At 34.1% G+C, this 72,089-nt stretch overlaps 4 protein-coding genes and 1 pseudogene across 4 annotated transcripts; 2 read left to right on the plus strand and 3 right to left on the minus strand.

The window, feature by feature from the left end:
- Positions 1-11,666: 11,666 nt before the first annotated feature.
- On the plus strand, positions 11,667-13,075 carry LOC127558224 (olfactory receptor 14C36-like). Its single transcript, XM_051991451.1, has one exon. It carries the CDS (start codon positions 11,667-11,669, stop codon positions 12,600-12,602), a length of 936 nt encoding a protein of 311 aa, XP_051847411.1. The 3' UTR covers positions 12,603-13,075.
- Positions 13,076-29,354: 16,279 nt separating this feature from the next.
- Positions 29,355-30,908, plus strand: LOC127558225 (olfactory receptor 14C36-like). The gene has a single exon (XM_051991453.1). The coding sequence runs from the start codon at positions 29,970-29,972 to the stop codon at positions 30,906-30,908; it is 939 nt and encodes a 312-aa protein (XP_051847413.1). The 5' UTR covers positions 29,355-29,969.
- Positions 30,909-48,347: 17,439 nt separating this feature from the next.
- On the minus strand, positions 48,348-49,292 carry LOC127558226 (olfactory receptor 2AJ1-like). The gene has a single exon (XM_051991454.1). It carries the CDS (start codon positions 49,290-49,292, stop codon positions 48,348-48,350), a length of 945 nt encoding a protein of 314 aa, XP_051847414.1.
- Positions 49,293-61,297: 12,005 nt separating this feature from the next.
- Positions 61,298-62,236, minus strand: LOC127558227 (olfactory receptor 2L2-like). The gene has a single exon (XM_051991455.1). It carries the CDS (start codon positions 62,234-62,236, stop codon positions 61,298-61,300), a length of 939 nt encoding a protein of 312 aa, XP_051847415.1.
- A 5,937-nt stretch (positions 62,237-68,173) lies between these two features.
- On the minus strand, positions 68,174-69,148 carry LOC127557592 (olfactory receptor 2AJ1-like; annotated as a pseudogene).
- Between the last annotated feature and the right edge of the window lie 2,941 nt (positions 69,149-72,089).

Genomic DNA, 72,089 nt, shown 5'->3' on the forward strand with positions numbered 1-72,089 from the left:
TTCAAAAGCTTCAATTCTCTGGCTCTTAACTCTCTCCTTATAATTCAACTCTCATTGTCATGCATTGTTAATGGAAAAACCACAGCTTTGTCATATTTATCCACTGGAGAAGGGAAGAACAAACCACTCCAGTACTTTTGCCAAGAAAATGCCCTGGACAATGTTAAAATGATTTCAATATTATGTATGATTATCTAAGTTTAATTGAAGTCATGAAGAGTTATCTCTTACTATACTATTTCTTCACTGACTAATAAAACACTTGTGGTTAACTTATATTCTTTTTAGCACTAAAGTCATCATCCTTGGCAGAAAAAAAGAAGCCAAATATACATTGAGCAGCTCTCACTTCTCTCCCTTATCAGTGCTTATCATCTCAACCTTATTGAGCAGTTGTCTTTTACTTTCTTTTATATTGCTTCCCATTCAAAATAGTTAAAAGAACTCTCTTAACTGCTTTCCTCTGAAACTGTAGCTTATTTCTTTTCCTTTAAAAACACAGTAAATTCAGTGTCTTACCTTACATACGTCTCAAAAAGTACCTTGGAGAGTGTCTTTCAACAAAAATCACTGGCATAAAAAAAAAAAGGAAACTGATTTTAGATACTTCTTTTTCATTGTCAACTTCTAAAACTAAAAATCAGCCACATTCACATTTGAGGTAAATAGCCTTCTCATAATGCAATGTTTTTCTACACTTGGTGCCCCTCTGCTATCATTGTCTTAGGCAACTGTACTCTTAAAATTTATTATTTTTACCCCTTGTTAAAAATCTGCTTTCAAGGGAGACTCTCTAAGTCATTTGTGAAAAAGCATACATAAGTATTAGTTGAAAAATCACCCTTAGGGTTATTTATACACTCCTTAAAAATTATGTAGGAAGAAGATAGAAATTGTATTCTACTGGAGGATTAATCCCACATTTTGGATCTTCAACAATGTTCCATGAAACATTGAAATGAAAAGTAATTTTTAAATATTCAGTAAGTGTCCTAGGTTCTGGAGACAAGTTTTTTGGGATATTTGAGAGGCCACTGAATTTGTAGTCAGTAAGAGCTGGATTCAAAAACCCTGTCAAAACCATATTAGTTTTGTTATTCTAGAAAAACCATTTCACTTTGCTACATATCAGTTATAAATTTAAATTATAAATCTTAATTGTAAAATTAGCAAAATTAAGTAAAATAAGTAAAATTAAGGCATTAGACTCAGCTTCTTCCAGTTTTAAGTCTCTGATCCTAACTTGACCAAATTAATCAGGGAATCCAACCAAATAAATACCACTAGTATATTTGAACTTGTGGTTGTTTAACCACACTACAATCCACCAAGCCTGATTCCAAGTAGGCCACTCTAGTACTAAGAATTATCCAAAATCATTTCTGGGTTTTAAATATTTCTGTCGAGATCAGCTCTTCTCTCTTAGGTTGAGCCAGGCTACATTTGATTAGAATGTCTACTTGCTCAATCTACTTGGGTGACTAATAAAAGCACTATCTTGTGCTTTTTCAACCTCTCAATTCCTTTTCTGATTGCTATCATAACCTTAGACTTGATCTAGAGAATTTTAAAGAAACAATGGCTTTGATTCGTGAATTGAAATAAACAATATCTTGTTTCTAGAGTTATTAATTCAGCAGACTCAAACCTTGTAATCCCCACTATTGATAAAATATTTAAGGTCCCTAGTAACCTGGTCCTAATCTTTTTATCCAGTCCCACTTCATGGTACTCTCCTTAAAAGTCCTCTACATTGTCAAGCAGTTCAAATCATCAGACAGTTCTTAGGGGGCTGCTCAAAATCATTAGATTGTGGAGTTCCTCAAGGATAGACTATCATTTCCTTTTCTTCAGATATCCAATGCTTACCCCAGTGCCTAACACATAGTAGGCACTTAATAAATGATTATTGATTGACTATTGCATATTATAATAACATTATAAACCACACAAGTGAATAACTACCCACTCCCACAGCACAGTTATTTAATTATATGCTCTTTGTGTTCAGTGAAAAATATGACTTTGAGCACCTAAACTTATCCAGAACATTCACTTAATACAAATATTTTGTAATTTTATCATTCAATAAAAATGCTCTTTGAGTTAGGTTTTTTAGGTAATCATAGCTCAGTCTGGGTTCAGCTGAATAATTCAAAGAATAACCATCCACTTTCCTAAACCACATATTTTACCACCTTCCCTTATCTGGAACATCTCATATTATTAAAATCTTAGTCAACAGACAAACAGAATTCTTTTCTTTATGCCTTCAACAAACATTAGTTAATCAAATGATGGTTTCTAGTCTAATAGGGAAGATATTCATTAGCAATCAGCCTAACATTTATCACTAGACAGAGTTAGATCTATCCTCTTCTATAGAGAAAACAATTCTCCATCCCTTCCACAAATATATTCATTAAAAGGAAATAAAAAACAAAAGAAACAATCAAACTGGTAGAAAGGCTTACTTAATGTCTGATAAAAGAAGCATGTACTTTGCTATCTCCTGATCAAAAAACAATGAGAAGGTAATACCTAAATATTGCTCTATTTTTCTATTCTTATCTCTTCTTCTGATCTATCTGATCTTTTGCACACTCACCTCTGATCATTCCAGAAAACAGAATATAATGAATACAAATATATAATTCATGTAAAAAATGACTTTCAGGGGCTCTGTGTAGCTCCTCACAATACCTGCAGAGCTGGAATTAGAGATACTCTAGGCTAAAACTTGCTAACGTGATGCATAATCATTTTAGGGAAAGTATTTTAGTTTAAAAGAAGGAAGAAATGTCAAATAATGAATACTGTGGAATAATGGCAGGATTTACTTTAATGAGAGCAAGGGCAGAGGAGGACTTCTAAGATGACTCCTAAGATCCACCCCAAATCTAAATCAATGGTTTTAGGATTCTGTGGGAGGTAACATGGTATATTAGCACAAGAATCATGAAGACTGAGGTTCAAGCCAGGCAACAGGCCTGTTGTGTTACCGAAGACTATTCATTTATCCTCTCTGTATTTCAGTGTTTTCATCTACAAAATGGTGATAATTAAAACAACTACCTCACATTCGCTGTTAAGATCAAGTGAGATAAGAATGTGAAGAGTCAGTTAACAATTAATTTTTAAAAACTCATTACAAGGTATCTGGTATTGAAAGCATTATAAATTTTGAAATAATTAAAATAATTTTTGTTGTTTTTGCTATGGTTATTCTTATCCTGTATTCTGATTTTTGTAAAAATTCAAGAATGGAACCCAAAAATCAACATACTCAGTATCCTAGGTCCTGGAATGCCCTCATTCTTACTTGCATCTGTAGACGTTCCAACACTTTTAGGAGATTCTTTGCCATCTACAAAAGACACAATCATTTAACTCTAAAAGCAATAAGAAAATCATGAAACAAATAAAAATTTATATTTCCAACCTACTTTTTACTAACTTGCCTGGTCACTGTACTCAAAATGATCTGGCGGAAAAGCAGCCTGAGAATCGAGAAAGTGAAGAGTGATGCTGTCTCTTTATTACTTTCCAATGTAATGTCCAAGGATGCATAAAATATAAGATGCTATTGCTGAAGCAAATACTTGTAGCCCTTCAGAGAATCCCTTTGCCTGGTTATCTCTCTTAGGTTTTACAGAATAATTAAATATTTTTCTGTAGAATTGTGGGTGATTCACCCAAGAGAATTGTGAGGATTGATTGGAAGAGGTCAAATGGGAAGACCAAAGACCTTCTGTTCATGTTAAGTAAGGACTGGGCTTGCAGGGAGAACCTCAAAGTTCATTCCATTTAACAAGGCTTTAAAATTTACAAATATAATCTGATTCAGTTCTCCCAGTCACTCTGAGTTGTTATTATTGCTCTGTTGTTTCAGTTCAGTTAAGATTTTTTGTGTCCCCATTTAGGATTTTCTTGGCAAAGATACTGGAGTAGTTTGCTATTTCCTTTTCCAGCTCATTTTATACCTGAGGAAGCAGGCAAACAGCATTAAATTACTTGCCCAGGGTCGTGTAGCTAGTAAGTGTCTGGAAAAACTTTGCCAGTTTTTAAGTTGTGCAGATAGCTCTTCTTTAGTTCAAGTCCTGTGCTCTATCCACTGTGCCATGTAAATAACAAATGCTTTCATTGATCACTGGTCTACAAAACCCTTTACCTGCCATATAGATTTTGATTTCCACACCAACCCTGGCAGTAAATATTGCAACAATCAGAGACTTTATGGGATAAGTGATGAATCCAAAGCCCAGTGGCAATTGTGTTATTGGGTGCTGGTGGATTGATTAAATGAATTAACCTTTCTTTTTTCTTTATTAAGCAAATTTATTCACAATAAGATAAAATTTGTAATTAGAAATGAAAGTGAGGGTTGGTGCCAGGGAACAAGCTCTAGTGTTTATTATTCTTGTAATCATCATTGAATATGGGTCTAAAAAATCTTTTACAAACATACATTTACTGAGAAGATATAATAATGATACAAAATACAAATTTTTCCACTCAAAAACTTGGAGACCTCCTTGCCCCAAGACAACCTTGGTCCCTGGAGAGAGTGACTAAAACTTTAGATAGTTACTGCATAGCATTTGGTTAATAACAACCTTCATAAAATAGAATATGTCTCGAGACTTACTGAAATTATAGATTTCAACTTAAGTTGTCATATATTTATTGTTTTCTTTGTGCCAAATATTACGGTAGGCATAGCACAACTAGAACTGCGAAATAGTGCCTTCCTTAAGGAAATTTACAAAGTAGGGAGAGAATATATAGCTGTACCATGTAATAATACACAAATAATATACCAAATGATATATGGGGGTTTCTAGAGGGAGAGAATGTGAACAAATGTGAAACAAATTTGTGAAATAGAACATGTCTCATGTAGGATGGAGCACAGAACCATGGATTTAAGGAAGCAAGGAATCCTATGAGTAAGAATAAGGAGATCATGCATCCAAAGTCAAAATTATTATCTTCATACATCATACCAATATTTTCTTTGGTTTAAACTTGCTGCTCAGTTATTTTTCAATTGTCTGACTTTTTTCATGCCAATAAAAGCTTGGCGAAGATACTGGAATCCTTTCTCATCGTCTTCCCTATCCCATTTTACAGATGAGGAAATTGAGGCAAATAGGATAAAGTGACTTGCTCAGAATCATAGAGCTAGCAAGTGTTGAAGGCCTTTTTAAATGAAGAACTATGAGTCTTTCCAGTTCCAAACCCAGTGCTCTAACCATGTTCCATCAATCTGCCCAGTTTAAGGTTAGGTTCAATATTATGGCTCTTAATGTTTGTGGCAGCCCTCTTTGTAGTGGCCAGAAACTGGAAACTGAGTGGATGTCCATCAGTTGGAGAATGGCTGAATAAATTGTGGTATATAAATATTATGGAATATTATTGTTCAGTAAGAAATGACAGGCAGGATGATTTCAGAAAGGCCTGCAGAGACTTACACGAACTGATGCTGAGTGAAATAAGCAGGAACAGGAGATCATTATATACTTCAACAGCAATACTATATGATGATCAATTCTGATGGACCTGGCCATTTCTTCAGCAATGAGATGAACCAAATCAATTCCAATGGAGCAGTAATGAACCGAACCAGCTACACCCAGCAAAAGAACTCTGGGAGATGACTAAGAACCATTACATTGCATTCCCAATCCCTATATTTTTGCCTGCCTGCACTTTTTATTTCCTTCACAGGCTAATTGTACAATATTTCAGAGTCCGATTCTTTTTGAACAGCAAAATAACAGTTTGGACATGTACACTTATTTTGTATTCAATTTATACTTTAATATATTTAACATGTATTGGTCATCCTGCCATCTAAAAGAGGGAGTGGGGGGAAGGAAGGGAAAAATTAAAACAAAAGGCAATTGTCAATGCTATAAAATTACCCATGCATATAACTTGTAAAGAAAAATCTATTAAAATAAATAAATTTAAAATAAATTTAAAAATATATATTGTGGCTCTTAAACTCCATGTTGTTCACATCTCTTTAGGTATAAGCAGCTTATTTAAAAAGAAAAATGATGTATATTGTATCTAGAATATACTATGGCATATTTAACATGTATTGGACTGCTTGCCATCTGGGAGAGGGGGTAGAGGGAGCGAGGGGAAAAATCGGAACAGAAGTGAGTGCAAGGGATAATGCTGTAAAAAATTACCCTGGCATGGGTTCTGTCAATAAAAAGTTATTAAATTAAAAAAAAAGAAAGAAAGAAAAATGATGAGTAAAATTTAAGTTATTCAAAGCTCCCACTAAGAATATACTTAAGATTTAGGCAAAAAGTTTGAAAAGTGCTTAATAAACATTTGTTGATTGATTTCATCCTGGTTTCCATGGATATACATGAGCTTCCTTTTTTATCATAGCACTTTTCTGCTTTATTTTCTATTCTTCTGATTCTATCTTTCTATTCTGAATTTATTTTCTAATTCTCAGTCCATATTCTCTCTTCTCTCCCAACCTGAATAGCCATGATCTTGATCACCTTTTGGGGGGAAGTTATCTCAGTCTCTAGAATTGTTAGAAGGCCTTCATATAAAGTGGAGTAATATAGAATGAAAAGGGAAAGAGGTTGGAGTCAGTTTATAACATTTTCAAAATGAAATGGAAGAATTCATATCTTATCCAAGAAGTACCAGGGAGCCTTTTCAATTTATCGAATAAGACTACAATAATCTCAATTTTTGTTTAGAGAAAGTCACTTTGGTAACTAAATGGTGGATGGATTGGAGAGAGGATACACTAGCTATTGGGAGACCATTTGTGACATTACTTTTAAAGCATTGACAAGAGTTGATAAGAATATGAATTTGGGCGGTGGTCGTATTAATAAGAAAAAAAAGGACAATGATTTGCAAATGGTGGGCAAGACTTTGCAACTGATTGGATATGGTGGGTGAAAGCAAATGAGGTATCAAAGATGACTCTAAGTGTAATGATAACAATGATGTTATTTTCAACAGGAATATGGAAGTTTAGGGGAAATATGGGTTGGAAGGGAAAAATCACAAGTACCAACACAGACACTGAAATTTAAATACCTTTGAGACATCAATTTAAAATGTCCAAAAAGTAATTGTTTCAGTTAGATTTGGAAATAGAAGCCTATAGATATATGACCATATACATATATCTATCTAAGCTTGCACATATATATGCCTGCATGTAATTATATACATATGCTCCTAAGTACTTTCCATTAAGTTTGCACAAATATTATATTTACTAATTTGTGAGCTTGTTGTAATCTCCAGGAAACTAAATTGATTAAAGTATTTTTTATTTGTATCCCAAGAAACTTACATAATATCAGAAACATAGGAAGCACTTAATAAAATTGGTTGATTGCTCCTAAAACAAAGAATAAACAACTGATAAACACTGATAAAAATAAGAGCCATTCCCTAATAAATAAATGGTAAAAGACATAACTAGGAAGAGAAAAGGGAAAAGGGATTTGTGAAATTGAAAATTGATACCCCACTTTATTCTGAAAATTGATACCCCACTTTATTCTGAATAGTTACCATTAGGGTATATATACATATATATATATATACATATATATATATATATATATATATATATATATAGCTTACTTCTTTATAAGAGGTTAATTTTCCCATTTTTCTTGGGTAAATCCCAGTCTCATTGAATCAATGTGGAGATAAGATGTTCTGCCTGGTCACAGATGTAGAACTAGGCCATTATGATATAGGAGGTTGCCCAAAAAATAATTTTCTAGAGAACATTAACTAACTTCCAATTTTACTCATTGACCTGGACATTGGAAATCTCCTTTCCAAATCAGCATGTTTATTAAAAAATTTAGTCTATGCTATACTTTTACTCCTCCTCTACAAGTGCTCATGGGTAGGCAGTGTGAGTATAATTAAAAAATGATAACTGTTTAAATGTACATACTTATTGAATGCCATATCAATCAAGCTGTCAGCAAATTGTTTAATGGAGCTAGAAAAATAATAACAAAATTTATCTGAAATGACAAAACATGATGAATTTCAATAGAATCCATGGGGAAAATTCAAACAAAGATGGCCTAGCTGTACCAGACCTAAAAGTATACTATAAAGCAGTGGTCATAACTATTTGGTACTGGCTGAGAAATAAAGTGGTGGATCAGTGGAATAGGTGAGGTTTACAAGACACAATTGTCAATGACTGTAGTAACCTAGTGTTTGATAAGCACTATGATTCCAGCTTCTGGGATAAGAACTTACTACTTGACAAAAATTGCTGGGGAAATTGGAAAATAATATTGTAGAAACTAGGAATTGATCAATATCTAACGGTCTTTATCAAGATAAGATATAAATGTGTTCGTGGTTTAGACATAGTCATACTACAAGCAAATTTTGAGAACAAGGAATGCCCTACATCTCAGATCTCTATCACTTATACTCTTAAAGAGCTTCCCAGAGCACTAAGAATTTACAGATTTACCTATGGTAATGCATACCACCTGATGGATTATAGACAGAACATGAAATCAGTCTAGATTGATAGAAGCTGACAAAAGTCAATATAGAAAATGTTAGGGAGTAGATACACACATTGTTCCATGTTTGATGGGGCTACAAATTTAACCAACTCTTTGGAAATCAATTTAGAATTTATAAGAAAGATCACGAGAAAATGTGTAATATATAATACTGAGAGACATTAATGAGTATATCCCAAAGGCATCAATTATAGAAGTAAAAGTGCTCTAGATATGGGTCAACTATTTTATTAGTGTTAAACAACACATTAGACCCTAAGATCAAATGAGAAATATAAAAGAAGATGAGTGGTTAACAGAGTAGAGAACACAAGAAGAACAAGATAGAGCACACCATTTCCCTCTTGGTAGAAGGTTGTTAAATTATGGGTTTCAAATGTTTTCTCATCTGCCAGATGTTATCATTTCCTTAACTAGGTTCTCCCTCTCACACTTTTGTCATTGTAACAAGGAATTATTGGAAGTAAAAAATGATGTGAAAAGAAATATTTTAAAAATATTTTACCCAAAATTTGTGATTTTTTTTGCCTATATGTCAATCAAAGCTACAACCATAGTCACAGTATATCTGTATCAATTGTGCTAACAAGCTAAATAGTCCTCAGGACATTTGATTCTCTGCTATTCTGCCTTTTGAAAAATGTAAGAAGGGGACTTATTCCAATCTCTTGAGGGATGTTGAGAGATAGTGACTCGTACAACTATAATACATATCCACTCCCATGAACATTAATTAACATTTCTTGAACTCCAACCCAGGGCACCTGAGAGGACTTTTTTGGCACCTTCTCTTTTCTACCCAGAGAAAAATTACCTCAGGGCACTGGTCTCTGCCTGTCCGTATTTGGCTGAAGAGCAGAGATACTGTCCCAAGGGAGATATAAGGAATGTCCAACAAAGGTGAAATTGGCCTTATGGGGCCATTTTATCAAAAATTCTGTCTAACTATAACTACAAATACAATGGGGGAAATTGAGGGAAAGCCTGCTTCCCTGACAAGAAAAAGAACAGAAATATTACAACTAGAAAAGAACGGAAACTTTATAATTTTCTGCCAATCCAGCCTGTGCTGAGGGGAATTTTGGAAGTTTTTCTGTGGCAGAGGAATTCAGTAATATCATCTCTGAGCAACTTACATTGCAGAAGCTAACAGCAAGGAAACTTGTTTTTTATTAAGGTTAGTTACAGTGGTTTTGAATATCATGCTTTCCCCCCTTCCATTTTTCTTTTATTTTTTCCTCCCTTTTTCTTTTCCTGCATCCCTCATTCCTTTCTTCATTCTTTCATTCCTGCCTTTGTTCCTTCCTTCCTTCCTTTCTTTCTTCTTCCCTTCCTTCCTTCATCTCTACATTCATCCTTCCCTACCCCTTCTTTTTTTTTTTCTACCACTGTATACATCTCTTCTTTTTAAACATTTCTCTACTTTCAATCCTTTCTGGTAAAGGGATTGAATATACAAATGTATAGTATATTTTGTGCCAGATGGGGAAGGATGAAGAAAGTGGGACAAACTTCAGAACAAAAAGAAAAAAGGCATACATTTGTGATTACAAATGTAAGTATTCAACATAACCCCAAAAATGTAGCTCCCATGTCAGAATCTGATTGATACTCCTCTCAAAGTTATATTTTGAATGATTAAGAGATGCTCTCAGAAAAAGCTGGAAAGACTTCTATGAACTAATACAAGATGGCATGTACTTTGTAAAGTAACAGCAATATTGTAAGATAATTATCTGTAAATGTTATAACTTTTCTCACTATTAGAACAATCCAAAACAACTCTAAAGGACTTATGATGAAAATGCTCTTTTCCCCAGACAATGAACTGATAGTGTCAGAGTGCAGATTGAAGCATATTTTTTTACCTTTCTTTTTTTGGGTTCTGTTTTCTTTCACAACATGATTGCTATAGAAATATTTTGCATGACTATGCATGTGTAATATATTTTTAATTTCTCGCATTATCAATGGAGTAATGGTGGTGGAAAGTGAAGAACAAAGGGAATCTGGAATTATAATTTTGAAAAAGAATGGTAAACATTGTTTTTACATCTCACTTGAGAAAGATAAAATACTAATAAGAAAAAATAAAATAAAATGTTATCATGGTAACTAATGACCAAGAAATATCTGCCTACCAGTTGTTTCAAAAAGCTAGATCTTTGACTTTGAAAGATTTCTTCAGAGAAGTTGTGGACAGAAGTGAAAGAGAGATGGAGTATCAGAACACTACACTCCCTTGGATACTATTCCATGTGAAACAAGGGTAGAGCTGAATAAACCAGTCACTTTTCTTGCCTGATGCATCTGAATGGTAGAAAGTTGAAGTGACTAGCCCATCACCAGCTATGGTGAAAATTAGATAAAATGAGACAATTCATAAGAGCAGAAAGTATGACAGACCAAATCAGCAGATCTGGTTCTTAAACAAAGAAAATATATTGTTGCATATGTTTCTCATTCATTTGCAATTCCTTCTTTCAGTCAGTGGAAGACTCTGTATAGGGCATTGGTAAGATAAAACATTATGGTCCCTTTCTTCACTGCCAGCAAAAGCAACCAGTATTTTTGAAACTGTCTTTTTAAACTTCTAACTTTCTCTTTTAAACTGTTCACAGCTATTAATGAAAGTGAGATGACCGTGGAGGCTAAGACAACATTTCAAAGGACTTAAAAATTAAAGATCACCAATTTCCTTCTTGGCTTCTAACCTAGGTCAGGTACTTGTACTGATGTAGTCACTCACATTAAAGACAATAGGAAGAAAATATAGGGTCTTTGGTAGGATTTTTTCCTTCCCTAAGTATGAAATTTTTTAATAGATGGAATTCCTAGGGGAAGAAATGTCCTTTACTATCAAAGATCTTCATCTCCTACAAAAATCTTAAATTTCTTTCAAAGGGAACCTGTTCAGGGTCACATAATCACTACACACCATGGGTCATGCTGACTGTTTAGGTCTTATGTGGTAAGGATAAAAATGAAATAATTTCTTCTAGCCTTTGCAAATATTTTGTCCTTAATAATTGCTGATTAATGGACTGTTTGGTTTCTTTTTGCCTCTCTAGGTCAATCAGTGGGTCAAAGACTCAGAAAATGTCTAACTTGAACAACTCAATAACTGAATTTCTCCTTATGGAGTTTTCTGATAACAGAGAGCTGCAGATCTTATATTCTTTGCTTTTCTTTCTGATTTACTCAGCAGGCTTGATGGGAAATCTCCTCATTGTCATCATCACCACCATTGACAGGAGACTCCATACCCCTATGTACTTTTTCATTAGGAATCTTTCCATTGTGGATATCTGCTTCATATCAGTAACTGTTCCCCCAGCATCCATTAACTCCCTGGTGAACAACAGGGTTATTTCAGTTACTGGATGTGCAATTCAAATATTTCTGCTAGTCTGGATGGCCTATGTTGAGTACACTTTGCTCACTGTCATGGCCCATGATCGCTATGTTGCCATCTGCCATCCACTTCTTTATCCAGTGATCATGAACTCTCATGCCTGCATGCAGATGACCTTAACCTGCTTGTTCACTGGGATTTTGTATGCAGGTCTCCATACTGGTTTAACATTTCATTTGTCTTTCTGTCAATCCAATGTGATCCACCAGTTCTTCTGTAATATCCCCTCTCTACTCAAGATCTCTTGTTCAGAGATATTCTTCAATTTGATATCTTTATTTGTCTCTGCTCTAGCTCTTGTTGGCTGCTTTGTCTTCATCGTTGTATCATATATTAGAATATTTTCCACTGTGCTTAGATTTCCAGTGAAAGAAGACCAAAGAAAAGCCTTCTCTACTTGCATCCCTCACATCATTGTGGTTTCTTTGTTCCTTATTTCAACCTCTTACATGCACCTACAACCACCTTCAGATTCTGGGTCTATTAAAGATATAATCATTTCAGTATTCTATTCCATAATTCCTCCCTTTTTGAACCCTATTTTATACAGTCTAAGGAATCAGCAGATAAAAGAGGCTATAAGATTAGTAATGAAGAAAAAAAACCTTTTTATTAAATAAAGCATAAATTATATTTCTTTCCTAATGTTATTGATCTTACTTTATTTGTAAATTTAAAATCCCATAAAAGTCTTTTTTTATCTCTCTCTCTGTCTTTCTCTGTCTGTCTTTCTGTGTCTTTTTGTGTATCTCTCTGTCTCTGTCTCTGTTTCTCCTGTGTGTGTCTCTCTCTCTTTCTCTATCTCTTTCTGTCTGTCTCTCTTTCTCCCTCCTTTCTTTTTCCTCCCTGTCTTCCTCCCTCCCTCCTTTCTCTCACTCTGTGTGTGTGTGTGTGTGTGTGTGTGTGTGTGTATAGCATTGTTAGTTTATTAGTTGCTATTTATCTGTAGATGGGTAAAGATGAATCCCTGGTCTATATGAAAAAAAAGTCACTAGAATTGACCTAAATATTATAAATTTCAGTATCATTAATGAGACATATTCACAAATTCCAAATAATATATTTTTTTAGCTCTTCGGTGGCATTTGGCAATTCTGCTTATGATATATAAATGAGGAATGTATAACACATGGTTCAGAGGTTGTTTTTTTCCCCCATGTCAAATTCACATGGATAGTTCTGTTTCCTCAGACCAGGAAGATTTCATCTCAACATAAGGATACTCAACATAAGGATAAGGATTATGCCTGGAGATTAATACTATGTTCTTTTTTTAAGTGACATGAATTTTTGGTATGTGATTGTGATGGAATATAATATACTGTGCTATAAGAAATGATGAGCTGACTAATCTTAGAAAAACATGAAAAAACTTGCATGTATACCTATTTGTGTATAATGGCAATCATCTCAAGGGATAGGAGGAGGGAAGAAAAAAGAAAAATAAGAAAGAGAATTTACTAAATAATTTTAATAAATATTTAAAGGATAACAAGTTATACATAATGGATTTCAGTTTCATGTGTGATCATCTTTTTATTATACTATGCTATGGAAATGCTTGTTTTATTCCAAAAATTAAAATTAGAATTAATTTTTTAAAGTAGTTTCACTTTGAATTTATTATTGTAAATATTTATGGCAAGCTTCATGATATAGAGATTTACAATTAGATAGAACCTTTATATTCTTCTTTGTATATAAAAATATACTTTTTTTCTTTTTAATTGTCTCTCCATTCAATAGCCATACACCTAGTTTACATTCTCTCCAATACTTATGGAATATTTTAATGCTCTCCTAATTGGTTTTTAGGACTCAGAAAAACCATCTTTAAAAATTGACTTCACACAGTTGTTGAATTACTTTATGTAAGGAATTTGTGTAATCATGTCACTCTCCTATTCAAACAGCTTTAATAGCTCCCTGTAGCCTCAGGATCAAATACAAAGTAGAATATGTACACCTTAATGTATCTCACAATCTAATTGTAATCTTCATTGAAGATGGGAAGTAAAATAGCAAGTGGGGGAATCTCAGAATGGTCAGAAAAGCAATTAAATAATTAAAAGTCTAAAAAGAAATAAAGATGGATGTTAGGATAATAAATGGTTGAATTAGAAAACAATAGAATTTGAACAATAGAGTATTTTAAACATCATTAGTAGTTTTTTTTTTTTTTGAAAAGTCAGTAATTGATTTGGAACACAAGAAACAAAATATAGAAAAAATGTTAAAATAAAAAAAAGAAATGTCAGTAGTGATTGAATGAATAACAAAAATTTTCTTTAAAAAATTACTTAAGAAACATTTCTTAAATTTCTTTAATTTTCTCAAATTATTTCTTAGAGTAATACAAATACTGGTCCAAACTCTGAGAAGATAAATATAACAATTTAACCTTTGTTAATTTATGTATTCAATGTCACAAAATTAGATTGTTAAAAATAATTTTGCTGAATTATAGTAGTAATTTGGAAGAACAAAAAATCAAGAATATCAAAGGAAATAATGAAAAAATGTCACACAAAAAGTTTTAGCTGTACTAGATCTTAAAGTGTATCATAAGGCAGCAATTTTTAAAATCATCTGGTATTGGTTAAAAAATAGAAAGGTAAAATAATGGAACAAAGTAAATAGGATTTGAAGTAGCAAAAAATATAGTAACATTGTATTTAGCATGTATAAAAATTTAAGTTTTGGGCATAAGAATTAATTATTTGATAAAAATTGTTAAGAATATGAAAAGCAGTAAGGTAGAAATTGAGCCTTTCACCATTTATTGTTAGGGTTAAAATTGTTTTAAGACTTAGAAATAAAGGGATATAATAAGAAAAAAATCTGAAGAATATGAACTATATTATTTAAGTGACTTCTGGACATGCAAATGATTTGTGAATTCATAAGAGGTAGAGAGCAGAATGAGATGAAATTTTGTACACAAAAATATAGCTGAGATTAGAAGGAAAGCAAAAATTGGAGAAATTTTTATTTTAATTTTTCATTAAAGCTTTTTAATTTTCAAAACATATGCATAGATAATTTTTAATGTTTACTCTGTTGAGGTCTAGATTTGGGGTACCTAAGTGAAATTAGGGTTTAGTTGAGGTCTAGTGACAAATTCAGGGTACAGGGAGTCAAGCAAAGATCTCCTGCAACCCCCTTGGATTCGGCGCAAGGATACGGCGGTAAATGGGGTCTAGTAGTGGCTTGAGTTCCCAATAAAAGCATTTATTGGTCCAGAGAGCTAGATTGATAAAAGAGGTTTATTATTAGGTGAAGATAGAGATAAGGAGAGCTCTGGACAAAGGGTCCAGTGGACAGAGGGTCCTCACATGGATACCATGTTTGGAATCCCTGCACAGAGGAGTTCCCAGCATGGCCTTTTTATAATAGAAGACTTAGCTCGAGGGGCTTTTGGGTGTAGCCCCAAAGTTGGTTCAGATCCAGGTGGGGCTGGGACAAGTCCGGATCTTCTATTGGAATTCAAAGGAACCAGGATTTGTGAGCTAAAGGGAAATTACATTATCAACTAGGAGAGGGTGGGAATCTAGAAAGAAATCTTTCCCTCATCAAGTCTTGCAAAACCTTGTGGTCCAATTTTTTCCTCCCTTTCCCCACTTCTTTTCCTAGACAGTAAGTAATTCAATATGTGTCAAACATTTCCAATTCTTCTGTACATATTTGGAGGAAAACTTTATGTTACCCATATAAAGGTCTTATGTCTTAAATACATACAGATTTTTTTTTCAAATCTATAATTATGCAAGTCTTTCCTCAGTTGATAAATGGTCAAAAGATATAAACAGGAAGTTTTTCAGTGAAGACATCAAGATAATTTATGCTCATATGAACATGCTTCAATTCATTAATGATTAGAGACATGCAAAGTAAATGATTTTGACATGCCATTTTACATCTAATAGATTGTCTAAGATGATAAAAGCAGAAAGTTATAAATGTTGGTGCGGATAAGGAAATTTTTTTCAAATAATAGCTTATTATTTTCATAATGCATGCAAAAATAGCTTTCACTGTTCATCCTTGCAAAAACTTGTATTCCAAATTATTCTGCTTCCCTTTCCCCTGCTCCCTCCCCCAGGCAGCAGGTAATCCAATATACGTAAAACATGATCATGGAATCATGATATGGAAAAAAAAATTGAAAAATGAATTCATTTTTGGAATTATGAACTGATCCAACAATTTTGTAGATCCATCGGGAATTGTGACCAATGAGTTATTATATTATCTACAGCTTTTGTACTATTAATACCACTACCACCTCTATTTCCAAAGATGAGTACTTATAGCATCTCTCTTTGTGTTAGCAAATATTTGGAAAATTTGGGGGAATGGTTGAAAATTGTGATATTTGATTCTCATGAAATGTTTCTGTGCTGTAAGAAATGATGAGTCATTGCTTTTAGAAAAAAAAAAAACAGAAATATTGGAGAGTAAAATGAGCAGAATTGAGAGAATACAATATATAATAATAGCATTTCAGTTTTAAGAACAACTTTAAGTGGCTAAATCATTTTAACAATGACAAATAACCTAAATTAACTACACATGTTATATGAAGGAATGCACACAGAGAAAGATAAAAAAATACAAGTGTATATTGAATAGTTTTACACATATACACATATGTGTCTAATGGTAGCCTTTGCTTGCACAAAAATTACTTTATTATATAATAAAATGGAATAGCAAGTTTAACATAATAAATTTGTAGTTTCATGTCCAATGATTGAAAAATTCTACTCTGTTCATAGAAATTCTTGTTTTATACCATAAATTACAAATAAAGGAGTATTTTCAAAAAGAAAACTATTCGTTCCCTTGAGGCATTTAAACTCTAAGTGAAAGGGAAAAATAAAACAAATTTCAGACACTGGCTAAATGAAAGGCTGAGAAATTCTAAGTTTTCAGGGTATCTGTAGCAAAACCATCCCTAGGTTACATCACTAGTCCAGATAACATGTGAAAGTCTTAGTTTTGTAATTAGTTCAATTGTTTTCTCAGTCTCTATTTTATTTCTTTTGAGTTTCAAAATTTCTAATTTGGTATTTAATTGAAGGTTTTAAATTTGTCATTTTCTAGCTTTTTTAGTTACATGAATAATTCATTGATCTCCTCTTTCTCTTTTTTATTTATGTTGCTATTTAGAGATATAAAATTTTCCCCCAGAATTGTTTCAGCAGCGTCTCACAAGAAGAAATAGACAGACAAAACTATTCTAGTGAGGAACCTCACCCTCCCTCTCTCAGAACTAGATAAATCTAACCACCAAATAAATGAGAAAGAAGTTAAGGATGTAAATAGAATTTTAGGGAAATTATATAGAACAGACTTTGGAGAAAAGTGAATGGGAACAGAAAGAAATCTAATTTTTTTCTCAACAGTACATGTCACATTCAAAAAATTTGAACATATTTTAGGGCATAAAATCTCCCATTAAAGTGCAGAAAGGCAGATATATTAAATATACTCTTTTCAGATCATGATATAATAAATGTATAGGTAATAAAGAGTTACTGAAAGATAGACTAAAAATTAAATGGAAATTAAACAATCTAATCCTGAATGAGTGGATTAAACAATGAATCAGAGAAACAATCAAGGCAGATATATTAAATACACTCTTTTCAGATCATGATACAATAAATGTATATGTAATAAAGAGTTACTGAAATATAGACTAAATTAAATGGAAACTAAATAATCTATTCCTGAATGAGTGGATTAAACAATGAATTAGAGAAACAATCAATGACTTCATCCTAGAGTATGACAATAATAAGACAAAATACCAAAATTTATGAGGTGCAGCCAAACAGTTCTTGGGGAAATTTTTTATATCTCTAGGGACTTACATGAATAAAGTGCATAAATTAATAAATTGGTCATGCATGCAAAGAAAAGAGCTAGAAAAAAGAATAGGTTTAAAATTCCCAATAATGGAAAATTAGAAATTCTGAAAATCAAAAAAGAGCTTAATAAAATTGAAAGTAAGAAAATTATTAAACTAATAAAAAAAACTAAGAATTGATTTTATGAAAAAAACTATTAAATTTTATAAATCTGATTAATTTGATTAAAAAAAACAAAGAAAACCAAATTACCAGTATGAAAAATGAAAAGAATATATTCACCACCACTGGAGAGGAAAATAAATGCATGTGTGCCAATACATAGAAATGTCAATAGATATGACAATATAAGTGAAAGAGACAATATTTACAAAAATATAAATTGTCCAAAGTTTCAGAAAAATAAATGAAACACTAAACCTCACTTTAGAAAATAAAATTGAACAAGACATCAATTAACTTCCTAAAAAAAAAATTTCCAGGGTCAGAGAAGAAAGCTATCTACATCCAGAGAGAGGACTGCATGTAAAACACAATAGAATTTTCACTCTTTTTTTTTATTGTTTGCATTTCTTTCTTTTTGATCTGATTTTTCTTATGCAGGAAGATAATTGTACAAATATGTATACCTATATTGGATTTAACATATATTTCAACATATTTAACATATAATGGATTACTTGCCATCTAGGAAATTTGGAACACAAGATTTTGTAAGGGTCAGTATTGAAAATTTTTCCATGAATATGTTATGAAACTAAAAAGCTTCAATAAAAAAGAATTAAAGAGTAATCTTAGTGCTATACCTAACACAAACAAAACAAAGAAGGAAGATATTCTCTTGTTAAAGAGAGAGAGAGAGAGAGAAAAAGAGAGAGAGAGAGAGAGAGAGAGAGAGAGAGGAGAGAGAGAGAGAGAGAGAGAAATTGCTTTGGAATACTGAACCACTAAGAAGAACCAATCTTTTATAGTTGATCATCACATTCTTGTTGTTTTTGTGTATAATGTATTGGTTATGCTTATTTCTCTTAGCATCAGTTGATATAAATCCAAACCTTTCTAAAATCAGCTTGTTTATCATTTCTTATAGAAATGATACCCTATTGCATTCATGTACTAGACCTACTTCAGCAATTCCATAATTGATGGACATCTACTCATTTTGTAATTCTTTGGTACCACAAAAAGAGCTGCTATAACAGATTTGCATATGTGTGTCCTTTCCCTTCCTTTATAATTTCCTTGGGATACAGACTAAGTAATAGTACTGATGGGTCAAAGGGTATGCATAATTTTATAGCAATTTAAGCATAGTTCCAAATTGCTCTCCAGAATGCTTGGATCATTTCACAACATGAATAATGGATTAATATCCCAGTTGCCTCACATTCCCTCCAAAATTTATCATTATCTTTTGCTGATATCTTAGCCAGTCCAAGAGATTTGCATTTCTCTAATCAATAGTGATTTAGAACATGTTTTATATAATTATAGATATCTCTAATTTCATCATCTGAAAAATGTCTGGCTATATACTTTGACCATTTTTCAATGGGGAATGACTTGTATTCTTATGAATTGGATATAGTTCTTTATATATTTTCAAAATGAAATCTTGGCTGGAAATATTTCCCCCAGCTTTTTATTTCCTTAATCTTGTTTTTGTTAATTTTGTGCAAAAACTGTTTTTTTTGTCAAATAGTGAATTCTTATTCCTGCAGCTGGAGTTTAGAGGTTCACCAAGTACTAGATTGCTATAAGTCTTGATTATTGATCATGTATATTTAATCTGTTCCACTGAGTCACCACTGTATTTAATAGCAAATACCAAATGATTTTGATGGCTGCTGCTTTATAATATTCTTTTAGGTTTTGTACTGCTAAGCTACCATCCTTTGTGTTTTTCCCATTAATTCCTTTGATAATCTTGACCTTTATTCTTCCAGATGAATTTTGTTATTATTTTTTCTTATTCTACAAAATAATTTCTTTGTAGTTTGATTGGTGTGGTACTGAACAAGTAGACCAATTTAGGCAGAATTGCTATTTTTATTATATTAGCTCAGCCTACCCATGAACATTTTATATTTTCCAAATTGTTTAGATCTGACTTTGTGTGAGAAGTTTCTAAGTATATTATCATATTTTCTGCCAAGAGTGATAGTTTCATTTTCTCATTCTCTATTCTAATTCCTGTATTTTTTCTTTTCCTTTTGCTAAATATAATATTTCTAATTTTCTAGATGTCGATCAATGAAGTTGAATAATAATGTTGATAATGGGCATCTTTCTTTCATCCCTGATCTTGTTTGAAATGAGTCTAGCTTCTCTCCATTACAAATAATGATTACTATTGGTTTTAGATACTTATTACTTATTGCTTATTACTTAAAGGAAAGCTTCCTTTATCCCTATGCTCTCTAGTGTTTTCACTAGGAATGCATGCTATTTTGTCAAAACCTTTCTGCATCTATTGAGATTACCATATGATTTCTACTGGTTTTATTATCGATATGATCAATTATGGTAATAGTTTTCCTGATGATGAACCAGCCCTGCATTCCTGGTATAAATCCCACTTGGTCATAGTGTCTTATCCTGCTGATAAATTGCTGTAATGTTTTTTGCTAATATTTGATTTAAAACTTTTGCATCAATATTCATTAAGGAGATTGGTCTGCAATTCCCTTTCTCTGTTTTGGTTCTTCCTAGTTTAGGTATCAGTGACACACTTATGCCATAGAAGGAATTTGGCAGTGCTCCTCTACCTATTTTTTTTTTCAAATAGTTTGCATTGTATTGGAATTGATTGTTCTTTAAATGTTTGGCAGTATTCACTCATGAATCCATTTGGCCCAAGATATTTTTTCTCAGTCTTAGATATTTTTCTTATTCTTTCAAGTCATTAATGACTTGTTCAATTTCTTATTCTAAAATGGTATGTTTAAATAATTTATTTCCTCTTCTTTTAATCTGGGCAATTTATATTTTTGTAAATATCCATCCATTTTGGTTAGATTGTCAGATATGCTGCCATACAATTGGCAAAATAGCTCCTAATTATTACGTTAGTTTCTTTGTCATTGGCAAGTTCACTCTTTTCATTTTTAATGCCGATAATTTGGTTTTTTCTTTCCTTTTTCTAATCAAATTAACCAAAGCTTTTTCAATTTTGTTGTTTTTTTATAAACCCAACTCTTAGTTTTATTTATTAATTCAATAGCTTTTTTAGCTTCAATTTTATTAATCTCTCCTTTGAGTTTTAGAATTTTTAATTTGGTATTTAATTGGAGAGATTTATTTTGTTCTTTTTCTAGTTTTGTTAGTTGCATACCCAATTCATTGATCTCTTTCTCTCTTTTATTCATGTATCAATTTACAGCTTTAAACCTTCTCCTAAGAACTGTTTTGGCTATATTCCATAAGTTTTGCCTTGTTGTCTCATTATTGTTCTTCTCTGGAAGGAAATCATGTATAGTTTCTGTGATTTGTTTTTTTACCTACTCATTTTTTAAAAATTAGATTATTTAATTTTGAATTGGTTCTTAGTTTATTTTTCTCTGCCCCTTTATTAAATATAATTTTATGCATCATGGTCTGAAAAAGAAATATTTGCTGTTTCTGTCTTTCTTTATTTGATTATGAGGTTTTTATGCTGTAATACATGATCATTTTTTGTGTAGGTGCCATATACTAAAGAGAAAAAGTGTATTTCTTTTGGTTCTTATTCAGTTTTATCCAGAGGTCTATTATATTCAGGTTTTCTTTTTTTTTAATAACTTTTTATTGACAGTATATATGCATGGGTAATTTTTTACATTATCCCTTGCACTCACTTCTGTTCCGACTTTTCCCATCCTTCCCTACATTCCCTCCCCTAGATGGCAGGCAGTCTTATACATGTTAAATATGTCACAGTATATCCTAGATACAATATGTGTATGCAAAACCTAACAGTTCTCTTGTTGCACAGGAAGATTTCAATTCAGAAGATAAAAATAAGCTGAGAAGAAAAACATGCAAACAGTTCACACTCATTTCCCAGTGTTCCTTCTCTGGGTGAGGCTGATTCTGTCCATCACTGATCAACTGGAACTGAATTAGATCTTCTCTTTCTTGAAGATATCTACTTCCATCAGAATACATCCTCAGAGAGTTGTTGAAGTGTATAATGATATCCTGGTTCTGCTCATTTCACTCAGCATCATTTCATGTAAGTATTTTCAAGTCTTTCTGTATTCATCCTGCTGGTCATTTCTTACAGAACAATAATAATATAAAATTTCTCCTTATTACCACTTTGGCTGCATCCCACACATTTTGGTATGATGTCTCTTTATTGTCATTTTCTTGGGTGAAGTTATTAATTATGTTTATGATTTACTGTTTCACCCAATCATTCTTTAGTATGAGATTATTTAGTTTCCAAATTTTTTTGTCTATTTTCCCCTGACTTTTTATTGAATATAATTTTCAATGTTTCGTGGTCTGAAAAGGATGCATTTACTATGTCTACCTTACTGCATTTGAGTTTAAGGTTTTTATGTCCTAATATATGGTCAATTTTTGCATATGTTCCATGAACTGCTGAGAAAAAGTGTACTTTTTTCTGTCTCCATTTAGTTCTCTCCAAAAAACTTTCTATCATATCTAACTTTTCTAGTATTCTATTTCCCTCTTTGACTTCTTTCTTATTTATTTTGTGGTTTGATTTATCTAATTATTTGACTTTTCTTCTCAGGTTATTTTTACCTTCTGAATCGAATTCTTCCTGTGCAACAAGAGAACTGTTAGGTTCTGCACACATATATTATATCTAGGATATACTATAACATATTTAACATGTATAAGATTTATTAGATAAATCAAATTCTGAGAGTACAAGGTTGAGATCTCCCACGCTTATAGTTTTGCTGTCTATTTCTTCTTGCAGCTCTCTTAATTTCTCTTTTAAGAATTTAGATACTACACCATGTGGTGCATACATATTTAATATTGATATTGCTTCATTATCTATTCTATCCTTGAGCAAGATATAGTGCCCTTCCTTATCTCTTTTACTTAGATCAATTTTTACTTTTTGTAATGTTCTTCTCTAAAATATAATGTTTCCCGGGAACAGGTTTCTTGCGGGGCTTCTGGAGGCAGCTTTCCTTTCAGTTCAGTGTAATCACTCCAAATGCAGTCAAGAGTTAAAATCCAAATCCTTTATTGTCTCCTTCAAAATAGCCCAGTTACCTTTTTTAGAGTCCTATCTCTTGGTTCTGAGAGCTTTTGCAGCTAGTCCTTTGTCTCTGCTAGCTTTAGCCTCTTTTCCTCCAAATCTCCAGCCAGAACAAAGGTGGAAGTTGGAATGAATCTGACTCCGCCTCTGACAGTGGGCTTGTGAGCTTTCCTAAGTGCATCCTGGTTGAGACTCCTAGCTTATACATGCTCTCTTGAAAGTGTGAATCTTGTGGAACTCTTAATAAGTACTAAGTACATTTAGAGAACTGTTAAGCACCCTGATGAACAATCATTGCCTCTATCAATTCCACTGACTTAGCACCTTGTAAGAATCATGCTTGATCTGAGATCAGGATAGCTACCCCTGCTTTTTTGACTTCACCTGAAGCATAGTAGGTTCTGCTTCAATCTTTTACTTTCACTCTGTATGAATCGCCCTGCTTCCAGTGTGTTTCCTGTAAAGGACATATTGTAGGATTCTGGCTTTTAATCCAGTCTGCTAACCACTTCTCTTTATGGGGGAGTTTACCCCATTTATGGTTAAAATTACCAATTCTATATTACTTGCCATTTTGTTAACCCCAGCTTAAACTTTTCTCCTTTGCTTACCCCTTACTCCCCTCCCCAGTATTAAACTTGTGAGCACCACTTGCTTCTCACAGCCCTCCCTTTTTAGTATCCCTGCCCCCCAATCTTAGAGTTCCTCCCCCTATCTTACTCCTTTTCCTCACAATTTTTGTATTCACTTCCACTTAGCTTATTCTTTCCCTTTTCACTTTTCCCCTTCCATTTTTCAATAAGGTGGGAGAAGTTTTACCATAAATTGAATATGTCTAAAATTTTTCTCTTTAAACCAATCCTGATGGCAGTAAGATACACACTATATTCATCCCCCTCCATTCTTTCTCTCAGATATAATAGGTGGAACACACCCAACAAATAGAACATATCTCATGTAGGATGGAGCACAGAACCATGGATTTAAGGAAGCAAGGAATCCTATGAGTAAGAATAAGGAGATCCAAAGTCAAAATTATTATCTTCATACATCATACCAATGTTTTCTTTGGTTTAAACTTGCTGCTCAGTTATTTTTCAATTGTCTTACTTTTTTTCATGCCAATGAAATCTTGCCAAAGATACTGGAATCCTTTCTCATCATCTTCTCTATCCCATTTTACAGATGAGGAAATTGAGGCAAATAGGATAAAGTGACTTGCCCAGAATCATAGAGCTAGCAAATGTTTGAGGCCTTTTTAAATGAAGAACTGTGAGTCTTTCCAGTTTCAAACCCAGTGCTCTAACCATGTTCCATCAATCTGCCCAGTTTAAAATTAGGGTCAATATTATGGCTCTTAATATTTGTGGCAGCCCTCTTTGTAGTGGCCAGAAACTGGAAACTGAGTGGATGTCCATCAGTTGGAGAATGGCTGAATAAATTGTGGTGTATGAATATTATGGAATATTATTGTTCGGTAAGAAATGACTTGCCGGATGATTTCAGAAAGGCCTGCAGAGACTTACATGAACTGATGCTGAGTGAAATAAGCAGGAACAGGAGATCATTATATACTTCAACAACAATACTATATGATGATCAATTCTGATGGACCTGGCCATCTTCAACAATGAGATGAACCAAATCAGTTCCAATGGAGCAGTAATGAACCGAACCAGCTACACCCAGCAAAAGAACTCTGGGAGACGACTAAGAACCATTACATTGAATTCCCGATCCCTATATTTTTGCCCACCTGCATTTTTTATTTCCTTCACAGGCTAATTGTACAATATTTCAGAGTCCGATTCTTTTTGAACAGCAAAATAACAGTTTGGACATGTATACTTATTTTGTATTTAATTTATACTTTAATATATTTAACATGTATTGGTCATCCTGCCATCTAAGGGAAGGAGTGGGGGTAAGGAGGGGAAAAATTGGAACAAAAAGTTTGGCAATTGTCAATGCTATAAAATTACCCATGCATATAACTTGTAAGTAAAAAACTATTAAAATAAATAAATAAATAAAAATAATAATAATAATTATATATATATATATATATATATATATATATATATATAATATATATATATAATATATATATATATATATATATATATTATGGCTCTTAAACTCCATGTTACTCACATCTCTTTAGATATAAGCAGCTTATTTTAAAAGAAAAATGATGAGTAAAATTTAAGTTATTCAAAGCTCCCACTAAGAATATACTTAAGATTTAGGCAAAAGGTTTGAAAAGTGCTTAATAAACATTTGTTGATTGATTTCATCCTGGTTTCCATGGATATACATGAGCTTCCTTTTTTATCATAGCATTCTTCTGCTTTATTTTCTAATTCTCAGTCCTTATTCTCTCTTCTCTCCCAACCTGAATAGCCATGATCTTGATCACCTTTTGGGGGGAAGTTATCTCAGTCTCTAGAATTGTTAGAAGGCCTTCATATAAAGTGGAGTAATATAGAATGAAAAGGGAAAGAGGTTGGAGTCAGTTTATGACATTTTCAAAATGAAATGGAAGAATTCACATCTTATCCAGGAGGTACCAGGGAGCCCTTTGAATTTATTGAAAGAGATTACAATAATCTCAATTTTTGTTTACAGAAAATCACTTTGGTAGCTAAATGGTGTATGGACTGGAGAAAGGATACACTAGCTATCAGGAGACCATTTGTGACATTACTTTTATAGCATTGACAAGAGTTGATAAGAATATGAATTTGGATGGTGGTTGTATTGATAAGAAAAAAAGGACAATGATTTGAAAATGATGGGCAAGACTTTGCAACTGAGTGGATATGGTGGGTAAAAGCAAATGAGGTATCAAAGATGACTCTAAGTGTAATGATAACAATGATGTTATTTTCAACGGGAATATGGAAGTTTAGGGGAAATTTGAGTTGGAAGGGAAAAATCACAAGTACCAATACAGACACTGAAATTTAAATACCTTTGAGACATCAATTTAAAATGTTCAAAAAGTAATTGTTTCAGTTAGATTTGGAAATGGAAGCCTATAGATATATGGGAATTCATCATAAAAGGAGGTGATCATGCCCTCTCTGATTTCTCAGGAAGGGCGATGAAAACACCAAAGGAAAATGAGAAATCAAATCAGATTAGCGGGTTTCTGAATGGTCTCACTTGAAACAGGTATACATAAATCTATCAACATGGGAGGTATCACACATAATTACAAAAAGTACATAAGTACATATTAGTGATGTAACAAATAACAGGAATCAACATGAGGAATTCTCCATGTCTGTAAGTCCTAGAAATAGTCCAAAACCAATCTATTGTCCATTACTTCACATGTATATAGGGAATTCAATGATTCCTGCAAGTTTTGAAATGCTGTCATAGTCTCATCATGTATCAGGGAATCCAATGATTCCTGCTGCTTTTGAAGTTCTGCAACAGTCTTATCAACAATTTTTTTATCTCAGGAAATCCAAGGATTCCTGCTGTTTCTGAAATTCTGTAACAGCATCATTATCAGCCATGCTCTTTCAGTGTCAGAGGTTTCTTAGGTCTTCTCCTTCGTTTTGAGGTTTTTCTCTTTTTTCTGTCTCTCTCCAGGTGCTATTGGCACCCATGTGATTCCTTCTCCATCTGTAGTAATACAGGCAAACCCTTTCTGCCAAGCAGTTAATCTATCTAGTCCCTTCTATTGATCACTTTCTAAATCTCTCCTCATCATCTGGAAATTACATTGGAGCTGCTTGCACTGGACATTGCCCTTCTGTTGGGTTAAAAAGGCCTATATTCTCTCTCCAATTGTAATCTCTTTCTCCCATCTGATTGCTTTTTGGTTGATTGATCACATAATGCCTTTCTTCCATCTGATTACTTTTTGGCTGATTGATCATGTAATCCCCTTCTCCCATCTGATTGCTTCTTTGCTGATCGATCGTATCAGAGTCCTGAACTTCTAAAGACTCTCTGGGTATAACCTCAGCTGTCATCATGCTCCACCAGTTTTTTGTTTGAGGTCTTGGAGTTGCAAGCTGTTTTATTAGTTTTATTAGTGTTAAACAACACATTAGACCCTAAGATCAAATGAGAAATATAAAAGAAGATGAGTGCTTAACAGAATAGAGAACACAAGAACAAGATAAAGCACACCATTTTCCTCTTGGTAGAAGGTTGTTGAATTATGGGTTTCAAATGTTTTCTCATCTCCCAGATGTCATCATTTTATAGGTCCATTTCCTTAACTTAATTTCCTGTAAAAAGAAATATCTCAAAAAATATTTTACCAAAAATTTTTGGTTTTTTTTTTGCCTGTGTGTCAATCAAAGCCATAACCATAGTCCCAGTATATCTGTATCAATTGTGCTAACAAGCTAAATAGTCCTCAGGACATTTGATTCTCTGCTATTCTGCCTTTTGAAGAATGGAGGAAGGGGACTTATTCCAATCTCTTGAGGGATGTTGAGAGATAGTGACTCATACAACTATAATACATATCCACTCCCATGAACATTAATTAACATTTCTTGAACTCCAACACAGTGCACCTGAGAGAACTTTTTTTGGCACTTTCTCTTTTCTACCCAGAGAATAATTACCTCAGGGTATTTGGCTGTCCGTATTTGGCTGAAGAGCAGAGATATTGTCCCAACAGAGATGCAAGGGATGTCCAACAAAGGTGAAATTGGCCTTATGGGGCCATTTTGTCAAAAATACTATCTAACTATAACTACAAATACAGTGGGGAAAATTGAGGGGAAACCTGCTTCCCAGACAAGAAAAAGAACAGAAATATCACAACTAGAAAAGAATGGAAATTTTATAATTTTCTGCCAATCCAGCCTGTGCTGAGGGGAATTCTAGACATCTTTCTGTGGCAGAGAAATTCAGTAATATCATCTCTGAGCAGTTCACATTGCAAAAGCTAACAGCAAGGAGACTTGTTTTTTTTTAAGGTTAGTTACAGTGGTTTTGAATGGAATGCTTCCCCCCTTCCATTTTCTTTTATTTTTTTCCTCCCTTTCTCTTTCTCTGCATCCTTCCTTCCTTTCTTCATTCTTTTGTTCCTGCGTTTGTTCCTTCCTTCTTTTCTTTCTCCTTTCCTTCCTTCATCTCTACATTCATCCTTCCCTACCCCTTCTTTCTTTTTCTACCACTGTATACATCCTTCTTTTTAAACATTTCTCTACTTTCTGGTAAAGAAGTGAATATACAAATGTTTAGTATATTTTGTGCTAGCTTTTCAATGGTTGGGGAAGGATAAGGAAAGTGGGACAAAATTCAAAACAAAAAGAAAAAAGGACATAGACATACACTCGTGATTACAAATGTAAGTATTCAACATAACCCAAAAAATGTAGCTCCCATGTCAGAATCTGATTGGTACTCCTCTCAAAGTTATATTTTGAATGATTAGGAGATGCTCTCAGAAAAACCTGGAAAGACTTCTATGAACTAATACAAGATGGCATGTATTTTGTAAAGTAACAGCAATATTTTAAGATAATTATCTGTGAATGACATAACTTTTCTCACTATTAGAACAATCCAAGACAACTCTAAAGGACTTATGATTAAAATGCTCTTTTCCCCCAGAAAATGAACTGATAGTATCAGTATATATATTACTTTTTATTTTTGGGGCTATGTTTTCTTTCACAACATGATTACTATAGAAATATTATGCATGACTATGCATGTGTAATATATTTTTAATTTCTTGCATTATCAATGGAGTAATGGTAGTGGAAAGTGAAGAACAAAAAGAATCTGGAACTTAGAATTTTTAAAAAGAATGTTAAACATTGTTTTTACATCTCACTTGAGAAAGATAAAATACTAAATAAGAAAAAAAATTAAAATGTTTTCATGGAAAACTAATGACCAAGAAATATCTGCCTATCTTTCAAAGAGCTACATCTTTGACCTTGAAAATTTTCTTCGGAGAAGTTGTGGATAGAAGTGAGAGCGATGGAGTATCAGAACAGTACAATTTCTTGGATACTATTTCATGTGAAACAAGGGTAGAGCTTAATAAACCAGTCAGTTTTCTTCTGATGCATCTGAATGGTAGAAAATTGAAGTGACCAGCACATGTCCAGCTATGGTGAAAATTAGATAAAATGAGACAATTCATAAGAGCAGAAAGTATGATAGATCAAATCAGCAGATTTGGTTCTTGAACAAAGAAAATATCTTGTTACATATGTTTCTCATTCATTTGCAATTCTTTCTTTCAGTCAGTGGAAGACTCTGTATAGGGCATTGGTAGGATGAGAGATTGTGGTCCCTTTCTTCACTGCCAGTGAAAGCAACCAGTATTTTTGAAGCTGTCTTTTTAAACTTCTGACTTTCTCTTTTAAACTGTTCACAGCTATTAGTGAAAGTGAGATGACCATGGAAAAGGAATATAAAGAGAGGCTAAGACAACATTTCAGAGGACTTAAAAATTAAAGATCACCAATTTCCTTCTTGGCTTCTAACCTAGGTCAGGTACTTGTACTGATGTAGTCACTCACAGATAATCATTAAAAACAATAGGAAGAAAATATAGGGTCTTTGGTAGGATTTTTTCCTTCCATAAGTATGCATTTTTTTAATAGATGGAATTCCTAGGGGAAGAAATTTCCTTTACCATCAAAGATCTTCATCTCCCACAAAAATCTTAATAAGTTTCTTTCAAAGGGAACCTGTTCAGGGTCACATAGTCACTACATACCATGGGTCATGCTGCCTGTTTAGGTCTTATGTGGTAAGGATAAAAATGAAATAATTTCTTCTAGCCTTTGCAAATATTTTGCCCTTAATGACTGCTGATTAATGGACTGTTTGATTTTTTTTTTTTTTTTTGCCTCTCTAGGTCACTCACTGGATGAAAGAATCAGAAAATGTCTAACTTGAACAACTCAATAACTGAATTTCTCCTTATGGAGTTTTCTGACAACAGAGAGCTGCAGATCTTATATTCTTTGCTTTTCTTTCTCATTTACTCAGCAGGCCTGATGGGAAATCTCCTCATTGTCATCATCATCACCATTGACAGGAGACTCCATACCCCTATGTACTTTTTCATTAGGAATCTTTCCATTGTGGATATCTGCTTCATATCAGTAACTGTTCCCCCAGCATCCATTAACTCCCTGGTGAACAACAGGGTTATTTCAGTTACTGGATGCGCAATTCAGATATTTCTGCTAGTCTGGATGGCCTATGTTGAGTACACTTTGCTCACTGTCATGGCCCGTGATCGCTATGTTGCCATCTGCCATCCACTTCTTTACCCAGTGATCATGAACCCTCGTGCCTGCATGCAGATGACCTTAACCTGCTTGTTCACTGGGATTTTGTATGCAGGTCTCCATACTGGTTTAACATTTCAATTGTCTTTTTGCAATTCCAATGTGATCCACCAGTTCTTCTGTGATATCCCCTCTCTACTCAAGATTTCTTGTTCAGAGATATTCTTCAATTTGATATCTTTATTTGCCTCTGCTCTAGCACTTGTTGGCTGCTTTGTCTTCATCATTGTATCATATATTCGAATATTTTCCACTGTGCTTAGATTTCCAGTGAAAGAAGACCAAAGAAAAGCCTTCTCTACTTGCATCCCTCACATCATTGTGGTTTCTTTGTTCCTTATTTCAACCTCTTACGTGCACCTACAGCCACCTTCAGACTCTGGGTCTATTAAAGATATAATCATTTCAGTATTCTATTCCATAATTCCTCCCTTTCTGAACCCTATTTTATACAGCCTAAGGAATCAGCAGATAAAAGAGGCTTTAAGATTAGTAATGAAGAAAAAAATTTTTTTAAATAAAGCATAAATTATATTTCTTTCCTAATGTTATTGATCTTACTTCATTTGTAAATTTAAAATCCCACAAAAATGTTTTTTTTCTTTCTCTTCATCTCTGTTTCTGTCTTTGTCTGTCTTTCTGTGTGTTTCTCTGTATCTCTATCTCTGTTTCTTTCTCTCTCTCTCTCTCTTTCTCCCTTTTCCTTCCTGCCTTCCTCCCTCCCTTCTTCTCTCTCACTCTGTGTGTGTGTGTGTGTGTGTAGCATTCTGTTAGTTTATTTTGCTATTTATCTGTAGATGGATAAAGATGAATCCCTGGTCTATATGAAAAAAGTCACTAGAATTGACTTAGATATTATAAATTTCAGTATCATTAATAAGACATTCACAAATTCCGAATAATATAATTTTTTTAGCTGTTTGGTGGCATTTGGCAATTCTGCTTATGATATATAAATGAGGAATATATAACACATGTGGTTGAGAAGTTGTTTTTCTCCCATGTCAAATTCACATGGATAATTTTGTTCCCTCAAGACCAGGAAGATTTCATCTCAACATGAGGATACTAGGAGTATGCCTGGAGAGTAATGCTATGTTCTTTTTTTAAATGACATGAATTTTTGGTGTATGATTATGATGGAATATAATATACTGTGCTATAAGACATGCTGAGCTCAATAATCTTAGAAAATATGAAAAAACTTGCATGCATACCTATTTGTGTATAATGATCATCATCTCTAGGGGAGGGAGGAGGGAAGAAAAAAAGAAAAATAAGAAAGAGACTTTACTAGATAATTTTATTAAATATTTAAAGGATAACAAGTTATACATAAGGGATTTCTAGTTTCATGTATGATCATCTTTTTATTATACTATGCTATCGAAATGTTTGTTTTATTCCAAAAATTAAAATTAGAATAATTTTTTAAAATAGTTTCATTTTGAATTTATTATTAAAAGTGTTTATGACAAACTTCATGAAATAGATTTACAATTAGTTAGAACCTTTATATTCTTCTTTGTATATGGAAATATACTTTTTTTCTTTTTAACTGTCTCTCCATTCAATAGCCATACCCCTAGTTTACATTCTCTCCAATACTTGTGGAATATTTTAATGCTCTCCTAATTGGTTTTTAGGACTCAGAAATACCATCTTTAAAAAATGGACTTGTCATTTTTTACACAGTTGTTGAATTATTTTATGTAAGGAATTTGCATAATAATGTCACTCTCCTATTTAGAAAGCTTTAATAGCTCCATGTAGCATTAGGGATCAAATACAAATTAGAATATGTACACCTTAATTGTGAGAGTCTCTCACAATCTAATTGTAATCTTTGTTGAAGATGGGAAGTAAAATAGCAAGCAAATGGGGGAATCTCAGAATGATCAGAAGAGCAATAAAATAATTAAAAGTCTAAAAAGAAATAAAGATGGATGTAGGATAATAAATGGTTGAATTAGAGAGAAAAAATAGAAGGTAAACAATAGAGATTTTAGACAATATTAGTAGTTTTTTTGGAAAAGTCAGTAATTGATTTGGAACACAAGAAGCAACATACAGAAGAAAAATGTTTTAAAATATGAAATGTCAGTAGTGATTGGATGAATAAAAAATAATTTTCTTTAAAAAATTGCTTAAGAAATATTTCTTTGGATGCCCATCAATTGGAGAATGGTTGGGTAAATTGTGGTATATGAATGTTATGGAATATTATTGCTCTGTAAGGAATGACCAGCAGGATGAATACAGAGAGGCTTGGAGAGACCTACATGGACTGATGCTAAGTGAGATGAGCAGAATCAGGAGATCATTATACACTTTGACAATGATATTGTATGAGGATGTATTCTGATGGAAGTGGATTTCTCTGACAAAGAGACTTAACTGAGTTTCATTGGATAAATGATGGACAGAAACAGCTACACCCAAAGAAGGAATACTGGGAAATGAATGTGAACTATTTGATTTTTGATTTTCTTCCCGAGTTATTTTTACCTTCTGAATCCAATTCTCCCTGTGCAGCGGGAGAACTGTTTGGTTCTGCAAATATGTATTGTATCTAGGATATACTGCAACATATTTAACATATATAGGACTGCTTGCCATCTTGGGGGGGGGAGGAGGGAGGAGGGGAAAAAGCGAAACATAAGTGATTACAAGGGATAATGCTGTGTAAAAATTATCCTGGCATGGATTCTGTCAATACAAAGTTATTATTAAATAAAATTAAATTTAAAAAAAAAGAAATATTTCTTAAATTTCTTTGATTTTTTCAAATTATTTCTTAGAGTAATACAAACACTGGTCCAAACTCTGAGAAGACAAAAGCAACAAAATGAGAAATGATAAATACAACAATTTAACCTTTGTTAATTTATATATTCAATGCACACAGTTAGATTGTTAAAAGTAATTTTAGTGAATAATATGATAAATTTAGAATATAATTTGGAAGAACAAAAAATCAAGAATATCAAAGGAAATAATGAAAAAATGTAATAAGTTTTAGCTGTCCTAGATCTTAAACTGTATCATAAGGCAACAATTCTTAAAATCATCTGATATTGGTTAAAAATTAGAAAGGTTAAATAATGGAGCAAAGTAGACAGGATCTGAAGCAACAAATAAATATAGTAACATTGTATTTAACATGTATAAAAATTTAAGTTTTGGGTATAAGAATTAATTATTTGATAAAATTGTTAAGAATATGAAAAGCAGTAAGGTAGAAATTTAATACTGATTAAAGCCTTTCACCATTTATTGTTAGGGTTAAAATTGTTTTAAGACCTAGAAATAAAGGGAGATAGTAAGAAAAAAATCTAAAGAATATGAACTATATTACTCAAGTGACTTCTGGACATTCAAATGATTTGTGAATTAATAAGAGGTAGAGAGCAGAATTGGATGAAATTTTGTACACAGAAAAATATAGCTGAGATTAGAAGGAAAGCAATAAATTGGAGAAAATTTTATGTTAATTTTTTAATTAAAGCCTTTTATTTTCAAAACATATGCATAGATAATTTTTAATGGTCATTCTTGCAAAACCTTGTGGCCCAATTTTTTCCTCCCTTTCCCCCACCTCTTTTCTTAGACAGTAAGTAATTCAATATATGTCAAACATTTCCAATTCTTCTGCACATATTTGGAGGAAAACTTAAGTTTACTCAGTTAAAGGTCTTATGTCTTAAATATATACAGATTTTTTTTTCAAATCTATAATTATGCAAGTCTTTCCTCAGTTGATAAATGGTCAAAAGATATAAACAGGAAGTTTTTCAGTGAAGACATCAAGACAATTTATGCTCATATGAACATGCTTCAATTCATTATTGATTAGAGACAGGCAAAGCAAATGATTTTGACATGCCATTTTATATCTACTAGATTGACTAAGATAATAAAAGCAGAAAGTTATAAATGTTGGAGTAGATAAGGAATTTTTTTTCAAAAAATACCTTATTATTTTCATAATGCATGCAAAAATAGCTTTCACTGTTCATCCTTGCAAAAACTTGTATTCCAAATTATTCTGCCTCCCTTTCCCCTGCTCCCTCCCCCAGGCAGCAGGTAATCCAATATACATAAAACATGATCATGGAATCATGATATGGAAAAAAATTGAAAAATGAATTCATTTTTGGAATTATGAACTGATCCAACAATTTTGGAGATCCATTAGGAATTGTGACCAATGAGTTGTTATATTACCTGCAGCTTTTGGATTATTAATACCACTACCAACCCTATTTCCAAAGATGAGTACTTATAGCATCTCTCTTTGTGTTGGCAAATATTTGGAAAAATTTGGGGAATGGATGAAAAATTGTGGTATTTGATTCTCATGAAATATTTCTGTGCTGTAAGAAATGATGAGTCATTGCTTTTAGGAAAAAAAAAACAGATTTACATGAAATACTGGAGAGTAAAATGAGCAGAATCAAGAGAATACAATATATAATAATAGCATTTCAGTTTTAAGAACAACTTTGAATGGCTAAATCATTTTAACAATGACAAATACCCAAATTAACTACAAATGTTATATGAAGGAATGCACACAGTGAAAGAAAAATAGAAGTGTATATTAATAGCTTTACACATATGCACATACATATCTAACGGTAGTCTTTGCTTGCACCAAAAGTTAGAAAAAAGAAATGACCATAACTTTATTATACAATAAAATGGAATAGCAAGTTTACCAAGAAACATGTCATTTCATGTTCAATGATCTTTGAAAAATTCTACTCTGTTTATAGAAATTCTTGTTTTATACCATAAATTAAAAATAAAGAAATATTTTTCAAAAAGAAAACCATTCATTCCCTTGAGGCATTTAAACCCTAAGTGAAGTGAAAAAATAAAACAAATTTTGGACACTGGCTAAATGAAAGGCTGAGATAAGTTTTCAGTGGGATCCATAGCAAAACACTCCCTAGGTGATATCAGTAGTACAGATGACAATGTCAAAAGTCTTAGTTTTGTAATTAATTCAATAGTTTTCTTAGTCTCTATTTTATTAATATTTCTTTTGAGTTTCAAAATTTCTAATTTGGTATTTAATTGGGGGGTTTTAATTTGTCATTTTTCTAGCTTTGGGAACAGGTTTCTTGAAGGGCTTCTGGAGGCAGCCTTCCTTTCAGTTCAGTGTAATCACCCCAAATGCAGCCAGGAGTTAAAGTCCAAATCCTTTATTGTCTCCTTCAAAATAGCCTGGATAGAGGCCTATCTCTCTCCTTGGTTCTGAGAGCTCTTGCCACTAGTCTTTTGTCTCTGCTAGCTTCAGCTTCTCTTCCTCCAAATCTCCAGCCAGTACAAAGGTGGAAATTGGAATGAATCTGACTCCGCCTCTGACAGTGGGCTTGTGGGCTCCCCAAAGTGCATCTTAGTTGAGGCTTCTAGCTTATATATGCTGTCTTAAAGGTGTGAATCTTGTGGAACTCTTAATAAGTACTAAGTACATTTAGAGAACTGTTAAGCACCCTGCTGAACAATCATTGTCTCTATCAATTCCACTGACTTAGCACCTTGTAAGAATCATGCTTGATCTGAGATCAGGATAGCTACCCCTGCTTTTTTGACTTCACCTGAAGCATAGTAGGTTCTGCTTCAATCTTTTACTTTTACTCTGTATGAATCGCCCTGCTTCAAGTGTGTTTCCTATAAACATCATATTGTAGGATTCTGGCTTTTAATCCAGTCTGCTAAGCACTTCCTCTTTATGGGGGAGTTTACCCCATTTATGGTTAAAATTACCAATTCTGTATTACTTGCCATTTTGTTAAGCCCTGCTTATGCTTTTCTCATTTCCTTTCCTCTTACCCCGCTCCCCAGTATTAAACTTGTGAGCACCACTCACTTGCTTCTCTCAGCCTTGCCTTTTTAGTATCCCTCCCTCCAACCTTAGAGTACCTTCCCCTGTCTTACCCCTTTTCCTCTCAATTTCTGTATTCTCTTACATTTAGCTTACTCCTTCCCTTTTCACTTTTCCCCTCCCACTTTTCAATGAGGTGGGAGAAGTTTCACCATAAATCAAATATGTCTAAAATTTTTCTCTTTAAGCCAATGACATCCCCCTCCATTATTTCTCTCAGATACAATAGGTTTTCCTTTGCCTCTTTGTCAGATGTAGTACCCCCACTTTATACTTTTTCTGGTACAATTTCCCTTGCACCTCTAGTTTCTAGAACAAATTGTACATGTGTTTTTATATATATCTTTATAGCAGAAATATAGTTTCCAAGATTTCTTTTTATCTTTTTAGGTTTCTCTTGAGTTCTATATTTGTAGATCAAACTTTTTGTTTAGTTATGGTTTTTTCATCAAAAATAGATGAAATTCACTTATTTCATTGAATATCCATCTTCTTCCCTGGAAAAAGCTGCTCATTTTGGCTGGGGAAGTTCTTTTTGGCTATGTACCAAGTTCCTTAACTTTTCAGAACTCAAATTCCAGGCCCTTTGATCTTTTAATGTGGATGCTGCTAGATCCTGAGTAATCCTTATTGTGGCTGCACTATATTTGTATTGTTTTTTCCTAGCAGCTTGCAGTATTTTTTCCTTCGCATGATAGTTCTGGAATTTGGCCACTATATTTCTTGGAGTTTTGATTTTAGGGTCCCTTTCAGTAAGTGATTGATGAATTATTTCAATGTCTATTTTACCCTCTGTTTCTATACCATCTGGACAGTTCTTTTTGATAATTTCCTGGAAAATAGTATCCAAGCTCTTTTTTTCATCATATTTTTCAGGAAGTTCAATAATTCTCAGATTATCTCTCCTAGATCTATTTTCCAGGTCTGTTGTTTTCCCAAGAAGGTATTTGGCATTTTTTCCATTGTTTCATTTTTTTGGTTTTGTTTGATTTTTGGTGTCTCCTCAAGTCATTCATTTCCATTTGTTCAATTCTGATTTTTAATGAGTTATTTTTCTTTGCTCACTTTTAATATCTTTTTTCTAATTGTCCAACTGAGTTTTTAAGTGAGCTGTTTTGTTCTATGGAATTTTTTTCCATTTTGCCAATTTTATTTTTTAGACAGCTATTTTCTGTTTCCAGTTCACTAATTCTATTTTTCAAGGATTCGATTTCTTTATCCACTCTATCTTTAAATGAGTGGGATGACTTATCTAGACTCTCTTGCCAAGTTTCCCTTTCCTTTTCCCATTTTTCTTCTGGCTCTCTTGTGAGACCCTTTTTAATTTCTTCTATGAGAGTCTGGTGTGTTGAGGACCAGATCATATTCCCCATGTTGCTGCCAACACTGTTGTTGCTCCAGTTTGGCTTCTCTTCTCATATTCACATTTTTGATTGTCATTTACAAGATATATCTCTTCTAATGTGAATTCATTCTTCTAACAAGTTATAAGACTGATTATTGGTAAATTTTTGATTACTAGTCACTTTACTTCAATTAAACATTAGCTATTTTCATTTTTTTTTTTGGTGATTCAATGTGGTATCCACCATAGGTCACATCTACAAATTCTCTTTTCAATTATTTATGACATTTTGACATGATGCTTTGTCAAAGTCAATAGTCTTTGGCCTTTTTATTCTTTACTCATAAAGCACATTTCTCCAACATATGCCCATTATTCTCCTTTTTCATTGAATTGGATGAGTATTAAAACTTATCTTAGTTTATGTACGATTGTTGACATCTAGGCTTACAAAGTAGGTATCTTCCTAATTATCAAACAATCCCTTCAATCTCTCATCAAAATCACTCAATTTTTTTCTGAATATCTCTTGCACATGCTACCTTTTCAACTCTGACCCTAATACTACCATAGAGAAAGACATCACCTTATGCCTGATCTATTATAATCACCTGTTCTCTATGTTTCAAGGCTATTTCTAAGTTCCAAGCCATTTTTGTACTCAGTTGAAGAAGTGCTGGTCCTAAAACACAGTAATTAATATGTCACCAATAAACTACAGTGACTCCTTGCCATTTCCAGAGACAAGTGTAAATATGCTTATTGAACATTCAAAATCCTTTGCAACCTGTCACTCACTTTTCAATCTCTCAACTGTAAGCTCTGTCAAGGTCAGGAATGTGTTGCTTCTTTTTGTATTTCCAACATGTAGACTATTTTCTGGTGTGGATTAGGTTTTTAATAAATGAGTATTGAATGAAATAGAATTCTTATACATCACTTCCTTAGTGTGTTCTGTGATCCAGAGATATTGACATCTCTCACTGTTCTTCAAAACAGACACTCCATCTGCCAGCTTTGGACACTTACATTGTCTTCCACATCTGGAGATCACTCTTCTCTCTTCTGGTTTCTTTGGTTGTCTTCAAGTCCCAAATGAAATCTCATTTTCCTTTTTGTTTTTTATTTTATTTTGTATTCCAAGTCCCAGACTTTATTTTTATTTTTTTTTAACCCAAGCCAGGGTAATTTTTTACAGCATTATCCCTTGCACTCACTTCTATTCCAATTTTTCCTCTCCCTCCCTCCATCACATCCCTCAGATGGCAAGCAGTCCTTTACATGTTAAATAGGTTACAGTATATCCTAGATACAATATATGTGTGCAGAACCAAACAGTTTTCTTGTTGCACAGGGAGAATTTGATTCAGAAGGTATAAATAACCAGGGAAGAAAAACAAAAATGCAAGCAGTTTATATTCATTTCCCCTTGTTCTTTCTTTGGGTGTAGTTGCTTCTGTCCATCCTTGATCCATTGAAACTGAATTAGTTCTCTTTATAGAAGAGATCCACTTCCATCAGAATACATCCTCAAACAGTATCATTGTTGAGATATATAATGATCTCCTGGTTCTGCTCATTTCACTTAGCATCAGTTCATGTAAGTCTCCCCAGTCCTCTCTGTATTCATCCTGCTGGTCATTCCTTACAGAACAATAATATTCCATAACGTTCATATACCAAAATTTATCCAACCATTCTCCAATTGATGAGCATCCCTTCATTTTCCAGCTTCTAGCCAATACAAACAGGATTGCCACAAACATTTTGGCACATACAGGTCCTTTTCCCTTCTTTAGTATCTTTTTTGGGTATAAGCCCAGGAGAAACACTGCTGGATCAAAGGGTATGCACAGTTTGATAGCTTTTTGAGCATAGTTCCAAATTGTTCTCCAGAATGGCTGGGTGTGTTCACAATTCCACCAACAATGTATCAGTGTCCCTGTTTTCCCACATCCACATTATATTTCCCTGTCATTCTAGCCAATCTGACAGGTGTGTAGTGGTATCTCAAGAGTTGTCTTAATTTGCATTTCTCTGATTAATAATGATTTGGAGCATATTTTCATATGCCTATAGTTTCAATTTCTTCGTCTGAGAATTGTCTGTTCATATCCTTTGACCATTTATCAATTAGAGAATCGTTTGATTTCTTATAAATTAGAGTCAATTCTCTAAATATTTTGGAAATGAGGTCTTTATCAGAACCTTTGACTGTAAAAACGTTTTCCCAGTTTATTGTGAAATCTCATTTTCCATGGAAAACCATCCTCATTTTTTAATTGTAAAATCTTCTCTTGGTTTATTATTTCTTAAATATTCTATCTATATGTTGTATATTATCATATGTTTATGAAACCCACTAAATTGCAAGTTCCTTGAGGTTTAGGATTCTCACCCTACTCCATATCCCTAGCATTTAGCAAAGTCTCTGGGATATACTCAGAGCTTAATGAATGTTTTTTGATTGATTCATTCATTATTGTATTGATCATGGTTATTAAGTTTTTAAAGGTTGTTTTTATTTACAATGAAATCATTGTATAAATTGTTCTACTGGGTAGACTCACTCTTCTTGGCTTCAGTTCATGCAAATCTTCCCACAGTTCTCTGATTCCACACCTTCCATTATTTTATGATAAAATAATATTATTACATTTTTCTGCCTTAATATATATGACAGGTCTGAGATAGCTAGGTAGATAGAAATCCCAGCACTCCCCTAAATTGCTTGGGTTAAAACAACTGGAGATTACTGATGCTACAATTGATCAATGCTTTAAAAAAAAAACCAAGCAGACATAAATTATTATATTCGAAGTCTACATGGTAAAATAGATTGTAACCATTTTTTTCACATAGTCCCACATTCACATTATACATGACCACCAAGAGCAAGTCCAAGAATCCTAGACTTCTGAGCTGGGAAGGGATTTCTAGGGGACTTTCCTCCTTGCTTTTAAGAATCTCAGGTATATACTTTCCCTGATAGAGGAAATGCTATTTTTCCTTCAAGAAGGAAATTCCACAGATTCCTATGATTCCATGTACTCTCACATCCATAGCTAGAATTTTATCTTTTTAAAATATAAATTTCATCATATGATGCATAATAATAAAGTATTTAGCAACCTGAACTTTGAGCCCATGTCAGCCATTTACTAATTATTAAATCTTGTTCACATAATTTCTCTATATTTCTATTCCTTCATTGATAAATGAGTAGCAATACTTAGATTGTTCACACCAAAAGTTTGTGGAGAGAAAAGCCCTCTGTATAATGGAAAATGCTATAAAATGTAAACTACTATTTTTATTCCCCCACTTTCCAGCCCACAGTAGGAAAGGATTTTCCCAGTCATTCTTCAAAAGTCCCCTGCTTACACAAACATAATTCTGATGTCCTCTCACCTGTATAAGTGATGGTGCTCATCATATCCTTAGGATGCCATTTCTCAGCCCTGACAATTTCCTCAAAGCTAATGGATGTGATGAAAGATGGATTGTAATACTATACACAGTCTCTAACAAACTCCTATATGCTGGTGGTTCTGTTTTTGAAGTCACTGGCCCTACTGTCCAAGTCCTTGGGGAGACCCCTTTGCCCTGCAACTAACACTTAATCTGAGTTTTGTTTCTTTGGAGAGTATCCTGGCTCTAGACCCACAAAAATATATCCTTTCCTGCTGAGATCACTGTTGACTTATATATCTACCAATGAAAGGCCATGAGGGACTAGCATGGCATGGCCTCACTAACCAAGAGATTAATGATAGCATATCAGAGGAGAATACCACTTGAGAAATCATCTTCTTCAACCCCCTCATCTTAAAGTCACAGTCACTAATTTCTGGGGAGAAGTGGCTAGTTGGCTTAACACATTAGGTCTCTGGTAGATTCTAAATTACAAGCACAGTGCCTTCCAGTCAGTCCAGTTTCATGTTCTTCTCAGTACTGGGAAGGTTGGAATGTTAAAATTGAAAGTTACCTCCAGGATCATTTAAAGAAAGATGCAATGATCCACAGGACTATAGGTAACAACCCCCATATGTGGACCAACTGTGGAATCTGCTGCTGCACAAATCTACCAAGGATGTTGGGGCTTTCTTCTTCACATTACAGTGAAGTTGAAGCTACAAAAGAGTGCCATTGCTCTGCTTTTGAGCAAGGAGACCTCTCCTTTTTGTGTGTCTTTGGCTGTTAATCTGGGGAAGACTGTGTATTCCTGCTCAGAATCACATGTTTAAATGCATAAAGTGAGATACAAAGCATTATAAAAGGAATTAGTGATAGTGAAATAGAGCAATAAACATCAGAACAAACAAGTTGATGGACTGATAATTCTTGAGAGGGAAAAGATTATAATGGAGACAATCAGAATAAAGGCAGTATTTGCTTCTCAATGAATAGAACAATCTAAGGTGAATCTAATAAGCATGGATCATGGAAAGAAATGGTCAACAGACAACTATATCATTAATGAGTTGTATATAAGCAAATTTGAACCCTAGAAAAAATTCATAGGAATATGAGAAGCACAAATTTTCCTATAAAGAGCATGAAATTTGATTGAGAAGGTGCCAGGGTAAAGAAGATGAGGGAGTGAAGGGGAGTGGGGGGAGAAACACAGGGAGAGATAAAAGGGAAGGGGAGTGAGAGGGGTGAGAGAATAGAGAGAGACAGAGACAGAGGCAGAGACAGAGAGACAGACAGGCAGAGATAGATACAGAGAGACAGAGTGACAGAGACAGAGAAACAGAACCAGAGACAGAGAGAGACAGAGACAGAGAGACACACAGAGAAACAGACAGAAAAGAGACAGAGACAGAGAGACAGGCAAAACAACAGACATGTAGATAGAAAATAGAAGTAGAGACAGAAAAAGAAAGAGACAGACAGACAAATAAAGACAGAGGTAGAGAGAAGGGAGATAGAGATAGACAGAGACAAAGAAAGAGATAAACAGATAAGAAAGCAGACAAGGAAACAAAAAGACAGAGACTAAGAAATACAGAAAGTTAAATAGATATGGAAAGAGACAGAGACAGAGGCAGAAAGAGAGACATAGATACAGAAAGAGAGAGAGAGAGAGAAATGAGATAAATGTAAATACAGAGACTGAGAGAGATGCATACACAGAGAAACAAAGACACAGAGAGAAGAACTCAGAGCTACAGAGACAGAAAAAATGAAATAGAGGCAAAGATCAACAGAAATACACATACACATATTATATACATAGACACCCACATACAGTTATACACACACACACAAACACAGAGAGAGCCAGAGCTAGAGAGAGAGAGAGAGAGAGAGAGAGAGAGAGAGAGAGAGAGAGAGAGACAGAGACAGAGACATAGAGAGACAGAGAAGCAGAGGGAAAGAGGTGGTCACAGATGAGAGACAGATTGAAACCCAGAGGCAGAAACAGACAGACAAACAGAAGCAGTCAAAGAATTAAAAGCAAGTAAAGGCTGCAAAGACAAGCTACTATTTCTTGGCCTACAGAACATGTATCCTGGGTAGCAAACAGGACTTGCCTGGAGGCTCGGAATTTTCCTGGATCACTAGACTCCTTATTTTCTCCATCCCTTAAATGGAGAAGCCCAATTTGGATCATGACTGCCTGAATCTTGCTCCTTTCTCAGTGGTAGAAAAGAAAGAAGTAGAAAGGTGGACTCTTAGCTTCCATTCATTTACAGGGATAAAGAAAAGGAGAATTAAGGCAGTGGCTCATTGACCATGATTTTAGACCTTTCTGAGGACCTCCCTTAAAAATTATGGGAGCAAGAGGTGGGAAGGTAAAGGGTCCCATCCTCAATGTCTGCCTACTTCTGATAAAGCCGGGTATCAGGTACAAATTTTGTCTCCTCCCAACTCTACTTTCAAAGGGATTCAGGGCCCATTTTGGTGTGTGCTCCATTACCATAGGGCCAGCCTGGGAGGGACTGCTAGTAAAGGAAGAGTGATCTAGCTTCTTCTTCAGGTTGTGTAAAATTGGATGAAGGGACTCCTGTGTTATACTTATGACAGGAAGGTGCCCCCCTCATCTGTGACCAATAGGGAATTAGTCCTGCTTTGGTAGAAGCTAGGAGAAAATGGGGTAAAGAGCTGGGCTCATCCCCATCTCCAAAGCCAATAAGGGCCAACTGTTTCTTGTCATATTGTGAAGGAGCTAGAGACCAACAGAAAGTGACCATTAATGACATTGTCAATGAAAAGGGAAGCTAAGGACAGCTCACCAAACTCTCCAAGTTTGTGGGAATAAAAACACACAAACAAATTTGACCGTAGCAGATAATAAAAATTAGGACTTTATGTATTTTCATAAATTTGTGGATGATGTCAATGAGGGCCAAAGAATGGGAATGACATAACTAAGACACAATATCCTACTGAAAATAAACATGGATTGGAACTCAGAACTCCTAATTCCCAAACTCAACTGACAGAATAAATTGTGCCTATATCTAAATAAAGGTCAACTTCTAGTTAATTTAAACATGAGTCAGATTTCTGAGCTGTGGCTTAAATATAAAATGATAGATGCCTGAGCTGGGTGGTACCATTTAAGCAGTCCTGGACAGAAAATATTTATCTAGATTCTTCTTACTGGATTCAAAGGGATGTTAAAATTCAAGGAAACGAAGGAGAAATGTTCTTCCATATATCCACAAACCTTGATACCCCAGGAAGTGGATACAATGCAAGAAGTACGGAGCTGTAGAAATACTTAGAAGCTCCCAAACATCAGGAGTGACATACTCTTCCCCTCCCCCTGTAGGTTAGGTTTTTTTTTTCTTAAACGATAGGGAGTCTATTGTCAAGTTTTGGTTCAAAGGTCTAAAGGCTCAGTCTGTTATCACTTCCAGGTCAACTGAATATAAAGCACATCTGGGGAGCTTTATCATGAAAAGTCATTCAGACCAGGATACCTTTCCCAATTAAATAAACTCAAAGTAGTTTCCGTGCTTGTTCTTGGTGAATACCCCTTCTTAATAATTAAGTAACTTTTTAGTTAACTATTGAATGTCTTCTGAGTGTCTCATTTTGTTCTCATATCAAACTAAGAAGACCAATCTGAGTAAAGGCCAAACAGGAATATCAGTAAAGAAGCCAATACCAAAACCTTTGGTCTCCAGTGTCTATAAACAATACCACCAGTTTAGTAAATAAGCAAGATTAAGCAGAGACCACAACAGGAGGCAAATTTGACCTCAAATATTGCTGACATTTAGGGGAGTACAATGGAATAGATGGAATGAAAGTTTTCAAAAAACGATCTGGGAGATGTTCTACTCTCTAATTTCACAACAAGACACTATATTTTCACAATAATACTAAGATCTTTTAATTACCAATACAGCAAATGTCAATATATATATATATATATATGTAGTTATAACCCACATAAACAAAAGCTCTTTGGGGATGCAGTACTCAATGCTTTTTTAACAGTGTGAAGGGGTTTCAAGATCAAAACATTTAATATTTCATTTTAAAGGAACAGACTAAGTAAAGTATGATTATAGTTATATTGTAGATTCACATAAGAAAATTCAGGCCTGGGAATGGGGAAGCATAGTAGAAAGCATTTGAGAGAAGATTTCTGAAATATACTACTGCCTATTTGGAAAGAAAGGAGACTTACAAAAGGACTTTGGGAAAGAGCTTTCAAACCTGTCATTGATGAAAAACTTCACTTATTCTGATATCTGTTCCAGTCTTCTCAGCAAAAAGCAGAGCTACTAAAATTTTTTGACTGGTCTTAATTAACATTATGTGATTCTTCAAAAGTTGGATGAGCAAAAGAAGAAACCTCTTCTGGAGGTCTCATCCTGAGAAAATATGGCAGGATTATGAAAAGTGTTTGAGTGAAGATTAAAAGAAGGAGAAACATGAAATTTCAGTAGATAGCCATTTCCTTTGCTATCAGCAATAGGTGAATCTTTCCACACCAACAGATTCTGCTATAAGAGTAGTATTTGTCCAACAGATGATCCATATGGAATTTACAATCTGTCCAATTTAAGAAAGTTTTATGTCTAGTTTATTGTCTCTTTAAATTATGATCCAAGAGGAAAATAAACTAATCCAAAATAACTGTTTCTGTATGGCTGTAACCACTTGTGCCAGAAAATTGCTAGGAACAGATGAGCTCAATGAAAGATTCAGTAAGAGACAATCACAATAATAGTTTCTTTGCTCCTATTGGCATCTCATAAGAAAAATAGCCTTTATATGGAATAAATTTTTCTTCAATAAATGAGGTGAAAAATGTGTTCTTTTAACAAGGCTAAAATAAATATATTGGCAGTTTTGTCCATTTCAAATCTGTCTGTTCCTGCCTTGCTATATCAAGTCTTTCAAATGTAACAGTTGCATAAAGGATAACTTTAGATTTCTAATATCAACCAAAAAACAAAACTGACCAAATTAATATTTATTCAGGAATGCAAACTTATTTATTGCCCCCAAATGTCATGATAGACTATGTGATGTTGCTGGCTAAAACAAAAGTACCTCTTAGCATCTAGACTTGAAGAACAAAGAAATATCCAATTTGTGGTCCGACTTTCAAAATCAAAATTTTTTTGAACAATCTTCACATCTTTCAAAGTCATTTGGTAAGAAAAGTAAGTCAGGGGCATTAAATGTAAAATATAATAACCATTTGCTAACCCTCATTAGATATATTACCTTTTGATAAGACTAAGTTAAAAAATGTAGATTTTTAAAATGATATAATTGCCTAAATTCTACATTCAACATTACTTAAATCACTGGTCTAGTTGAGTTTTGTCCTGTCGTTGGACTTTCCTGACTTTGGACAGATTGAGGTTGATGACTTTTTGCAACTTGGCCTTTTTTTAAATCCAATTCAAGCACAAGTCAAGACATTACCTTGTGATGTAATTGGCCTTCTTTGAAAATAAAAGATAAACAACATTTGGGTAAATGAATTAAGAAAAAATATCAAGATGACAAAGGGCCCTAGTTGGACCAGTAGTTTCTATCTAGGTTTTGGTGGGATGATAAGGCTGGAAGCCATGTTGTAAGGAGTTAAGAACAAAGTGAGAGCAGAGTACAGCCATGTATTATAAATGGCTTCTTCAGGAAATTTATCCACAAAAGGCAGATGAGATCCATGCTCATTGGTAAGGATGCAAGGATCAAGTGAGGGATTTTTGGGGGCAACTAAATGGGGGAGAAATGGACATATTTATAGATAGTAGGAAATGAACTAATAGACAGGAAGAGACTGAAAATTAGGGATAGTGTAAAGATAACAGAGTGCAATAGTTTTTTAGAGGACACAGTAAAGAACATTTCTTGAGCAAGTAGAGGAATTAACTTTAGTAAAGATTAAAGCTAAAGTGAGATGGAGTGAAGAAGTAGATAGTTGGAAAAGGCTAGAAGTGAAATGCAATGAGATTGAGGAGAAAAAATAAAGTTTCTTACTTCATTTTCTTCTGCAAAAGATGAGACAAAGATCTCAGCTGAGATGGAGAGAATATATAGAGTAATGTGAGGCTTAAAGATGGGTGAAAAAGGTTGAAAGAGCCATTGTGGAGAGTAGGATAATGTGTGAGAGGGTAGATGTAGTAGGATATCCTGGTAGCACTGAGGGTCCACTTGAGATTGTGAGTCATTAACATGTTGTTGCCCTATTCAGAATGGCCACTGGAGTTCCTTCATTTTTCTTCAGCAGAATATGTACAGGACTGAAAGTAGTATATGATGGGAATAAGGCACAGTTGAATAAAAACAGTAAAAGACAGAAAAGAACAGTATGTACTGTTACAATCCATACTGTTAAGCACCATGAATGAATATAGAAAGGATATAAAGCCCAGGCTCCTAAGGACTCCATGTTCTATTAGATACATAAGAGAGAGGAGGTTGGTTCATAACATAGGGAAAGGAGAAGCAGAATTTGACTAAGGTGAAGGATAAAGATACATACAAATATGTGTGTATACATTATATAAAAGGCTTCAGAACATTGAATAATTTATCAAATATTTGTGATGTAGCATGCAGAAAAATCTCATAGCATATAAAACTATAGAAAAATTATGTTATAGATCAGTAGAGAGAAAACCAATAATTCAGAAACCTAGATAATTGTATTCATTGGTTTGAAAGGAAAACCAAAGATCACCTGCAATTACACCATCACAACCATGTATTCTACTTATTCAGGATAAAATTATTTCCTTTGTCAGTAAAGATAAGGAGTGTGTGCATACGTGTGTGTGTGCATGCGCATGTGTGTGAACTGTATGCTGTCTGAGAGTAAACCCTGGAAAAGTTTGATTACAGACAGCCAGTGAGGAATTCTCTGACATGGTCCACTTGTGTTATCAAGAAAAATGCAGTTTGATAGTACCTGAGAAAGAAAGATTTTTGCTTTGAATTGTGGAACTTTTAAACCAATTTTAAAATATAATTTTAATATTTGGTTGCTACCCTTTACATATGAGATCATTATGTTATGGAAAGATTGGGACATGAATCAGTAATATCATTCTTAGTCTAAAGTGAACTAAAATTCATGCAACAAATTTAACAAATTAACAGAATATCCAATAGTGTTTTCTTGGAGAAGCAAATATGTAGTTATTTGAACTGATTTCATTGTATATTTAATGGTAGCAAGAAGTATCATTTTTGTTGTCAACCCAATAGGTCATCAATGAACATAAAACCTGATTTTAAATAAATATTAATTTCTGTGCACAAGTGCCTTTCCTAAAACCTTCTTCAGGGCACATAAGACATCTTTATTTCTGAGACTATAAATGATAGGGTTGAGCATAGGAGTAAGAATGGTATATAAGATGGCTAAGACCTTGTCCTGACCTGGAGTGTGATATGACTTTGGTCTCATGTATGTAAAAATACATGGCCCATAGTACATGATAACCACAGCCAGATGGGAGGAACAAGTAAAAAAGGCTTTTCTCTGGGCCTCCATAGATTTAATGTGAAGCACAGTACGGATAATCTGGCAATAAGAGGCAAGAATGATGGAAAAGGGAGTGAGGAGGAAAACTACACCAGTCACATTGACTCCTCCTTCATAGTGTGATGTGTCAACACAGGCAAGTTTCAACATGGCTGGGACTTCACAGAAAAAGTGGTCGATGGCTCTTGTGCCACAAAAAGGAAGGTGCAGAACATAAGTTGTGTGAATTGTAGAGTTGATGGTTCCCACAAGCCAGCATCCTGCAGCCATAAGAACACTGATCTGGTGGTTCATGAGGATAGGATAACGCAGTGGGTGGCAGATAGCTACATAGCGATCATAGGACATGGCTGAGAGAAGAAGGCATTCAGAACCTAAAAAGATGATGGAGAGGAAGATCTGGACCCCACAACCTGCAAATGTGATGGACTTCCTGCCAGATATGAAGTTACTGGCCATCTTGGGAACAATATTGGAGATGTTCAAAATATCCATGAAGGAGAGATGGCTAAGAAGGTAATACATTGGAGTGTGGAGCTGGATCTCAAAGCGAATCAGAAGAATCAAAACTGTGTTTCCTATAATTGCCACCATAAAAATGATGAAAATAAGTGTTAAGAATAGGAATCCATATTGGTTTGGATGCAATAATCCTAAAAGAATGAAATCTTTAGAAAAAGTCTGATTCTTTTCTTCCCACATCAATATTTCACTTTTTCTACCTAAAGCCCAAAAGAAAAGCTTTAGAAAAAAAAAGATTGGATAAACACAAAGCCCAAGACTGAATCTGTGGCTAAAATGATGATTGTCACAAAAGACATTTCATTTACTTAGGTCAATAAATTTCAATTCAAAGAAATCAATCAAATGAATCACTTGAATTAACTGAGATTTTGAGATGATCAATTCATGACAGAGTTGAAAAAAAATTTGAAGTAGCTCATCTAGGTAGTTCTTCATTCATCATCTTTTCGTAGTTCATTTCTTAGCTTGATAGGTCTACAGGAAGCTGACACAGCCTTTCAATGCCTTGTTTTTTCTCCTAGTTGAAGAGCAAGAAACATATTCCAATGCAATGAGGAGATCAGAAATTAACGTACCTTTGGTAGATAACTGTTTGTTTGTAAAATAACTCTTCATAATTGCAAGAATTGAAATTTTCTTCAAGAAAGTGATATCTTTTCTTACCTCAAATATCTAAAAATCTAGTGTCTTTTTTTTTTTTTTACAAAATAAAATTACATTCCTGTGGCTACAATGGCTCGTTCAATTAAATTTATGATATTAACTAACATTTATATAATGTTTCTTATTTTCCAGGAAATGTATTACCTGATTTATAGTTATTATGTCTTTTGATCCTCACAATAATTCATAGAGTAAGGTGTACTTTTATCCTAATTTTACAGATTATGAAATTAGGGGAAACCAAAATTAAATAAATAAATGAATAACCCAAGGTCACACAGCTAGATTTTAACCAAGATCATCTTGACTCTAAGCCTTGCTCTATCTGCTCTATCATTTAACAATCCTATTCAAGGGACCACAATTGTTTCTAAAAAGAAATTTCTACACAAGGATTATAGCTCTCAGTGCTTTTAAAACAGGGTTATTTCCAACATGAATTGTCACTTCAGTTTGGCCTCTCTTCTCATATTCACCTTCTTGATTGTTATTTACAATGTATATTTTTTCTAATGTGAATTCTTTCTTCCAATAAGTTGTAGGACTGATTATGGGTAGACTTTTGACTATCAGTCACTTTACATCAATTAAATGGCAGTTATTGTCATTTGGTTTTGATGATTCTACTTGATATCCACCATAGTTCACATCTACCAATTCTCTTTTCAATTCATAACATTTTGACACAGTGTTTTGACAAAGTCCATAGTTTTTGACCATTTTATTCTTTATTCCTAATCCACCTTTCCCCCAACCTATGCTTATTCATTTCCTTTTGCATTGAAATGGATGAATATTAAAGTTTATGTTAGTTTACTTAAGATTGTTGACATTTGGAATTACAAAGTAGGTGCCATCCTTACTCTCAACCAACTCCATCCATCTCTTGCCAAAACCATTCAATTTTCCCTCAGTATTATCTCTTGTACATGTGTCCTTCACAAATCTGACTCTACTACTACCGTAGAGAAGACTATTATCATCTTATACCTGATCTATTGTAATCATCTGCTAGTTATTCTCGCTGTCTCAAGGTTATTTCTAAACTCCAGGCCAAATTTTTACTCCATTGCTGAAGTGCTGAATCTAAAACACAATAATAAATATCTCACCAATAAACTACAGCAGCTCTTTGTCATTTCTAGAGACAAATGTAAATCTGCCTGTTGAACATTCAACGTCTTTTGTAACCTGTCCCTCACATCCCAATCTTCTCTCAATTTCATGCTATGTGAGGGTCAGGAATGTGTTGCTTCTTTTTGTGTCTTCAATATGTATATTATTTCCAGGTGCAAAGTAGGGTTTTAATAAATGCTTATTGAATGAAATTGAGTTCTTATACATCACCTCCCCAGTGTGCTCTGTGATCCAGGGATACCAACATTTACCACTGTTCTTCAAACCAGAGATCCCATCTGTCAACTATGGGCACTTTACCCTGTCCTCCATAACTGGAAGATCACTGTTTTCTGCTTCTGGTTTCCTCAGTTGTCTTCAAGTCACAAATGAAAATCCATTTTCCATGGAAAACCATCCTTATTCTTTAATTTTAAGGTCTTCACCTGGTTTATTATTTCTTAGATATTCTGTCTATTGATTGTATATAATCATTTGTATGTTTATGTCACTTACAAAATTCAAGTTCCTTGACAGTTAGGATTCTCACCCTACTTCATATCTTTAGCATTTAACAAAATCCCTAGGATATAGTCAGAGCTTAATAAATGTTTCTTGATTGAATGATTCATTATTGTATTGATCATGGTTCTTAAGTTTTTCAAAGTTGTTTTTCTTTACAATGAATTCATTGTATAAATTGTTCTGACTTTCTGTCTCTCTCTTTCTCACACACACACACAGAACAATAGAAAAACAGGTGAGATATGATGAGAACAGAGATTTCTCTCGTTTTTTTTATATTTTATAAACCAGATTGAGACCTCAGGGTTTATTGATTAATTATCGAAAAATATTTCAATCTAAATAGTTTATGAGGCAATATTATACATTCTTTAGCCACCTTAGAACTAGGAATGGTAATAAATAATAAAACAAGCCAGTAGAAAGAAGGCAGATTTCCATTGATGGTACTGAGAAAATGCTCACAGTATTGATATGATCTACCAGTTTTGTAATCCTGTCAACAAAGAGATTAAGGTAATGTTGATCTAACTTATCCTTTTTAGAATCATTCTGGTTCTTTGTGATCCTTGATTTCTTTTCTAGATTTATATATATATGTGTGTGTGTGTATTACTAAATAAGAATCATATATACATATATAAATAGAAAGCATTATATATGTATATGAAATATACACACATAACATATGTGTGCATATGTAATCTATACAAATATACATTTATACATACATACATATACACAAGCATTTGAAATTTTTTCCTTGAAGTTAAGGTCATACTCCCATAAGTTTTAGATTATATTCTGTTTCATTGTTTTGAAAATTTGTTCAACATTTGCCTTCCTCCAATCCTTTGGTACTTACTCAATTCATCACTATATTTCATGTCACTGGCACGTACTCAACAATCGACATCTGCCAGTTCTTTATGTAGCTGATGATATTGGTCACTGAAGAGGCACCAGAATATAGTGGAAATATAGTCTCAAATACTATCTCTGTAATTTTCTAAATATGAGAAACTAATCAAATCACTTAACCTTTCTGAGACTTCATTTTCTTCTTTATACACTGGGGAAAATAGTATCTCATAGAGTTCTTTGTAATCCTGAAAGAACAATATTGACATTTTGTTGTTATTGTTCAGTTATGAGTCATTTTCAACTGGTGTAATTCTATACTCCACTTCTCTCTTCCATTATCTCTTAGTGTCTGTTTAAGCTTCCATGACCCAACTGTCCATCTCATCCTCTGCTGACTTCTTTTCCTTTTATCTTCAATTTTCCCCCAAATCAGCAATCTCTCATGTGGCCAAATAATTTAAATTTTATCTTAGTATTTAACTTTTGAGCAAATAACCTGAATTGAATTCCTTAAGAATTGGTTGATTTGATCTCCTTGGTTTCCTGGAGTCTCTCAAAAGTTTTCTTTAGCACCACAATTCAAAAGCATCAGTTCTCTGGCTCTCAACTGTCCCTAATAGTCTAACACTCATGGTAATACATTGGAATATATTAGTGGAAAAACCACAACTTTGATCACATGAACTTTCATCCACTGGAGAAAGGAAGAACAAACACCAATACTTTTGCTAAGAAAATTCCCTGGGCAATATTAAAATGACTTCAATATTACTTAGATTATCTAAGTTACTTTAATTAAATTCATGAAGAGTTATCTCTTATTATATTATTTCTTCACTGACTAATAAAACATTAGTGGTAACTTTTCTTATATTCTTTTTAGCTCCAAACTCATCATCCTTGGAAGAAACAAAGGAGCTAAATATACCTTGAGGAGCTCTCACTTTTCTCCATTATCAGTGGTTATCATCTCAACCTTATTGAGCAATTGTCTTTTCCTTTCTTTCATCTTGCTGTTCCATCTAGTACAACTAAAAGAAAACTCACTTAATTGCTTTCCTCACCAGCATAACTTTTTTTTTCATTTACAGACACAATGAATTTAGTGTACTATCTTAACACATTTCATAAAGTACCTTGAAGAGTGTTTTTCAATAAGTATCACTGAGATTAAAAAAAAAAAAGGAAATTCTGATTTTAGAAACTTTCATTTCATTGTCAACTTTTAAAACTAAAAATTCAGCCACTTTTACTTTTAAGGTAAAAAAGCCCTCTCAGGCTGCACTATTTTTCCATATGTTGGGCCTCTCTAATATCATCTTCTTAGGCAGTTGTACTATTAAGATTTATTATTTTTATCCCTTATTAAAATCTGCTTTCAGGGGAGAATTTTGTGCAAAAGTATATATAAGTATTAGTTAAAATGTCACTGTTGGGGTTATTTCAACACACCTTCAAAAATTATGTAGAAAGAAGGTAGAATTTTTATTCTACTGGAGGATTAAGCCCACAGTTTTGATTTTCTAGATTATATTATTCTGTGCGATATTTAAATGAAAAGTAATTTTTAAAAGTTGACTAGGTATCCTAGGTTCTTAAGAGAAGTTTTGTGGGATAATTGAGAGGGCACTGAATTTATAGTCAGGAAAAGCTGAGTTCAAATGCCCTGTCAAAACTATATCACTTTTGTGATTCTGGGAAACCATTTCACTTTGCTATATCTCAGTGGCAAATTTAAGTTGTAAAACTTAGTTAAAAAATTAACAAAATGAAGTAAAATCAGTAAAATTAAGGTTTTTAAATTATTTCTAAGTTCCTTCCATTTCTAAGTGTATGATTTTAACTTGAGCAAATTAATCAAAGAATCTATCAAAAAAAAATACCACTGATACATTTGAACTTAGCAAAGCAACTGTTGTTTGACTTAACTGAGCATATTAGGAGGTTGTTTAAATACTATATTTTAAGTATTCTCAGAAAATGACTTTACAATCCACCAGCCTGATTCCAAGCAGGGCATTCTAGTACCAAGAACTACCAAAAACATTCCTGGGTTTTAAATATTCCTGTGGAGATCAATGCTTCTGCTGTTAACTTGACCAGACTACATTTAATTAGAATGTCTATTTGCTCAATGCACTTGGGTGACTGACATTTCCAATATCTTGTACTTATTCAACCAGTTAAGTTCTTTTCTGCTTATTGTCATAATCTTAGACTAGTTCTAGGGAGTTCTAAAATAAACACTGGCTTTAATTTATGGATTTTAATAAACAATATTTTGTTTTGAGAGTTATTATTTCAGCAAATTCAAACCCAGTGATTCCCCACTGCTGATAAAATATTCAGGGCCCTGGTAATCTAGTTCTAATCTCTCTATCTAGTTCCACTTCAAAGCCTTCTACATAGTTAAGCAGTTCAAATCATTAGACACTGCTTAGGGGCTTGCTCAAAGTCATTAGATTGTGTGAGTTCCTCAAAGACAGACTGTCATTTGTTATTCTTCTCATATCCAGTGTTTAGCACAGTGCCTGACACATAGTAGACTTATTGATTGACTACTGGGTTTACAAATATGGTAATAACATAACAAATTACAGAAAGGAATAACTATCCATTCCCCAGCACACCTATTTAATTATAACCTCTCTATGGACTGTTTAAAATAAAATGACTATGAGCACCTAAACTCATCCAGAATATTTACTTAAGACAGTATTTTATAATTTTATCATTCAATGAAAATGCTCTTTGAGTTAGGTTTTGTAGACAATTATACTTCTGTTTGGGTTCAGCTGATCACCATTAGAGAAGAATAAACATCCACTTTCCAAAACTACAAATATCACCAACTTCTCTTATCTGGAACATCTTAAGTAATGAAAATCTTAGTCAACATTCAAGCAGAATTCTTATCTTTATGGTTGGCCAGGTGATGGTTCCCTAGGCTAAAAGGGAAGATATTCATTAGCATTCAGCCTTACATTTGTTACCAGATAGAGTTGGATCTATCCTCTCCCATAGAGAAAACAATACTCCCTCTCTTCCATCAATTCAATCAATACATTGAAAGGAAATAGAAAAAAAAATCAGAGTGGTTGAAGGGCTTGCTTAATGTCTGACAAAAGAAATATATACTTTGCTATCTTCTGACCAAAAAACAATGAGAAGATATTACCTAAATGTTACTCCATTTTTATATTCTTACCTCATTTTCTGACCTATCTGATCTTTTGCACACTCACCTCTGACCATTGCAGAAGATAGAATCTAATAAATATAAACATATAAGCTATGTAAAATATTACTTTAGGGACTCTATATATAACTCCTTGCAGCTCTTGCAGTCCTGGGATCAGAGATATACAAGGATAAAACTTGCTAAAATGAAGCACAAACATTTTAGGGAAAACATTTTAGTTTAAAAGAAGGAAGAAATGTTAAATATTAAATATTATGGAATAAAGGACCAGACTTAATTTAATGAAGGCAAGGGCAGAGGAGGACTTCTAAGATAACTTCTCAGATGCACCCCAAGTCTAAATCAATGATTTTAGGATTCTGTGGGCAGCAACATGGTATGCTAGAATAAGAATCATGAAGACTGAGGTTCAAGTCAGGCAACAGGTACTCATCTGTTGTGTTACCGAAGACTATTCATTTATCCTCTCTGTATTTCAGTATTTTCATCTATAAAATGGTGATAAGAAAAACAACTACCTCACATTTTCTGTTAATATCAAAGGACATAAAAATGTGAGGAGTCAGTGAACAAATTTTGTTTTAATAAATTCATTACAAAGTATCTGGTATTGAAAGTAATATAAATTACAAACATTATTAAAATAATTTTAATTGTTTTTGCTATGGTTATTCTTACCTAATATTCTGATTTTTGTTAAAATGCAAGAATGAAAGCTGGAAATGAACATATTCAGTATCCTAAATCCTGGGATGTCTTCATTCTTACTTGCATCTGTAGACATTACAACATTTTTAGGAGATTCTTTGCCATCTATAGAAGAGACAATCACTTAATTCTAAAAAAAATAAGAAAATCTTGATACAATTGCAGTTTTATGTTTCCAACCTGCTTGTTTACTAAATTGTCTGGTTACTGTACTCAAAACGATCTGGTAGCAAAACAGCCTGAGAATCGAGAAAGTGAAGAGTAATGCTGTCTCTTTATTACTTTCCACTATAAAATCCCAAAATGCATGGAATATAAGATGCTGCTGCTGAAGTAAATACCTATTTGTTGATCTGAATCAAAGATAAAGTCCCTTTTGGAATTTATTGTGGTCCTTCAGAGAATCCCTTTGCCCAGTTATTCCCTTTAGGTTTTACAGAATAATTAAATGTTTTCTGTAGAATTGTAGATGATTCACCCATGAGAATTGTGAGGACTGACTTGAAGACGTCAGATGGAAGGGCCAAAGACCTTTTGTTCATGCCAAGTGAGGACTGGATTTGCAGGGAGACCCCTAAAGTTCGATCCATTTAATAATAGCATTTAGATAGGATTTTGAGATTGACAAATATAATCTGATTCAGTTTTCCCAGTCACTTTGAGTTGTTATTGTTGTGTTATGTTTCAGTCCAGTTAGATTTTCTGTGACCCCATTGAGGGTTTTCTTGGCAAGGATACTGGAGTGGTTTGCTATTTCCTTTTCCAGGTCATTTTACAGCCGAGGAATGAGGCAAACAGCATTAAATTACTTGCCCAAGGTCATGTAGCTAGTGTCTGGCAAAACTTTGCCAGATTTGAAGTCATGAAGACAAATCTTCCTGATTTTAAGGATGGTGCTTTATCCACTGTGCCACTTAGATAGCAAATACTTATATTGATCACTGGTCCACAAAGTACTGTATCTGCCATATAGATTTTGATTTCCATACCAACAATATTGCAGTAAATATTGCAACAATCAGAGACTTCATGGGGCAGGTGATGAATCCAAAGCCCAGTGACAAAATGGAAGCTTTAGATATATGAATGTATACACATATCTGTCTAAGCATATACATATTGTCCCAGTTATCCCAGTATAGCTAAAGGATTGCTTGAATGAATTAACACACACACACACACACACACACACACACACACACACACACACACACTTTTGTAATGGGCTGAAAACTCTGAGCAGATTCCCTGAGGTCAAAGCACTTAAGGCCAATTACCAGTTGGCCAATATTCTATCAGTATATGCTTGGAGAAAGAATGGCCCTGCCCACTATGTTGCAGGCTTGATCTGTTGGATAGGAGATTGGGTGGAGCATTTGGTGGGTGGAGTGAGAAAACCAGAGTCACTCCTGGCAGATTTCCTTTGAGGTGGGGTTGGGGGTGGAGTTGGGGTGGGGCTGGGGCTGGGGCTGGGGCTGGGGTTGGGGGAGAATTTTTTCCCAATATCTGCCCCATTTCAGCCAGAAAAGGTTTACAAAATAAGTTCCCTGTTTGTCTATTAAAATACTCACCTAATTTCCTGGTCACCGGAGACTTCTTCAGTGAAAGTAGGGTCGTGGGTCCCAAGTTTGAGGGCCAAATGTGATAACCAAGTTAGCACCTTGGGTACTTTAGAATCAGTGGGAGTCAGGATCAGCAAAAGTCCTTGATCATGAGAGCAATGAGAGGTGAATCTGCCTGGAGTGACTCGGGTTTTCTCACTCCACCCACCAAATCCTCCACCCAATCTCCTACACAGCAGATCAAGCCTGCAGCATCATGGGTAGGGCCATTCTTTCTCCAAGCATATACTGATAGAGTATTGTCCAATTGGTAATTGGCCTTAAGTCTCTGACCTCAGGACATCTGCTTAGAGTTTTCAGCCCATTACACAAGTTCCCTTATAACAAGATCAAAGTTTCAATTAGAAATGATAGTGAGAGCTGGTGCCAGATAACAAAATGTTTATGATCCCTGTAATCATCATTGAATATAGGTTTAAAAATCATTTACAAAGGTGTATTTTCTGAGAAGATATAATAAGGATAGGAATACAAAGATTTCCCCTCAAAAACTTGGAAACCCACTTGTCCTAAGACAACCTTGTTCTCTAGTGAGAGTGGCTAAACTTTAGACAGTTACTGCCTAGCATTTGGTTAATAACAACTTTCATAAGATAGAATATGTCTCAAGACTTACTGAAATTATTGATTTCAACTTAGATTCACCTGTATTTACTGTACTTTCTTATCTCCTCTTCATCAACTCTCTCAGCTCGTGCTCTTGGTTTCTAATTTCCTTGAATTCAAAGGGCACATATATGTATATATACATATACACATATGTAACTATATGCAAGGTACATGCATTTCTATTATTTACTATGTGCTGTGTATAGCTTTATATGTACTGTCCATATTCCATATTAGAATAAAACATAAGAAATAGGCTTTTTTTCATTCTTTGTGCTTTCATGCTCAGCATCTCATATAGTTCCTAACACCTAGGGATTGCTTAATAAACATTTATTGATTGATTTCATCCTGGTCTCCATGGATACACACAAGCCTCCTTTTCATCATATCACATTTCTGCTCTATTTTCTAATTCTCAATTCTTATTCTCTCTTATCTCAAAACCTGAAGAACCATGATCTTGATTCCATTTTCTTGGGGAGTAATCTCAGTCTCTAGATTCATATGAAGCAGAGTAATACAGAATGAAAATGGATAGAGTTGGGATGAAATGTTTTCAATGCAAAATGGAAAAAGTTACATCTTATCCAAGAGATACCAGGGAGCCTTTGGAGTTTATTGAATAAGAGACTATCATAATCTGAATTTATGCTTAAAGATAATCATTTTGGAAGCTGAATGGTGGATGGACTAGAGAGAGGATATACTAGCTATCAGGAGATATTTTTGATATTACTTTTGTAGCATAGACAGACACAGTTGATATGAACATGAATTTGGGTAGTGGTCATGGTAGTAAGAAAAAAGGAGAATGATTTGAAAACAGTGGGTAAGACTTTGCAACTGATTGGATATGGTGGGTGAAAAAAAAGTGAGGTGGCAGGGATGATTCTAAGTGTATTGATAGCAATGGTTTTACCTTCCAGAAGAATAAAGAAATTTAGAATAAATTTGCTTTTGGGGGGGAAATCATAAATAAATATCACCACAGGCACTGAATCTTAAATACCTTTGGGACTTCCATTGGAAATATCCAAAAAGTAATTGTTTCAGTTGGATTTGGAAATGAAAGTCTTTAGATATATGAATGTATACACATATCTGTCTAAGCATATACATATACATGTCTGCATATAATTATCTACATATGTTTCTAAGTACTTTGCATTAAGTTTGCACAAATACTTTATTTACTAATATATGAACTTGTTGTAATCCCCAGGAAACTTCAAATTGATTAAAAATTTGGGTTATTTCACTTTTGTATTTGTATCCCAAGAAACATAATATCAGAAACACAGGAAACACTTAATAAAATTGGTTGATTGCCTCAAAAATGAAGAATAAACAACTGATTCACACTTATAAGAATAAGAGCCATTCCCTAATTGATAAATGATAAAAGACATAGAAAAAAAAAAGGAAAAAAGGGAGTTATGAAATTGAAAATTGATACCCCACTTTATTCTATATAGTTAGCATTCGGATATATAAGATAGCTTGACTTCTTTATAAGAGGTTAACTTTCCCCTTTTTCTTGGGTAAATCCCAATTTCATTGAATCAATGTAGTCATAATATGTTCTGCCTGGTCACAAATATAGAACCAGACCATTGTGATGTGCAAGATTGCCTAAAAATATACTGTCTAAAGAACTTTGATTAACTTCCTATTTTACTCATCACCCTGGACTTTGGAAACCCCCTTTTCCGTATTAGCATGTTTATTAAAAATTTAAGTCAATGCTATACTTTCACTCCTCCTCTACAAATTATTATCCCATTTTAACAACACTGAATCTTATGAGAAAAAGTGTTTAAAAGACTGCTCTCTCTGCTGAGGTGAGTCTCTGATCACTGAGGGATCATTGACTTCTATTGCGGGTCATTTACATTCAAAGCTTTTGGTCTTAGTTTTTCTTTATCACAGATATTTTGATGACAGAATTTTTATCAAGGGAAAACTCCAAGCTATTACTAGTGATATGAAAAAATGTATTAAATCACCAATAACTAGAGAAATGAAAATTAGAGCAATTTAAAAATTCACATATAATTTAACAGATTGGAAATTAGGAAAATGGCCAACATTATAGAGCCAATGGGAAAATAGGTTCAATAATGCTGCTGGTTTAATGATGAACTTTTATGGATGTTTTGGAAAGGAATTTAGAACTATAATGCCAAGGTTATCAAATTGTGCATACTCTGATTACAAGGCCTATAGCCACAAAAGGTCAAGAAAAATATAAAATTATTTCTGGCAGATCTTTTTGGGAGACAAGTGGAAAGTAACTAGATTCATATAACATGGAGAACAAATGATTGTATATGAGTAAAATAAAATATGATCATGCTACAAGTACATAGGAGACAGTTTCAAAGAAATTGAAGACATCTGTAAACTGATGAAGAGGAATATAAGCAAAATTTGCACTATAATTTCTAAAATAACAATAATACTGCTTTAAAAAGCAATTGGAATAATTAAAAAATCTTATAATCAAAAAGACAAATCAAAACTTGAAAGTACTGGTAATAAAGACTGTTATTCATCTTTTAACAGAATATTTATTGACCAATAGACAGAATGTGACACACATTTTTGGAGACAGCCAGTTATGAGGTTTATTTTGATAAACTTTTCCACAGTTGCTACAAAGGTTTGAATATTTGTTTCTGGGGGAACATGGCAGAAAGAGAGGAAAAAATACATCTTTATAGAGATAAATAAAATTTAATTTAAAATAATCATTAATTAGGATTGATGAATGAGTACAAATTGTGTCAAATCTGTCAAATAAAGTAGTTCAGTTATACAATTGGTGAGATTATTTGTAGTTCTATTTCTGTGATTTTTTTTGGCCCCAATTATTCTTTTTGAGATAAGGATTTCCCAAAGACTCTCTGGAGAGCCCCCAACACCTCCTTATTTCTCAAGCTATATATGATGGGATTAAGCATAGGGGTGAGGATGGTGTAGAAGACGGCCAAGTTCTTGTCCTCTTCTGGAGAACGCAGAGATGGGGGCCTTAGATATGTGTACACAAATGGGGCATAGTAGAAGCTGACCACAGTCAGGTGGGTAGAACAAGTCGTGAAAGCTTTCTTCCTCCCCTGTGTTGAACGCATGTGGTAAACAGCATAGAGAACCCGGCCATAGGAAGCCATGATACCAATGAAGGGGACCAAAAGAAACAAGTTGGTGCTGAAGAGCACAGTGTACTCATAGGCCCAGGTATCTATACAGGCCAGAGGCACCATGGCAGGGATATCACAGAAAAAATGATTAATGACTCTGGACTTGCAATAGGGCATACAGAGTGCATACACTGTATGGAAAATGGAATTGATGGATGCAGAGACCCAGGACCCAGCAATCATCAGCAAACACATTTTCCTGTTCATGAGAATAGGATAATGGAGGGGACGGCAAATGGCTACATAACGGTCATAGGCCATGGAAGCCAGGAGTAACCCCTCAGCACATGCCATGGTTAAGAAGCTGACACTTTGGAAAGCACAACCTACTAAAGAGATAGAATTGTTCCCAGACAGGAAGTTGATGGCCATCTTGGGAACCGTACTGCAAATGTACATGAGGTCCATGAGGGAGAGCTGACTGAGTAGGAAATACATGGGGGTGTGGAGATGGCGATCCATCCAAATGAGGAAAATCATGGTTGAGTTACCCAAGAAGGCGATTAGGAAGATGAAGACAACCAAGAGGAAGAGAAGCAGGCCAGTTTTTGTTTGGGGAAATAGTCCCAGTAAGAAGAAACCAGTGGTAGTTTGATTCCATTCCTCCATAAAGAACTTAGTTATTTTCCTGAAAGATAAAAAAAGTGACTAGAAAGCTATTTTGGAGCGGTACACACACACACACACACACACACACACGTGTGTGTGTGTATATGTAAAATGTGTATCTGCATTGAGTTATATATTGCTTTTCAATGCCTAGACTTGTGATTTCCATTCTCTAGGGAATTCTATGTGATGAATTCCCTCTCTGAATGTGCCTCAGGAACTGTTTTGTAATTTAGAGACTTAAGAGAGGTGTCCAACTTCCCAGACTCATTCAGCAAGATGTGTCAGAAATAGGAGTAGAAGGCAAGTATTTCTGATTCTGTGCTTACTTCTGTAGCCCCAATGTCATGGACATTTCTCAGTTTTGTTTTGTTTTTGTCTTTCAAATGTAATTATAGCAGTTGATGTGAAAGGAGAAATGGGATGTAAATCCCACAGAGATGCAAATACACAAACATATGTATACATACACATAGACATTATTGCTCAGTCATTTAGTTATGTCCAAAACTTTGTGACTCTGTGAACCACCCTGTTTTGGTTTTCTTGTCAAGGTTACTGGAAGGTTTTGACATTTTCTTCTCCAGTGGATTAAGGCAAATATGCATACATGTGTATGTACATTAAAACAATTAAAAATATATTAATTAAGTTCATACTATGTGCCAGACACTGGGATACACATGTAAAAAGAAAATTCCTACTCTCTGTTATCCTAAATTTAAATAAAGAAGGCAATACATTGGAAGGCGACTTGAATGATGAATATATCCATAGGGCAATTTATTGACATGATGTTTCTAGCACTGGAACATGTGAGTGACTTAAGAACACTGAGCACTAAACAGCTGATGGGTTCAGGTTAGGCTATTGATGGAGAATTTTCCCTTTTTAGAAAATTAGAGACCCTGAAGAATAACTGGAAATCTGGGTATCAAGTTGGTGACAGAGTAAGAAAGTGGCAAATGACATCTCCCTCCAATACAAAAACACCTACACATACCCATACACATTCAAAACACAATAAACACTCATAGACACACAGGCAGACACACACACACACACACACATATATATATAAAGGCATGAATGCAATTATTCTTATTCTTCAGGGGCCATGTGAGTTCTGTAATATAAGGAATTCAAAGTTGAGGTGAATCCTTCTACCAAGGCAGGTCAGCATTTCTTTCCAGTTTGTGTACTTAAAGGGAGTGCAGAGGACCATGTGTCACAGCAGTTTTATATTCAGGTCTTCCCTGAAGCCACTTTTATTCATTACATGGCACTGACTCATATAGATATAAATTCACTTGTTATGCACGAGAGCCAGTGTGCATGAAGAAACATATGTGTATGTTCTATGAAAAAGCTTTTTGGAAATGTAATTCCTAGGTTGAAATGGAAGACTGAAGGGCTCAGGATGGATGATCCATGTTTGTCTCAAGCTCATATGCTTTTAACATCAGGTTCTTTAGAAACTAAAACAAAATAGGAAAATTTTGAATCAAAAGCATTCTTTTCACGAGTAACTGAGTAAGCCTAAACTCATTTAGAAAGAAAGACTTTTAAAAATAAATTAATTAATTAAAAAAAAGATGAATTGAGTTTACTAGAGTGTTTTGGGAGTAAAATTTTTAGGTTAATTTGGTTACATTTGTTGAAGATTCAGTTCACTCATTCTTTCCAGTGATTCTCATTTGAACGAAGAGAAATCTTCAATGAAAAGCAACCTTTGCATTGGAACCAGAGAGATAAGCCTGTCCACCTGGTCCCTAGTTCATTCTCCAGCAGTGAAATGGTCCCAGTGGAAATCTCCCAAAGCCACCAATCTTAGAAGTGGAAGAACTGGGCTGGAATTCTGGCTCTGTCACAATTTTCTTGGCTCACGGCAGGAAAGCCCTTTCATCTCTTTCATCATGAAAGGTTTTCATTCTTAACTTATGGGGCTTTGGGAAAACATCAGTGAAATAAAGCACCTGAAAATGCTTTAAATAAAATTATAATAATGGGTTATTATTAGTTGTATAAGGGCATCTAGGTGATACAGTGAATAGATGACCTGGCCTGAAGTCAGTGATGGTCATGGTGGAGTGCTGAGGTGAGAAAGAGAGAATCAGAACTGAGGGAGAGAAGCAAGAGGGAGTGCCTACCAACATATAAAAACACTGTCCTATGGTTGTTGTTGTTCAGTCATGTGTGACTCTTCAGGACCCTATGTGGGATTTTCTTAACAAAGATAGTAGAATGGTTTTCCATTTCCTTCTCCAGATCTTTTTACAGTTGAAGAAACTGAGGTATTAAGGGTTAGATGGGTTACTCAGGCTTACACAGTAAGTTTCTAGGGCCAGGTTTGGGTTCAGTTTCCACCAACTCCAACCCTGACACTCTATCCACCATGACACTCCTTAACTTGTAAACATTTATAAAATCTTGTTCCATTATTACTATTAAGACAATTGTGTTGTGTTAGGGAACTTATTCTTTTTTGTTTGTTTGTTTGATATTAGATTCTTTGTTGTAAGGGATGGCTCTTTGGAAGGACGGTGGGATATGGAGGGGAGATGTACGCCAAGTGTAAAGGAAGATGACAATATAATCTCTTCCTTTTTTTTTTTTAAACAATATTAAGCAGCAGAAAAGCCAGCACTGGGGTCAGAGTTCAAATTTTGTCTCTGACCAACTAAAAGATAGTGATAAATTTCACTATCCCAAACTCTCCATAGCTCAGCATTATGAAGGAGTTGCTGATTCACATTGGTGGAGGGCTTTCCACATTTGTGAAAGAACAGATCTGAACACCAAAAAAATAAATAATCACTATTAGCATTATTACTTTAAATCTAATGTCAAAAAATCTGAATTTATATCCTTTCTCTGCTATTTTCTCTATATATATACTTTGGAAAGGTTCACCCTCAATGAAACTTTGTATTTACATGTATAAACTTAGTTTCCATGGGCTCTTTCTTTCCTAAATATTATTATCATACTGATATTTAACTAAGTTTTTCCTGTCTAAATGAGATCTTGATATATGTAATACCAAAATACTAATTAGTCTGACTATTCAAATTTTGGTTGCTAGGTGGTATTGAAGACAGAAAGACTCTCTCAAACACTAGCTGGGTAACACTGAACAAACCACTTCATTTTGTGTGCCTCAGTTTCCTCATCTGTGAAATGATTTGGAGAAGGCAAAGACAAGCCACTTCAGTACCTTTGACACGAAAATCCCAAATAGAGTCAAAAAGAGACAGATACAACTAAAATGATAATAATAAAATAATAAATCAGACTCCACTTATCAAGGAATAGCAAGCAGGACATTTTAACTGAATATTCTTATTGAAGTATAATCCAGCCACACTGCTTCATAGATGTGCCATTGGATTGACTCAACCATTCCACCTGGGTACAGTAAGGATGAAATGTGATCTCAGAATAAATAATTTTTATCATCATAATAATATTATTCGATCCAATAAATGGGCTAAATACTACAAAATTCAGGAAAATCTTCTTTGTGGCATAACTAGTTCCCCTTTCCTCCACACCTACACAAGCCATGATCAGACCCTATAACCTCCTCAGTAGCTTGCAGGGGAAAAATCCCCCTTGCCTTGCTCCTCATCCCTATTCCCTGCTGTCTCATGCAGATCAGAGTCACTATAAGAAATTAGTCAATTTAAATCTCATGTTTTCCTTACCTCAGAATAACTATAACCATTTCCAGCCCTGAAGGCACCCAACAGTTGTTCTACTGAGTTCAAAGATTATCTTTCTTTTTCAATATAATGTTGGAAAGGACCTCAAAGATAAGGCAGTTTTCTTATGCTACAGATAAGGGTTTGGAGATCTGGTGAGATAGAATGACCAGGAACCAGCTCAAGTGACAGGAGGTCTCAGATGGTGATGAATATTGCTCTGACCTCACTTCAAGAGCACCTTAAGCTGCCATATCCTGATGACAGTTACTACTTCCTCTCATTTCTCATACATTTAGTCCTTCTACTACTATACATTCCTTTGAAAGCAGGTGCAGGCTGGGGGAATCCCAGACTTAAACCTCTCTCCATCATCTAATTTGGGGCATAACCCCAATCTTGTTTGATGACTTGAATTCCTGATGCTGCATATGGAATTGTCTAAAGTGACATCTTCCCACATTGTCCCACATGCAAACTATACATGACCACCAAGAGTCTCTCTCAAGCAAATCTGGAATACTGGGCTGGGAAGAGGCTTCCAGAGGAAAGGGTTTTCTGCTACATTTAAGGATGCTCATGCATACACTTGCCTTGGTGGAGGAAACTGTTCTTCCTTTTAACAGGGAAATTTCACAGTTCCTGTAATTCTAAGTTCTCTCACATACATATCTAGAAATTATCTTTTTTTTTCTGATTTAAATCCCATCATATCACGTATAATAAGACAATATTTACAAATGAGCTTTGAGCTCATATCTATCACTTACTAATTATTAAATTATTACTTTTTAAAAAAATTTCTTTATATTTCTCTTCTTTTATCTAGAAATGAGTAGCAATGTTTAGATTGCCTACATAAAAAATTGTGGAGAGAAAAGCCCTCTGCATATTGGAAAATGCTATAAAATGTAAGCTGCTATTGTAATTTAGTAGAGCTTCTCCCACTTTCTAGCCTTCAGTAGGAAAGGATTTGCCCAGCCATACTTCAAAGGCCCCCTACTTACACACATAGTATAATTCCAATGTCCTCTCACCTCTATAAGTGATGGTGCTCATCATATCCTTAGTATGCCATTTCTCAGCTCTGACAACTTGTTCAAAGTTAATGAATGTAATAAAAGATAGATTGTAATACTATACACAGTCTCTTACAAGCTCCTTTGTGCTAGTGGTTCCTCTTTCTGAAGTCACTGTCCCTGCTGTCCAACTCCTTGGGGAGATCCCTTGCCCTATAATTAACACTTAATCTGTGCTTTGTTTATTTGGAGAGTAGCCTGGCTCTGGACCCGCAAAAATTTGGTCTTCTCTCTTGAGATCACTGTTGGCTTGTATATCTACCAATGAAAGGCCACAAAGGAATAACATGGCATGGCCTCACTTACCAAGAGATTAATGATAGAATATCAGTGGAGGACACCACGTGAGAAATCATTTCCTTCAACTCCTTCTTCATCCATCATCATGGACACTGATTTCTGGGGAGAAGTGACTAGCCCAGCATAACACATTAGATCTCTGATAGATTCTAAATTACAGTATTTTCCATTGAGTCAGATTTTATGTTCTTCTCAGTACTGGGAAGACTGAAATTTTTAAATTGAAAGTTACCTTTAGTATCATTTAATGAAAGATGCAATGATCCACAGGACTATAAGTTAACAACCCCCATATGGGGAGTAGCTTTTGAAACTGCTGCCCCACAAAACTACCAGGAGTGTTGGGGCCCTTGACATTTTGGGCTTTCTTCTGCACAGAATAGTGAAGCTGAACTCACAAAAGAGTGCTGCTATTCTCTGTTTGAGCAAGGGGACTTTTCCTTTATGTGTGTTGTGAAGATAGTTTAAAATCAGTCGGAGTCAGGATAAGCAAAAGTCCTTGATCTTTATTTTTTGTCGAAGGGAGAGGAGAGAGAGTGGACATAAGAATCTTCTCTTTCTTCTATTGCCCCCAGTCACCGTGGCTTGTCTACTCCACTCTTTAATCCCTCCTCCAAATCTCTCTATAGGCCAACAGATTGAGCCAACACAGAATGGTGGGGCAGGCCATTTTCCAAGCAAATGCTAATAGAGTATTGTCCAATTGGTAATTAGTCTTAAGTGCTCAGTTATCCAAGTGCATTTGCCAGAGATTCAGCCCTTTACAATATGTAGCTTATTTCGATGATTTCATCGTATATTTAAAGATAGCAAGAAGGATCATTTTTGTTGTCAACTCCCAAAATGCAGGAATACTATTTGGGATATTTTCTACACATTTCTAATAGGTCATCAATGGACATAAAATCTGATTTAAAATAAAATCTATGTAGAGGAGTCTTTCTTAAAACCTTCTTCAGGGAACACAAGACATCTTTATTTCTGAGACTATAGATGATAGGATTGAGCATGGGAGTGAGAATCGTGTATGAGATGGCTAAGCACTTGTCCTGACCTGGAGTGCGATATGACTTTCGTCTCATGTAAAAATACATTGTCCATAGCGCAGCCAGGTGGGAGGAACAAGTAAACAAGGCTTTTCTCTGGGCATCCATAGATTTTATGTGAAGTGCAGTATAGAGAATCTGATCATAAGAGGCAAGAATGATGGGAAAGGGAATGAGGAGGAAGAATAAAGCACTCACATTCATTCTTCCTTCAAAATGTGTGAATGCAGGAGAGTTAAAAATGGCTGGGACTTAAAAAAAAAAAGTGGTCAGTGGTTCCTCTGCCACAAAAAGAGAGGTGCAATATATGTTGTGTGAATTGTAGAATTGATGGTTGACACAAGCCAGCATCCAGCAGCCATAAGGACACTGATCTGATGGTTCATGAGGATGGAATAATGTAGTGAGTGGCAAATGACTACAAAATAATCATAGGGCATGGCTGAGAGAAGAAGGCATTCAGAACCCAAAAAGATGAGGGAGAGGAAGATCTGAACCCCACAACCTGCAAATGTGATGGACTTCCTGCCAGATATGAAATTACTGGACATATTGGGAACAATGTTGAAGATGTACAAGATATCTATGAAGGAGAGATGACTGAGGAATATGGAGCTGGATTTTGAGGCAAATCAGAAGAATCAAGATTGTCTTCCCCATAACTGCCACCATAAAAATGATAAGAATAAGTGTTAAGAATATGAATTCATATGGGTTTGAATGCAATAATCCTAAAAGGATGAACTCTTTAGTAAAAGTTTGATTCTTTCCTTCCCACATCAGTATTATTATGCTTTTCCCACCTGATACTCGGAAAGACAAGTTTTAGAAAAAAGATTGTATAAATATAAAGCCAAAGACTGGATCTGTGGCTAAAAATGATGACTATTCTAAAAGTCATTTCATTTATTTAGGTCAATAAGTTACAATTCAAAGAAATCAATAAAATGAGTCACTTGAATTTACTGAGTCCTTGAGATGATTTATTCACTGATTGAAGTGCTGAAAAAACTCAAAGTGTTTCATCTGGATAATTCTACCTTCATGTTCCTTTCCTAGTTGATTTCTTGATAGGTCAACATGAAGCTGATTCATTCTCTCAAGAACTGATCTTTCCTCGTAGTTGAAGGGCAAGACATGTTTTCCAATGCAGTGAAGAGATCAGAAACGAATAGAAAAGTTTGAGGGAGAAAGAAGTCCATTTGCAAAATATGTAAATATACCAGATTCAGGAGCAAAAAGTTCCCTTAGCCAACCAAAGATTGTATCATCAAAGACAGTATCATCATCATGATTTTTAGAACTTATTTTATTTTTAATTTTGGAATAAAACAAGCATTCACATAGTTAGGAAAATTAAAAAAAAGATTGTACATGAAACTACAAATCAATTATATACAACTTGTTAGTCCTTTTAAATATATAGTAAAGTTATCATATGTATTTCCTTTTTTCCCTTTTTTTCTTCCCTCTTCCCCAGTCAATCTTATAGATGGCTACCATTAGACACAAACAGGTGTGTGTGTATATATATGTGTATATATATATATATATATATATATATATATATATATATATATACACATATATACACACACACATATACATATATACATACATACATATATATATATATATATATATGTAAAATTATTCTGCACATATTTCTTTTTAACAATTCTTTACTTGGATGAAGATAACATCTTCATATGTCCTTGTATTTCTAATAGTCAAAATGACAGTAATTCAAAGTCTTTCTTAAAGCAATATATTATTAAAGTAATTATTATATACAATGTTTTCTTGGCTCTGCTCACTCTGGTCTTCACCATTTTGTGCAAGTCTTTCTAAGATCATTGAGCTTCTTATTATTATAGGACATTAGTAGTCTATCACAATCATACAATACAACTTGCTGAATCATTTCCCAACTCGTGGGGATCCCTGCAATTTCTACTTTGTCTATATAAAGAGAACGTTTATAAACATTCCATTCACATTCAAAGTTATAGCTACAATTTTTGAATTTCCTTCATCTTATTTTTACTCACTTTTCTTTCTTAGCTTCTTTTTACCTTATTCTGGTCACTTTATCTTCCTCCCCATTCTCCATCTCCCATTCATCCCAACAAGAGTCCGACTCTTTCCCTCTTCCTTACCCTCCCAAATCCAATCCACAATTCCTCCCTCATGCTGTCCCCCTCCTTACTCAAATCCTAATTTACATACCCCTCTAAAAGTCCCTCCTCACCTTGTCCCCACCCAGTTTTCTCACTTCTCTACTGTTCAGAAGATTTCAGATGTACATATTGATTCCTCAATCCTTCAACCCAGAAAATAAGGTTCCAACATTATTAGCCCTCTACCCCTATCTGCTTTTTCTGTGTCAGTTCTTCCTTTCACAATCCACTTTTATAATATAATTGCTCCTTTTTGCCTATTCCTACCCAATTTGTTTTTAGAATCACTCCACCATACACAACTCAGATCCAACCTTTTTTTTTTTAACTACCTTAGAAATGATGACAGATTTAAGAATACTGGTAAAAAAAAAAAATTCATATATAAATTGGTTTGAATGCAATAATTCTAAATAAATTCATAAAAACTTTGACTTTAATGAGTTCCCTATAATCAGTCTTTAACATTAAAGACTTTATATTTCTTCAATGTCTTGAGCTTTTCCTATGTTCCTACTTCTAATCTTTATCATTCCACTGAATCTGTTTTCTCTAAAATTATTAAAAATCTTGTAGTTGCCAAACTCAATGAATTTTTCTTTATCCTTTCTCTTTGACTTTGACATTGTTAATCACTCTCTCTTTCATGATACTCTGTACTCTCTAAGTGTACAGTACACTCCTCTTTCCTGATTCTTTTTCTACCTACCTGACCCCTCCATAGAGGCCTCCTTTGCTGGATCCTGTTACAGATCATGTCCTTTAACTATTCATTCCCATGATGTTTTACCCTGGGCCCTCTTCTCTCCTCCTGTCATACTACTTCATTTAATGATCTCATCAGCTGCAATGAATTTAGTCACCATATTTATGCTGATTATTAATCTACCTTTCCCGTCCCAGTTCCTCAGAGGACCACCAATCTTGAAATACCAATTGTCTTTCAGACATCTTAATTCAGATGTTCAGCAGACTTCTTAAACTCAATATATTTAGAATAGAATTTGTTTTTTCACCCCTTAAATTCTTTTCTCTGCTATCTTTCCTATAACTGTCAAGGGTAATCATCTTGTCAGTCCCTCAGGCTTACAATTTAAGAGTCATCCTGAATTCCTCATTATTTCTCAAACTTTTTCACCCCCTCCCCCACTTTATCCAATATAGTGACAAGTTCTGTAGATTTCATTTGTGCATCATCTCCTGAATATCCCTGTGACACTGTCCTCAAGTTGATACAGCCCTTCAACACTTTATGTCTTAATTATTGAAATAGCTGCTGCTGGGTCTGCTTTTGTCATCTTTTCTTCCCCTTTCTAATCTATTCTCCATATTTGGTGTAGAGATCTGATCATGTTATTCTACTCCCTACTCTGCCTAATTTAATGAACTCCAAGGGCTCCCAATTTCTTCAAAGAGCAAATACTAAATATTCTATTTGGCATTCAAGGCTCTCAATAGCCTGCCCTCTTCTACTTTTCCATTCTTCTTACATTTTACTTCCAACATGTACTCTTTGATCCCGTGACCCTGGCTTCTGAGCTTTT

The sequence above is a fragment of the Antechinus flavipes genome, chromosome 3 (assembly GCF_016432865.1).
Source record: "Antechinus flavipes isolate AdamAnt ecotype Samford, QLD, Australia chromosome 3, AdamAnt_v2, whole genome shotgun sequence".
Taxonomy (NCBI): Eukaryota; Metazoa; Chordata; class Mammalia; order Dasyuromorphia; family Dasyuridae; genus Antechinus; species Antechinus flavipes.

Coding starts and splice junctions, on each gene's coding strand:
- LOC127558227 (XM_051991455.1), bottom strand. CDS start 62,236: ATGGAGGAATGGAATCAAACTACCACTGGTTTCTTCTTACTGGGACTA.
- LOC127558225 (XM_051991453.1), top strand. CDS start 29,970: ATGTCTAACTTGAACAACTCAATAACTGAATTTCTCCTTATGGAGTTT.
- LOC127558224 (XM_051991451.1), top strand. CDS start 11,667: ATGTCTAACTTGAACAACTCAATAACTGAATTTCTCCTTATGGAGTTT.
- LOC127558226 (XM_051991454.1), bottom strand. CDS start 49,292: ATGTGGGAAGAAAAGAATCAGACTTTTTCTAAAGATTTCATTCTTTTA.